The following is a 65,764-nucleotide window of genomic DNA, read 5'->3' as shown; positions in this document are numbered from 1 at the left end:
CCACACACACACACACACACACACACACACACAGACTGAGCCTTGTAACACTCGTGTGCTGTGCTGTGCCTTGTAAACTGCTCTGATTATCAACATGAGGCAATGGATGTCACAGCTCGCTTGCTAATCAACACCATGAGGCAACACGCGAGCATGCGGACACGCATGCATGCACGCACACACACACACACACACACACACACACACACACGAGGGAGAAAAGAAGTGAGTTTGTGTACATGTTTTTGCTGCTGTCACCAGATGCTGATAGTCCAGGGTTACATCTAAAACGAGACCAACATAAAATAAAAAAAACGGTTTAAAGTAATTAGTCGACCCCAACACAAACAGATGCAGCTGATCAGACAGATGTTGTGTTAGTAGTAAAATCAGTGTATTAAGTATCTGAGCTCCATTAAAGGCAGCTACTAAACAAAATGCTCTGTCAGACAGCCTCTATCAAGCCTTCTGGCTCCTTCTTTAAGCAGCCACTATCCAGAACCCACAGATACACTGTTTTCTATGCTCTGTTATCACTATGGTGAATTTAGGGGGAACACGGGGATCAAACACTTTCTCTAAAGTGTCTTGTATTATCTCCGTCTCTGTTTTAACACATAGCATCATAGTGTGATAATAATGTCACATACTGTAAACTACAGTGATGAGCTCTGTACCTGTTTAGTCAAAGTCCATCCTGACAGGAGGCACAATTATCACACTGTTGTTGTGTCATTGCCATTGGTATTTTCCACAGCATCAGCAATACGTCACAGGAGCTAAATGAATGTGGAAATAAATCAGCTCATGAGTTGTGTCTTCATATACAAGATGTAGAGCCATGTAAAATATTTTCACAGAGAAAAAGGAGCCATTATGGAGATCGATAGAGAGAACAGACCGAAGTGAAAATGCTGCTGTGAGAAATCAATCATCAGTCACATAAGAGTTCTGTGCTTTTTATTTTTGTTTGGTTCATTGATTCTTGGGAGAATTTTTCTTTTAGTTCCCCTGACACATCTTCTGAACACACCGACCATCCAGGGGCTGCAGGTAAACACCCTCCCTGAGACACTGGATCTCCTCCTCTGCTTTTCATTTTCCACAACCAAGACGTTTTTTACATGAACAACAAAACACTGCGCTGCACTTGTTGTTGTGGATAAATGAGGTCGGTGGAGGCCTGATGTAGAAAACAAACCAGGAACAACAGTTCAGTGGACCGTCATGTTAACACTGTGGGTTTGTATTGTACAGAAAAGAGGACATGAATTCCAACGGGAATCAGTGTTTGTTATGGTAATGACTCAGTTAGACATGGCTGGATGGCTGCATCCATAAACAGGCATGTGGCTCATTACAATCTGTACTGTGAATATATTTTAGTTTATTGAGCTTCCTCACTGTCAGCAAATATATTTAAGAGATACAAATGATTTTGTTAAGGGTTACACTGTGTCCAACGTCTTTGATTCTGTGTCCGGGTGATGTGTTTCTCCTGCTTCACACTCTCTGTAAATTAAGGACTTGACGTGCAACTTCTGATCATTTTAAAGAAAATTGTCAACTCATACCAGAGGTCCAGGATTGCATCAAGGAATCCTGAAATATCACGTCCGGGGGACTTTTAACCCCTCTGACCTCATGTTGTAGTGGTTCATAGTCAACATTCCGACCAGTGAAGTCAGTTTTTCTAGACGAGAAAGTACCAGCACCTGGACAATGAGTTGGGTTGTATATTCCGAGAGTTAGGGTCTGATCTTTCAGATGGTGTAAAGGGCAAATCTGCCTGCTCTACAGGCTGAGGAGATGTGGTCTGTGAAGCTCATTTGATCAATGATAATGACCCCTAGACTTCTGGCCGACATAATGGGGACCAATATTTCAGATCTAATGTTGATGTCAATGTTGTGATGGGTTGAAGGTCTGGTTTGGAAGACAAGAACTTTGGTGTTGGAGAGGCTGAGCTGAAGCTGTGTCTCTCTCATACAAGCAGAGATGTCAGAGAGACAGAAATGCATGATGAGACACTGGAGTTTCATGTAAAAGCCATGTAAGTGGATGATAGAACCCAGGATGTGGTATAGATGGAAAAAGAAGACCAAGAACTGAACCATGCGGCCCACCAGCAGAGAGAGTTAGAAGCATGCACCTGCCAGGATACCTTGAAGGTTCGTACCGATAAGTAAGACTGAAGCCAGGCTAGAGCTGGTCCAGAGATGCCCAAGTCAGAGAGTGTGGACAAGAGGATCTGATGGTTGACAGTGTCAAAGGCTGCAGATACTTCAAGTAGGATTAAGACAGAAGACTGATTAAGATTCCACAGCTTTCAGGAGGACTGTCAGCAACGCCATTTCTGTGGAGTGACCACTCTTGAAGACAGACTGGTTGACATCAAGGAAGTTGTTTTTGGAAAGAAGGTCTTAGAGTTGATTGAAGACTGCTCGTTCCATGGTCTTTGCCAGAAATGGAAGAAGAGAGTGTCAGTATCTCTCCACATGGGAGGGGTCAAGAGAAGGCTTCTTGAGCAGTGGGGTAATCTGGGTCTGCTTGAATGAGGTCTGAAAAGGGCCAGTTGTGAGAGATGTGTTCATGATTTGTGCAATAGCTGGCATTGGTGTGGGTGCAACTGCTTGAAGGGAGCAGGTGGAAGGGTTAGAGAGGAGGAGGGTGGATACGTGGTCCTCAGTCAGACTTGATAATGAGGAGAGCGATACAGTGTTGATGCAGCATGAACCACACTGTACATTATCTGTTCCTTAGAATCAAAATGAAATATTTTACATTTTATAAAATGTGCTGAGTCACAGCTCCTGTAGAAGGTGGCCAGTTGGATTCACCTGCCGGCTGCAGCCTTTCTGTGTGGTGCTCACATGTTCTCCCCGTGCTTGTGTGTGTTTCCTCCAGTTTCCTCCCACAGTCCAAACACATGAATGTTAGGTTCTAAACTGCCTGTAGGTGTGAATGTGAGCATGAATGGTTGTCTGTCTGTGTATGTCTCTCTGTGTTGGTCCTGAGACAGACCTGTCCAAGGTGGACCCTGCCTCTCACCCAATGACAGCTGGGATTGACTCCAGTGGTTAACATGATGGATAGATGGTTGTTATTTTAGGTTTAAATTTCTACGTTCTCCAATCAAATGCTGACCTTTTTATTTCACAGCAGATCACAGAAACAGTGCTACATGTGTGTAACACTGGTGGATGTGATTGAAAGTTTGTTACTGTTGTATGAGTATATGTCCTTACTAATTTGTGATGTTTCCAAAAGCTGTAATTTCACTGAAGTTGGTTCTTTTTTAGTTTCAGTAATAGCAACATGTTCTTGTTAGAGTTTACAGTTTGTTTGTTGCTTCTGCTTCTGACCTTGAGCTTTCATTTAACATTATTAACACCAAGAGGAAGATCTGATTCCCCCTCCTGTCTCTCTGTCTGATGATGCAGACTTTATGATAATAGCAAAAACTCAGATCCCGTTAAAATAACACGGCTGCAGCTGTTGATGAGACTGGTCCCATTTAGCACCAAACACACTCAGACCCACTGAGGGTGTGTGTGTGTGTGTGTGTGTGTGTGTGCCTGGCATTTGTCCCCACAGACATTTGGGGGTCTGCACAGCACCCTCAGCATGTTCTCACAGTAATGTACATTTGTATGTACATTTGCAGCTGTTTCCTACACATTTCTCAACACGTCATTGTTTGTGTATCAACTGTTGAATCTTCCTTTTAAACTGCACAGGATAAATCTGTATTTGCACTTTGCACAAATTTAACGTGGCTTTAGTGTCTGTGAAAATGTTTATTAGAAAGTCATGGCTGAGGCTAATGTCTTATTAAAACTACTTTATAGAAGCAGTGTGACACACTGCATCTCCATTCAGCCATGGTGACGTGTGCCCAGATGGTGAGAACAGTCTTTTATCATCGTTTAGTGCAGGTGGTGACTGACGGATACGTTTTCTCTGCAGGGCTCACTGTACCTGTGCACTATCACTCAGCTGCTGCTCACACCAGCTCTAATTTATACTCGCTGCCCGTTTGCCCTTTTCATTTCCTGTATATGCTAAACTGCAACCAGAACACCAAGGAAGCCACTTGGGAGGTCGGGGGGCTCAGACATTATACTGAGTGTTAATTAGCATCTTGAAATAAATGCTGGATGTCCACAATTATCACTCACTCATCAAGACTCGCTGCAGCAGTTTGGTTTAGAAATTAGCATTTTTAGTTTAATGCTTTAATCATCTCCAGGTCATCTTTTAATCCTGCCACTTTAATGACAGCTACACTGTGCACATCAGTTAGTGTAGTTTTCAGGTAGAATTATTGTAAAATAATCACAACCACTGTAAAGTACAACACTTTACTTATTCCTTATTTAGCTTATTGCCTGGATAAAGAACACACTCAAACCTTTTGTTTTCATAGAACGTTTGGAGAATTTCAGCTTTAGTATCCGTGCAGATAAAGATGTTTGTGTATTAACACAAAGCACCTGGTGTAGATTAACTTGGTTCTGCTGCGGTAATGTGAGAAGTCCAAGGCTGTTGAAATGAACCATGTGTTGAACAAGCTGTGAGCTTCAAAACCACTGACAACGTGGAACTTTTATTGTTGTCACAGGATAAAGAGGATTCTGCAGATTCTCTGTGCGCCTGTTTTTAAGGCGATTTCCAGGCGATGTGATAAAATAATGTATGGATTATCTTCCCGCGGATTTAATGAAAGGAAGTCTTTATTACCCAGATGCCCCGGGGCCTCCTGGTCATTCTGCCGTTGCATCATAGTGAGCAGCTGGCACCAAATGGCCTGTGTGTGTCTGTGTGACACGTTGCCAGATTCCAGGAAACAGGAAACTGACTGGCGGGAAAATTACAGCAGCGGGGGGTCCAGTCTTTTGTCAAAATCTAATCCATAGGACGCTCCTAACACCCACCACCACCCTCCCCCTCAAAAACACACTTTCTTTATTTGGTCACCGTATTTTTCCAGGAAGCCAGGTTGGCTGCTGCTTCCCCCTCGTGAGGGAACTCAAGAGGAAAAGTTAGGGATTGGTTAAAGGGGGAGAAAGCCAGCGTGAATGAGTGGAGAGAGGCGTGTGTGTGTGTGTGTGTGAGGAGGGTGGGGGTTGAGTCCAGTTAGTCAAATGAAGGACTTAAGGAGCCTCTCGGCCCAGTGAAGGATCAGAGGGAGAGAAAAGGAGCATGGCTGTAGAACAGCAAGCTGCCGCATGCATGGCTCAAATTCTTTCACCTTTTGTTTGGTCCAGTCGAATCAAAAGCATGTAACCAAAAAAGTGCTTCAAATTTAGTCCCTGCAATCGACGTAAGCACTCACCTGGGTTTAGAAACCAAACGTGAGAATTAAAGTTTGCTTTCACTTCCTGGGTCAGAACAAAGTGAAGTCAAAGGAAATCCCAAAAGAGCCCCTTTAACAGATAACAGCATATATCAGCGGGGAAATCCCGAAAGATGGGGCACGTGTGTGAGAAAACTGAGAAGAGGCTTAATTAGAAGAGCAATTAGAGGAGAGGAAGCTGACTTGATGGAACGAGGCCAAAGTCAAAGTGAAATATCCTCCTTCTGCAGTTTGTTCTGACATGATTGTTTGCGCAGCCTCTGTGGCGTCGGGTCCGTGCACAGTGATTTATCCACCTCTGTATAACAGTCACCCACAGCCCGGGGCTGCCATTCATCTCTGAGCTCAACGGCTTGTTCGTTCCTCAACTGTAGTCGCCATTAATCTCTACAACATTTCACCTTAATCAGCCCGTTAAAACAGTTTCGCTCCTATCAGGGCTGGAAATATTTCCTGGCACCTTAAGAACGACTCATAAATCAGCTGTTTAAAAGAGAGGCTGTAGTCCTGTGTGCTTTGTTGGCACTGACAGGGAACTATTAGTGTTACAAAAGGCACATCCTTAAATCAACAGCGCGTCATGTGGGTTTTCCTGACCACATACTAATATGATCTTTTTAGAGTCAGCAATCACCTGTTTGTCAATCATCATCGGATGTTTCCAAGTAGCTTTATTAATATTATTGCTATCAATACTAAAACTGTGTAGCAGTGCAAGTAAAAATAACCCTGTCTCCTAAAAAAGTTCCACTAGAACTAAACCGCAAAACTAATTATGTTTTTCCAAGGAACTTAATTTCAACCACATTACATTTCCTGTGTGACATGTAGCATAAATGGACTAATACTAAACATATCGATAAAATGTTACCAGACAACCTATTTTTGTCGGTTTTTCACTCACAGTCGTGCTGCAGCAAACCGATAAGTGGGTCACGTTTGGAGCCGACGTCCGTTCTTTAGCCTACGCACAGCCTGTTAGCAGCTGTTAGAAACTAAATCCTCTACAGTATCTTAAGGTAATTTGTGGTTTGCTGCACGGGTTGTACTTTCTTCCTTTCACATTCATAGTGCTGCATTTGGCTGTTAATGCGAGGTTCAACGAGACATTCAAATATTTTATCACACACTTCAAACCCGACATAACGTAGAAAGCTTTGCAAAATTGTTGCGTTTGAAAAAATGCAACAATTGTCCAAGAGCGTGTGCCAGTTTCAGTGTTCGAACGATGTGGGTGTAGGCGATTTGAGAGACTGTATTCAGGAAGGCAGAAGAGGGGCAGCACAGCACCACCATGACAAACAAGCATAACACGTTACAACTATAGACTGCGGCTTTGCAAACAGGCCACTTGACGGCCATTCATATCCACCATGAAATGGTAATGACTTTAAAGAGGCAACATTCATGACAATGGGCAGGCAGGGGGGCGGAGGGATGAGGATGAATATTAAAATCATGAATAGTTTTTTTGAAGAAAGTAAGCGGCTCATTGGCTTCACGTGGAACTGCAGCGTTATGTGAAAGAAGAGAAGCTCAGAATAATATGGTGAATAATATGGTGACCAACAGCAACTAGCATCACATGCATTTGTGGAAACAAAGTCACCCGCTGATAACCAACAAACATTTCTCTGGGAGCTGCTCACAGTTGGGTCTGTGGATTGTGACGAGACTTTTGCGAGCTGCAAAATGGTCTTACGTTGTGTGTCGATGCATTTCTAAGCTGCGAAGCTCGTCACGAACCCAACAAAGATCACCTTTTGGTGGGGACATGGATGCAAAACCTCACTTTACTTTATGTTATCAGCTGTGGCTTAACCAGCTGAATGTTTAAGGTTTGTAGCCATCAGCAATGGAAAACCACAAATTAGAGGTAATGAAGTACAAGGATCATAACCTGACATCTATTCTTCATAGTTGTGTCATTTCTGTGCAGTGCAGTGGTAACTCTATCTGGAATAACTGTATGCAGTGCAGTGTAGCACGACCTTGTGAATCTCACAAGGCCAACTCTCGTCCTTGATTAAGCCAAAAAGGACAGTTAGCTCAGGTTCCGTGTGCTGGTAATGTCCATACTGCTTCACTGTAGGGATATGGGAACATATGGAGACGCTTCTGGACAATGGAGCTCTTGTCATGCTGGCCTTAACAAAGAGGCCAAGACAGGCTCAGACAGGGGGCTGACAACCATGCTGGGATGTGTGTGTGTGTGTGTGTGTGTGTGTGAGAGAGATACAGAGATTTTATGTTCTGTGTTGGTTTTACACAATATATAGATAATTCCAGAGAAATTATCTATATATTGTGTAAAACCAACAGTCTGTTTTAGGTTTGGTAAAATTGGATTTATGTTTTCATTTCCCTTCAGCACATTGAACAAAATGACCACAAAGTGATTAATTCTTCTCTTCTGTATATAAATTTGAAGAACAGTTGCACTGTATCAGACATTTGTCTCTGTTGTCAGCGAACTGTAAATCATAAAACTCAGCCACCACGTTGTTGCTGTGTTGTACCAGCTTCTATAAACCTGCCCCTCCCTTGTCTCCACCCCAACCACCACTAACTGCCAGTCAAGTTTCCCTTCAGCCATGATATGACACTGGTGTTAGTCCCCACATATCTGATTAAAGCTCATCAGAAATCTGTTTTAAATGTCTTTATATCAAAGCTGACAAGTGCATTTGTGACCCATTTTTAAGTTTAATGTTTGTTACTCTTGTTCATAACTAAAAGATTCAAGGCTTTCTCTAGAAAATGTGCCAGAAATGAAAGCATTTCTCAGAGCTTTACTAGGGGGAACTTACCCAAAGAACACACACAAAGAAATGTCCTGTAGGGCCGTGGTACAATAATGATTAAAGAAGCTTGTGGCCACCAGAAGGACGCTAATTCAGTCCCTCAGAGCTGAAGTAAAAAAGCAGCTCCGTCATCAACACTGCTGTGGTGCCTTCGAGCAAAGCTCCCGATGACAACTGGCCCATGTGGAGCTGCTCAGGTCAAACTGTCCACATGAAAGTGTGCATTTGTTTGAGTGTGATCACGGTGTTATTGCAAAAAAGGAGGAGAGAGGAAAGAAACCAAAATTCAGTGCATGTCACCATCCTCACATTGCAAACTGAGTCTGTAACTATAATGAGTGTTTTCCTATTCCTGCATATACACCACACAGCATTCCACCTACAGATATGAGTGGATAGTCCGCACACATACACTCCAGCCCACTCTCCCACACACAGACACACACAGACACACACCACACGGCCGCAGACAGTTATGCTGGTTATGTAAGAATAGATTCAGTTGGTGTGTCGCTCAAAAGACCAGAGGGACAAAAACGCAAAGGGATACATTGCATGGATAGATAGTCAGAGAGACGGATGGATGGATGGATGGATGGATGGATGGATGGATGGATGGATGGATGGATGGATGGATGGATGGATGGATGGATGGATGGATGGATGGATGGATGGATGCAAGAACACACAGGTAGGAAAAGAGAGTCAAGAAGTGAAAACATGGAAAGAAAAGAGACATAACGACAGTCAGTCTGTTACTAAACCAACCAACCACAGGGAGGAAACCGCACTGGATTACAGTTATTTAACACTGAACACACACACAAACACACCACAGCAACGTATCAGAAAGGCGTTGTGATAAGAAATGTCTGTTGTGTACTTTACAGTTTGTTTTGCAGCCTCTTTACAATGAACTGTCACTCAGTTCTTAACAGCCGCAAACAATCCAAACATCACTGGCTTCACTGGTCTTTTCTCTTAGATTACATCTACAAAACATTTACGTGTGAAAGCAACACACATCTACAGTGGCTTATTTAGATGTATTTTACAAAGATTTTCCATTCGTACGGGCCAGAAGCTGAGCGTCAGCAAACAGCGGCTTTAGTTATTCACTTAGTCGTCTATAGATTTTTGTGTCAAACGACTGAATAGGCATGAAATAATGCTTCAGGCTTTCTGCAGAAGGTGGCACAAAACCAACATCAAGTCCTCCAGATTCAACACCCCTAAAGCTAATTTGTTCTTACCCACTCAGACAGGCCAGTGAATCATAGCCGTGTGTAGGGGAAGCTTAGGTTATGGATGGGCACTAAATAAATACGGCAGTTTGCCTTAAAAATCAGTACGTCGTGAACATCGTGTCACATAACACATGACAATAACAAAAGCAGCTGTTTCTGTTGGTCGTTTTTAGCAGGCAGCAACTTACTCTGACATATTTCACAGGAGGACCAGCTAGCATGAGCTCCTTGTTGGCTCATTTATTGGAGGAAACCTTGACTCAACCACTTTCTCTGTGTTTACAGTTTGAACACAGAACTATCACGTTTTCATTCTATTAATTTAAAATCAACCATCAGAATCGGGTTTGGATGCAGAAGGCCCCGCCCGGCCACAAAGGGACTCCCTGGTGCTGGTCCCGGGCCTGGATAAACTGAAAGGCTTGCAGCAGGAAGGGCCTCCTGCGTAAGAGCTCATGCAAAACCAATGTGCGGAACCCAACCCCTGAAGTGATTTTGACACTTTTGACCCTTTTGACCCTAAAAGACACATTTTTGTCCCAACTTCAGTAGCCTGTAAGAAGTGCCAGTACTCCAAAGAGTAGCGTTACTGTGTACTTGCCTACAAGCAATGCTAATGTGTCAAAGAAGGCAGTGGAGGGAGGGATATGACCCATAATTCCAGTTGGTGCAGCTCCGCTATGTTACATGTACAGCACAGTTTTATTTCCTTCTCTGCATTGCGCTGTGTCTCGCCCAATGCAAAGGCACCATTTCACATTAGCGTTCGCCACTTGTCAGCCGAGCTGAGGTGTGAGGCGCAGCAGCAGTTGGTGGAGCATTGGAGCTATTTCTTTGATGTCAGTTGCACGTGTCCCTGCCCCAAGTGGACAGGAAAAAAGCAAGAATGGCCACAAAAACCACTTTACATACATTGGACTATGGCCTAATGCTACCAAGCTCTTTGTATCTATAAAAGAAAATGCATGTTTAGACTGGAATTAGACGTCTGTCAGCGCCGACCTCTGTAAAAACCCAGTTTAGAAGCACAATCGTGAAGCCAAATTGCGCTGTGGATCCGTTCAAACAAGCAGCAATCTTTGTTTTGTCCTATGAAGTTTGAGTGGTTTACTGCAGAGTGGACAGTTGATACGCTCTCATCTTTTATCCATGTTTATTGACCTAAATTTGCATTTCAGCACAACAACAATAAGGATAAAAGTGTGACTGCTGATGGGGTAGCTGGACTCCCACTGACCAGCATGTCTGGACTTGTCCTTATCTTCCACCAATGTGGGGCCAAAAATAAAAAATTGAAAAATTGAAGTAGAAAGATAAATTATAATTAATTTAGAAGCCTGAGAGATGAAACGTTTTGGTTTGAATACATCATATGTAGCAAAAAAAAAGATTTTTTTAAGATAACACTAACGATGGGCTTCAGAACAACAGTCAGTCTCCTTTGCCTTATCACATTGTTGTTGGAGTTTTTTCAGAGACCAAAAGAACAAAAGTTTTACCTTCAAGGCTTCTCTGGCTTAGTGAGGGTGGGGGACCACTTTGCCTAGATCTCTATTCTAACAAGTTCACGCTCCATTTACACCTGTGAGCATTTTGGAGTTTCCAATCAACATGACTGTGGATACTGGGAGGACACTAGAAGGCACATAACAGATACCTGAAGACTCGTCTGGGTAACAGCATAACACAGACAGGTTTTAAACGCATTTATCCATAAGTTACGGTGTAAATAAATAAGTGTGTAATATGTGTTTTAATGCTAAGATGGGCAACTATAAATGGGAATGCAGGAATTAGACTTCATCATCAGGTCGACCCCAAATGAAACATTACTATCATCACTATGTCTGGAGAAAAAGTAAATGAATTCTAGAAACATTCATTGCGTACAGCAACTGAAATTACTTTGTATGACTTGTATTTCTAAACTGAAAGTCCTGTTCAGGGAAAATCCACACTAGAAAACAACATTCAAATGGACGATGACACGGACGATGAAGACAATGTCATGGTACAAGTTATTTAGAAAGGTTTTAGTTATAGTTTTTTTTATTGAAAGATAAAACTGTGTTTAACCGTATGTTTATTCAGCGTGTTTGCTATCTGCAACACTTGTCATTGTCTCCTTTAGCTGAATCGAGCCTAAAGAACGCGAGGGGACGGCCTGTTGGAAGAAAGAAGAATGCGTCGTTAAGGATTTGGTAATGAATGGGTAGAAAGTTAGCTTCATTCAGTGCCCCCCTCTTCTTTCTCTGTCCTCCCTGCCCCCCAGCACACCGTTACAATGCAGGACCCCCACCCCCAACACACACATACACACAAACACACACAACACTCCCTGCCCCCTGACGAACACAGGCAGGGGGTGGGTGTGTACGGGTGGGTTTCCCCAACTATTTAAGCAGATTCCAGCAGATGGTTGGGGAACTTTCCTGCTGCAGTCACGTTACTTTTTTCTCTCAAACCCCTGTCTGTCCTACAACGGACCTGACTCCTGCTGCTTCCCTCCCCAACAAATATCTTGGAATTTCTGGAGCAAGTCGTGTCTTTCCCTGACCTGCCACACCATCTCTCACGGGGCCAAACCGGGCAAATCTTTTCCCTGTTGTCTCTGTTCCCGCAGACCAGACTTGGTCCCTGTTCCTTCCTTCTCTTTGGACCCTGAAGCTTTTCGTCCTCCCGAGCCTTTTTCCACTGTGGGATCAGACATTCAGCTCCTTTACTCAGCGAGGACGTTGGAGCAGAACATGCCCTCCGACTTTCTAACGCCTTTCCTGGAACTAGACGAGGAGTTCTGCAAGGTGAGAGCAACCAATGACTATTTAAACCCTTTACAATATTTTTTGCGTCTGCTGTGTGATTATTAGCTGAAACTTTAATTGAAGGCCAGAAAAGAGTATGAAAGAGAACAGTATCAACAACAATATATGATGTGGAAAAAGAGAATGCGTTGCTAAAACATTTGAATTTAAAATTTTTAAAAAGTGACTGATTTGTAGATAGATGCTGTACAATGTATCATATGTGTATGTAGTGCCTCAAAATGTGCCGCACATTTATAGGTTCAGAGGTCAGTTTGTCAGTTTTTTGAGTCAAAGAATGTTTATGTTTCACATTTAGATTCATTATTGAAGTGTAAACGTCTTAAATGTTTTATGAAATGTGTTTTTGCTGATGCTTTAACAAATATTTAGTGTTTGAATTTGTGTTTTTTTACTGCTTTCAATTCAATAATAAACCCAGAATAAACTTTTGTCCAAAACTCAGCACACTGTAATGAAAAAGCTTATTGATGAATCCATGATTACACTCCTCTGTTGCTTTGTCTGCAGCCTCAAAATCTCCTTTCGGCTCGTCTTGGCCCTGCCAGTCTCGCTCCAGCGCCCCAGGAATGCAGAGAGCTCACATCTAATTCTTCTTCTCTCTCTGTTTGTGTGACAGAATTTCCGCAGCCTGGAGGTGACAGATGGCTTGTGTACCGGCTCACAGCAGCAACGGCAGGAGCACAGTCAAAGACTCCTGGGTTTCCAGCGACGCCATTCTCTCTGCCCCGTGACCCTCCCCAACTCCAAGTTCAACAGTAGCAGCACTGAGGTGATGGAGTCAGCCTACTGGGGGCTCAACATGGCCTCCAACCAGCAGTGGAGCAGGGAGGGTCAGCTCCCCCGCTCGTCGCTCAGCCACATCCCTTTCAGAGTCGACCGCTCGGTCAGCATGATCGAGGGCAATGTCTGCGGCGTGGAAAGCCGAGACGACAAAATGGCTAAAGTGTCCCCATCCACGCTGCTCCCTCCACCGGGGTTTGGCATCAGCAACACCTCTCTGTCCTCCACTGCTTCCTCCTCTGCCTCCAGACCCCTGGCCCCCTCCCCTCACATCTCCACCCGGTACAAAACAGAACTCTGCCGTACCTACGAGGAAAGCGGGGCTTGCAAGTACGGCGCCAAGTGCCAGTTCGCCCACGGCTTAGACGAGCTGAGAGGGCTGAGCAGGCACCCCAAGTACAAGACTGAGCCTTGCCGCACTTTCCACACAATAGGCTTCTGTCCGTACGGCGCCCGCTGCCACTTCATCCACAACGCTGACGAGCTGAATGCTGGCAACGCCGCCGTACCGCCGCAGAAACCGAAGATGAGGCCTCCTCTGCTGCGTCACAGCCTTAGCTTCGCAGGCTTCTCCTCTTCTCCACAGACTTTCCAAGCAGTTGAGCAGTCGCAGCCATCCTCCGTGCTCTTCACCCGGGCTTCCTCTGTGTCTCCTCCTCCGTCCTCCATAGGCAGCCCAGAGCTTCTGTCACCTCTCTTCCCTGACCCAGGGGCACTGAAGCATTCCTCTTACCCTTTCTCTGGCATCACCGACCTGGCAGGCGACAGCGGTGATTCAGGTCTACGCTTCTATGCCGTGACCGATTCCATTAATGCCAAGTGTCCCACCTCGGGTTTCACCCCCAAAAACTCAAACCTCTCCTACAGCCTCCCCCAGCAGCTGCCAGGCGCCCTCAGCAGCCTCCCCGGCCTTCAGCGCTGTGCGTCGGCTGACTCCCTCTCCGAGGAAGGCTACACCTCCTCCTGCTCAATCAGCTCTTCCTCCAGCGGCACAGAGTCCCCAAGCTTTGAGGGCCGACGGCTGCCCATCTTTAGCCGCCTGTCTGTTTCAGACGAGTAGGGAAGGGTTTTACTGAAGGGCTGAATTTAGTAAGGAACCGACTGGCTAATTGTTTTAACTTGATGGACATATATTTTTGGTGCGTATAATCCAAAAACAAGAGCATTTGTCTGCACAATGTAGAGACTAAGTAAAGGAAACTCTAAGCAAGTTAACGAGATTAAAACATCAGGCTTTAAGTTCCTCCCTTAATGCAGCCGAGTAAACGTACCTAACTTTGTGCATATTGCATTTCTCATCCCGGCAGTTGTAGTGCTGCTCAGTGTTCGTCCAGTTTTAGCCGACCTCCTGTTCTCTTTTATTGTTATTTTTATGCCGTTGTTACTGCTGTATACTGTTGTATACCCATTTTTAGAGAATCCTTGGAGGGTACTTCACTTAGCTCAGCGTTCATCCTTATGCTGCCCCTCATCATGACGAAATTCAGTGTGGGAATTTCCTGTGCCCTGATTTAAGAAGGATTTAATATTAGTGCTGTTTTATGTATGACTGCTGTGTTACTGATTTTTTGAATATAGCAATGAAGTTTTTTGCAGATCTTATTTCTGTTTCAGTGATGGCAGCCTGCAGAATGTCTCCAGTCATTTTTAGGGTTTTTAAACCGGGAGAAAGTATTAGTAAGAGGGCTACACAACTGTATGCTGATTAAATGTTGTGGCCACTTGAATGTACGTCATCTTAACTGGCTGGTATCATCCGGCTAATCTGCCTTAGCAACAAAAAAGCACAAGTGTAGGCAACCCACTGACTCTAGTTACCAAAGTTGATGTTAGAACTCCCCTAACCTACTAGTACTGTTAACACCTAGCCTAGCCTTTAGCCATGAACGCTAATTCACAGTGTTATCATTTCTGTTGTTGTTGTGGAACACGTTTAAAGCCTTATTTATTGCTTTCGGTAGGATTTCGTCATTCGTTTTGTGGTTATGTTTATGCATTTTTTTTTAAATGCCAGAGAAATTATGCTTTACTTATGCATTCATGTTGTCTGTCTGCTTGGTTTCCACTTTCCAGTAGCTTTAAGAAGGCTCGCGGAGAGGAGAGGAAAGGAGGAAGAAAGACATTTTGGCATTCTACATGTATGTTGCCTTATTGGCTGATAGGCCTGGCAGAAACCAAGGTTCACCGAGCTGAGCTTTCACATCAGACGCTGCTCGATCCGTGAGTCTTCTCTCCTCTCCGCAAAGCTTCACGCCTCTGACTGTAATAAGCATTTCCCAGATTTGTACTACTGTTACTTAAATACCAAGCAACACGGACCAGACGTGGGGGTGGGAGCGGGGGGATGTGAGAATCAGTTTGGGAGCCACACGACCACCAAAAGAAGGATAATGTGTGTTTCATTGTCAGACTGCTGTGGTGTATGTGTGAGGAAGTCCCACCTGTGTGATGGAAACGCACAGGTGAGAGGTGACCTTTGTTTATAGGAGATTTGTATCTATCAGAGTTGCCTTGCTGACAATGTGTATGTCGGTCGACCTCTGTTGCACGCTACCCCTTTGAGCGGCAGGTTAAATCAGTGAGTTCCAACAAACTCAGGCAAGATTTTGATTGTTTTTGGCTTGAAATCGACTCAACCTGTTGCCGTGGCTTCTTTTTAGCTCGAGCGGACAGCAGGCCGTTTTTGTAACTGTTGTTAACTTAAAGTCCTATTTATTTTGTTTTTCAAAGCAAATTCTATATTGTGTTGTTTGATTTTTTTTGTTTTGTTTCACATAATTTAAATGCATTTATTGTTTACATTCCGTGGGTTACGTTGATATCTTAGCTCTTTATCCTAATATATTTGTCCATGTTTATTTCAAAATAAAAGTCTTTGAAAAATAAGAGCTCAGCTGTCTGGAATCTCGTGTGGATGACTGGGTTACAAAGCACACAGGAACTCTGAAGTGATTTAAGCTGTTCTCCTGTGAATTGAAGAAAGGATTACACAGCATGCTACAGCAAAGCAAGCCAACATCTGGCTTTAAGACACTTAAGACATTTAAAACATCCTCGCATCCCTGTGTTCGTGTTTAATCATTGTCATCGCTCACACTCTCCCCTTCTGCTCACTTTTACATTGCTCTACTTTAACATTGTTATCCAATGATTTTGTAAGATCGTATCTCGTGAATCAGTTACATAAGTTGCTTAAAATCTAATAATAGTAATGATAGTGTGTATTACACAATTAGAAGGAAATCCTTACAATGTGGACATACACAGGTTTGTAAATGCAGGAAAACCAAGGCTGCCATGGAGCAGGATGATGGATGTGCACAAACGTTCATTTTTGGTGAAGGGCTCCCACAAGATCGTTCAAGATGCCCCTGTTTCTAGAGTCTTTACGATCAGCTGTGTCTCACTGTGTCACACAAAAGGAACAAAGATGAACTCTTTCTTCTACTTGCATTTAGGGAATCTCCCAGCCCTCCTCTTTGTGTGTGTGTGTTGTGTGGGAAGAGGAGTGGTCGCCGCTCATCTGAACAGACCAATTTAGAATGAGTGACACTGAGGAGAATGTTTGGGCAACAGATGCTCGAACAAAGACTCCCCTGCACACAATGGGACACAGAGATACTTGTGACTGATTTCCATCTATTCACACAAAGTGGAGCAGAAGTTGAGGTCCTCCCTTGTGTGTGTGTGTGTCTGTGTGTGTGTGTGTGTGTGTGTGTGTGTGTGTGTGTGTGTATCAACACTACAGTTTAAATTGCTTCATGACAAGTAACATACTTGCATTCAAAAATACTTCTATGCAATTTTGCATTTGATCAAGTTTATTCTTTAACACTATGATTGATTTAATGACAAATGTAAATAGTAAACTGTAAACAGCTGTCAGATAAAAGTAATGAAGTAAAGTTCTCTGTTTAATTTGTTTATTCTGGTAGTAAATGGTTAATAACAATAGTAATAGAGAATCAATTGAGAGAAGTTTTATATAAGAATTTATGACTAGTATATTTTAATATTAATCCAATATTCAAGATTCTGCAGGATCTGCAGTTATTTGTGAGCTCTTTTCAATTTATGTGATTATTAATAAATTACAAAAAAGCTGCGGTCAGTAATATTTTTCCTGGAGAGATTTTTCCTGTGTGTGTCTGTGTGTGTGTCTGTGTGTGTGTCTGTGTGTGTGTCTGTGTGTGTGTCTGTGTGTGTGTGTGTGTGTGTGTGTGTGTGTGTGTGTGTGTGTGTGTGTGTGTGTGTGTGATGGCATTCAACTGGGGGCACATTAAGGATTTCCCTTCAGTGAATGAATATCAGCAGAGTGAAGCGGGAGCAGACTCCCACACCCCCATGGATACTTACCATTCAATGCCTGTGGTTGTGTGCATGTGTGTGTGTGCACGAAAGTGTATGTGTCTATAAGGCCTTAAAAAGGCCAAGGGCCATCCCAGTACAGCCCCTCGAACCCTCCCTCCCCTCCTGTTCATGCAAGCCTATTGTGTTTCTGTGCTTTCCCTTCTCAGTTTAACATCTGTATGCTAATGTATCTCAATGGGAAAGAACTGGAAACAGCCTGGGAGAGAGGGTGAGGGGCAGCTTCCCTGTGTGTGTGTGTGTGTGTGTGTGTGTGTGTGTGTGTGTGTGTGTGTGTGTGTGTGTGTGTGTGTGTGTGTGTGTGTGTGTGTGTGTGTGTGTGTGTGTGTGTGAATGGTGAATCAAGTGATTTGGGAGAATTCAGCAGAGGGAAAGGGTTTGTGCTGAAGTTAGAGAGAGAAGTGAAAAAGAAGAATTATTGGTGAACTGGCAGCTTAGGGGGAAACAGGAGTAGGGTGAGGGGGAGTTTAAAGGAGGCTGTGTGTGTGTGTGTGTGTGTGTGTGCACAAATAAAAGACAGCAGAGTTGTGCTAAAGGTAAGTTGATCAAAGCTTTACCATTGTCTGAACTAAGCCCCCAGCACAATGTAAAGTATGATTATTTAGCCTCTGCATCAAGACTGATGGTGACTGAACATCATAACGCTGGAATAAGGTTGAGAGAGTTTAAGTCCCCACACAGAAAAACCCGAGGATGAGTCGGATGGTAAATTTACCACTTCTGCACGCTGACACCACTGTGGCTGTAGCCTTCCGTGTACCTGGAGGACAGCTACACACCTGCTAAATTCACAGTGACTGTCCTCACTTAAAGACTGTGTATTGTTTGGTGGCAACCAGTGGTGGCAGTAATGACAATGAGAAGACAGGAGAAAGTCACATGACATGTTATCACAGTCTGCATATGGTGGAGGTTGGAGTAGATGGATCTTCGACAGAACTTTCACCACTGTTGAAAACCAATAGTCACTTTTATCTCAAAGATGCTGTTGAGTGGAAACTGGATGCGCTTGTGGTTCTTGATACATTTCACCTGTTGTCAAAAGACTCTGAGCTGCAGGTCTACAAACTCTGTGGGCCATGAAGTGATCGTAAAAGTTTCTTTATCTATGTGTTCAGTGATGAATCCAAATTTAACACAAATCATGATCGTCGCCAAATTGTTTTGTGTGAGAGTGATTGATTTGTAACCTTTGTTAAAGTTCATCTAAAAAGTTTAATCTGTCGGTCACAATATCAAAAACCCAGACATAAACAAAGCAGTTCCCACAGTGGGTGGGGCCGAGGAGCACAGGGCGACACGTCCCTGTTTACGGCTAACTGTGTGGGGATTGTGGTCATTAGTTGTGTTGTTTCTTGTGTGTTGTTACAGTCTCATTGAACTTCTGTCTGCACTGTGCCACGTTTAGCCCCAGTGGGCCGAGGATCAGTAAAATGTCCTGTGGAGAACCACTTTGTCACATCCGGCATTTTCACATCACACGGAGAAGAAGCAGTGTCAGGGCAAAAAAATGACAAAATCTGTTCTTAGACACCTCACGTGTAAGCAGTAAAGAAGCTTCAACATCCAGGAAGAGAGAGAAGAACATCCACAGAGTTTCAAACCTCCATCCTGTGCAGTTCCAAACTTCATACATCACACATTAGGTTTCTAAGCTTTTGTTGCTGGGCAGAACATTCTCCACCCTCAGGCTACTGCTCGCAGCACTTTGCTCCTTTTCTGGAAACCGTTTCCCTTTCCAGCACTTTGATAAGCACCTGTGAGCATGGACTGACTCTGTGTCACTACAGTCTGGGATGGTCTGCTGTTAGACAACAACTGACCTTGGAGCAGTTCTGCAAACACTTCGAGACAAAACATGTATGTGAGACAAAGTTTGAACAACATTTCAGAAGTACACTGAGTACAAGTTGCCATTATAAATAGGTAAAATGCTAAGAGTCAAATGTAATCATTTATTCATACTTGATTTTCCATCACAAGTAGTTAGAGACATTCAAAGGTTGAATTTATGTCAACTGGACATTTTTCTTCTTGGCTGGAAGCGTTTTGCTACTTATCAAGGCCAAGAAGACAGAAGTCCAGCTGACATGATTCAGCCTTTGGACTGAGAACCAACAGTTGAAGGTTCCCACTGCAGGATCATATGGATCACAACAGTTGCCAGGAAGAATAACCACACAGACTCCTTCTGTAACAGCATACTTACATTAGTCCGTTGCATTGGAATTTACTGTCCATCTGCAGCAATCAATGCTCCACAAATACTAAGTGTTTAAGAACTGGCTGCAAACTGTGGCTGGCTGGCAAACTCTGCAAACATTAATGCTATTAATGTTTTCTTCATCATTATTGAGCTGCCCTCTTTCACTGATAATTAACGTGTGTCACTAAGAACAGGCCCATAACAAGCTGAGCTTTAGCCACATACACAGAGATGCTGCCATCTGGTGGAAGCTTTGATGAATTGTAATGTCCTTTGGTGGTTGATGTGTGTGCGAGTGCAAACAGTATTTCAAATTAAAATTGCACGTTCCTAATCATATGGACCCATTTGATCAGGATTAGGGAGCAAACTGAAAGTTTCATCATCATTTTCATTGTTATGAAAATGAACAACCACGACCAGGACAGACAGCAAGTTTCTACCAGCATGTTAGTTTGTGTTTTAAATCAACCTAATTTAATCAGATGAGTGACCTGTAAGTGAAGTTCAATTATTCAACTCGTCATTTTAAGTTAAATGATTTCAGACCATAACAACTTAGATATTCATGTTAAGGTAATTCAAAATTAAGTTTATTCCACAAAATTCCTGACTGAATATTTATAGTGTGTCCACATTTCCCGATCACGGCTTTACTTGTTGCTCTTCCCTTTGCCAAGTCACTTTAAAAATCTTCATTTAAATTTAAAAAAATTATTAACCTTCTTAAATGTCTTTTGCAGAAAAGATTGGGGGGGGGGGGGGGGGGGGAATAATTATTTATCTGAAAAAAAGTTTGTCTCTCAATGCATGAAGCTGATAAACAATTCACGTGCACACACACAATTAATATTAGAATGAAACAGTTACCAGGCCAGTTTTGTGTTTAAGCATAATTAGGACCAATAGCAATATCACATTGCTGACATTTGAGAAGCTCTGGATTTGTCAAAACATGCTGGGAAACCTCCATCAGAGAGCACAACTTGTAAATGAACAGACTGGTGACTGGGTGGCTGTGAGGCGAAGCAGTCTCCAGGACTTTGGCTGTTTTTGACAGCAATGTTTGAGGAATATTTCATCCTTTGCAAGTTCAAACTGAAAATACATGTACGTCTGCATGACAGAAAGTAAATTTCATCCTCATAACTTCATGTAACACTATACTTCATGTGCTACTCTTCTCTTTTGTGGTACCTTAACAAAGAAGATATAAACAAACTGCAGCTTTCAAACTTCAAGAGGATCACTAGCAGTTTTTTCTTCAATGTAAAATCAATATTTATATAGAGTATTTGTTTTTGTACCTCGCATACTTTACAGTAATGAATGCGTGCTTGCTGTAAAGATGCTAACAAATTAATTAACTTTTTTTCTTGCTTGTGAAACCAGGGTTGTTTTTGAAATATTAATGCCAAACAAAAATGCTAAAAATCCTCCAGCACCAACTGGTCCAAATCCATTAAGAAATTCACCATTTATTATTTTCTTGTATTTGACACAGTTTAATGGTAACTGGATTGGACTGTCTCTAAATGAAGTTTGTTAAGGTCTAAATGTTATTATTAAAACCTTGACAAACCCAGTTCTATCAGAGTGGTCAAACACATCCCCATGATGATGGGCTGTGGGGGTTTCGGTGTCTCGCTCAGGGACACTTCGACATGAAGTGGGGAAGAGCGGAACGCGAACCTCCGCTCCGACGCTATGGTTATTAGTCGGACACTGCAAACTGAGCAACTGCGGAACCGAAGTACCTGGATTAGTGATAACACCGACTACAACTAGAATACTCCGACACATCCTAGTGAAGAAGGGCTGATCGGTTGAAATTATTCTTCCACAGTGAAAGGAGGGTGCACCGGTCCTGGAGATACTGCAATACCAGGTCGATGCGTGGAGTGGACGGAGCAAGCCCCTATTCCATCTCCCTGTTCCAAAAATCAATTTAATATATGGTCCCCGGGTAGGGGACGTATCAGATATTAAACTGATAAGAACAGATACTACACTTGATCTTAGCCAAAAGGCCGAGAAGCGATGCTGAGCACAGGCGGAGGTAGAGGACTCATTCTCCGTGCAGACTCTGTCACTGACGGTTGGAGGATCCAGTTTAGTATCGGTTTTGCTTGACCATGTAGAACAACTATGTAAAACAAGCTAAACATGACAGAGATGTGACAAAAACGGCCACAATAAGTTTTATTCCTAAAAAGTAACGTCTTTGTTCTACATTGCTCGTTGGTCATGTGACTCCCCCTTGTCCAATGACGATTAACGTCGTCAGCGCGACTCTTATTCAACTATTTTACTTTGAATGTCGGAATAACACCGGTTGTAAATTCACACCAATTATGGAAAACTAATAAACCACAAATAAATAATGTTATATCTACATTTTGTAACTTAATAAGTGAAAAACACTCAACACACACGTTTTTCTTACAAACCAACCACTTCCTGTTTATTTGTTTACACACGGTTATTAACAACTGACATTCCTGCTACTGCCACCTACCGATGTGGAGACTGAACAACACTGTTTTAACAACAGGACCGTTACGTTAACCTGCATTAATTTGAACTAGTTGGATAAACTGAACTGATTGTATTTCTCTTTAATAATCATGAGCAACAGTAAGAACAAACAACTTGCTTCTGAATCATCTAACTAAATTAATGGATTTGAACAGGTCATTTCTCCAGCTCAATAAACTGTCATTTCTTTAATTAAAGGGGTTCATCAATAGTAATTATGGTGAATTCTACATTTACGCTCTCAGTAATATTCTTACATGTTTACATCAATTAAACTTTCCGTTTTGTTAATTCAAAATTCCTAGAAAAGTTTTGTTTTGTTTAGAGAAATCCCAAAAACAGTGAGGTACAAATAAGGTTAATGTACCTACAAAAACTAGAGTCCAGTGTATAAAACGGTTTTCTTCAACACGCAGATCCACAGACCACTGAACATGTTGACTGCAAAATGAACGTAAACCTTTAAACCAAAGCTGAATTTACCAGCGTCAGTTTTTCTCCGACACAAGTGACGAGATTACGAAAACGTTTTATAACATCTAACAAACATTATTACAATACGTTACTTTGATTTAATTATTTCATTTGTATTTTATTATTCACACGTCATCAGGGGAGAGCGCGAACGCAGTCCCCCACTACCACAAATTATGCAGTCGAGATTCCCACATTTGGGGAATTCGCAGGGGTCAGCACAGCCTGAGTGCAATGGCTGAGCCTCGCCCTGGGTGAACCACCTTCATGATCATGGTGTCTCCCCTGCCAGGTAAGTATGAGTTGTTCAGCTCACAGGCAGCGTAGTCTTTCACACACCAACCACACTGACTGAGGGTGCACACAACCCTTACAGGACCAAACACACAGTCTCTGAGGGCTGCAGATCACCCATATACAATAAGCTGTTCTGTAGAAAAATGTTTTTTTTTTCTATTTTGTTTTTTACCTTTCGCTTCTTCAAACTGCATGTTTCCCATCATGCAGTGCTGCATGTTCTAATGCAAAACCCCCCGTTTTCTTTACTTGCAACACATGAATAAGACCTCGGTTTTAAGTTCAAACGAATCACTGACATATTATAAACTGCAAGCAAATAATGTTACATCTTCATTTTGTAATTTAGTAAGAGTAAAAACACACAACACAAACGTTTTTTTTTACAAACCAACCACTTCCTGTTTATTTGTTTACACACGGTTATTAACAACTGACATTCCTGCTACTGCCACCTACCGATGTGGAGACTGAACAACACTGTTTTAACAACAAGACCGTTACATTAACCTGCATTAGTTTGAACTAGTTGGATAAACTGAACTGATTGTCTGTCTCTTGGTTATATCATGACCAACAGTAAGAACAAATATCTTGCTTCTGACACATTTAACTAAATTTATGGATTTGAACAAGTCATTTCCTCAGCTCATTAATAAAACAGTTTTTCTTTAATTAAACAGGTTCAGCAGTAGTAATTATGGTGAATTCTACACTTACAGTCTCATTAATATTCTTACATTGTTACATAATTTTGAATGAATTTAAACTTTCACCTTTGTTACTTCAAGATTCCTAAAAAAGTGTTATGTTTTTGTTTTTACTGCAACTATAGAGAAATCACAAAAAAAAAAAAACATTGAGATACAATAGAAACAGTCCAAATAGGGGTTAATGTACATTCAAAAACTAAAGAGTCCAATGTATAAAACCGAACCAGTGTACGGTGAGAGGTATTCTTTCTTAGAAGGGTCTATTGTATTGAGGGTTTGTACGGTCTCTGTTTTTATCATAAGCCCCTGCGGCTGTTTTAGCTGCATCTCTAACTACCTCCCATATTGCAGCACCCCATGCTGTACATCAGTCTGTGTGGGACAGGGACTTCTGGATTCATTGTATTGCTTCAGTCTTTTTCATGCAATTTCATGAGTCACTTGTGAAATTTAAAAGACTATATGCAACAACTGGATTATACAAGTTTATAAATACACAGTGAAAAGGAGACTGTCAGATTACTTGGCGGTAATAATCTCATATGTTCAGCAGCAGAAATGTAAACTAGCTTTAGAAACTAAAGCCCTAATACACAGCCATAAATAGATAGTTTTTAGGAAAAGAAAAAACACTCACAAAAGTATACTTTTCATAAAGGGAACTATTTTATTGATCGAGTGCAAGATTGTTACAATGTCACTCAGACTTGAGGTCAAACAATAAATTCATATGAAATTTACAAGATCGTTTACTCCAGGTGGAAAATTCTATTCTATCTGCTTTCTACATTCCCACTTCGGTCTTAGGACAGATACACCACCTGCTACAATTGAACACTAAAACTCGCTATTCCCCACTCGCCCACCAGAGAGCGCCACTTGTTGACTTTCAGCCTGTAGACTACTAACCAATCGCAGCAGCTTTCCGTAGACTTGAACGCCTTCCTACTGAGCACCTAATGAAATCAATGTGATGTATGTTATCAGAAAAATGCTTCTTTTGATTTTGTATTTTTAAGTAACTTCTTTTGGACATTTAGAAGGCAGAACTTGTAAGAGTGTTTCTCCACTGATACAATGGTTCAACCCCTTATTTCATCAATGAAATACATAAAGAACATTGAGATTTATACAAATAAAAAAGATGTCAAATCTCTCACATGCCGTGAGGTTGTTACTGTGGAGTTGATGAACACTACTTGTTGCTGCGTGTGTCAGTGCTTAACTTACGTAGTAATTGTTAGATTTCAAAGAAGCGTTTATTTTGAACACCGTGAGGAGGGTGCACCGGTCCTGGAGATACTGCAATACCAGGTCGATGCGTGGAGTGGACGGAGCAAGCCCCTATTGCATCTCCCTGTTCCAAAAATCAATTTAATATATGGTCCCCGGGTAGGGGACGTATCAGATATTAAACTGATAAGAACAGATACTACACTTGATCTTAGCCAAAAGGCCGAGAAGCGATGCTGAGCACAGGCGGAGGTAGAGGACTCATTCTCCGTGCAGACTCTGTCACTGACGGTGTGTGGACGGTGCGTTTGGAGGACACTCGGTGAAACTGAAAAATGTTGACCCAGTGCGGTCTCTGTGTGCAGTACCATCCAAATATATGAAATGTAAAGGTGTATTTAAAAAGGGTTAGTGAAGTGCCGTAGGTTGCGTTTGTCGCTAACGCTCCTATCCGACATTACAAATTATCAGAAACTCTGATGTAATTTACAGCCGTGTTAGAAAAAAGTTGACCAGAGGATCCATGTCGAGATCTCACAGAAACACAACATGTAAGAGACGCGTACAGTGTCCTCTGTAAGAAGGTAAATGCTGTTTTTAATCAGCCACTCTGGTGGAAATGAGAGTTTAATGCTAAAGTCCAAGTTCCAGTGAACGGCCCACAACATAATTTAGTGGTGTTGATTCTGCACTAGATGCTTCAAATTGTTGTCTTTTTGACGACTTGAAAACAGCCAAACATGGAATAATGTGATGTTAAAATTAAAAATGTATCACACAACCAAATCATAGTATTTTCTAACTCCTTTCCATTTGTCTTAAGATGATTAAGAGCTACACCGCCCTCTGCTGGACGACTGGCAGTTAACACCAGTTAAAACTTGTTAGCAAAAATTATTAAATACATTTTAAGTTTAGGTTATTTGAAGTTAATTCATGTTTACCGTTGTATGGAGTTTATTAATTAGTTAAATCATTAATTTGCCAGTCACAACCACGTAAAACCTTGCACGGAGCCACTTAATTGACCTCGCTAATTGAAATGAAACTAGGCCAAAACACGTTAACGTTACATGTGGATTTGTCCATACGGTCGGTAAACTTTAAGTAAAGTTCTGTGACTTTGCACAAGCGTTTTTAAGCCCGTTTCTACCTTTAAGGTGAACCCCTGTCAGCGCACCTGAAGCGCTAAAGCCCGACGCCAACACTCAACCGCCATCTGCAAAAAAAGGCCACTGGCGGCATAACGTGCTCGTGACACGGCGCTGGAACGCGTACATCTGTACATTAACTCACCCAAACACGTCCTGAGAGCAAAAGCACGTTTACATGAAGGTAAAAACCCCGTTTTAATGCTCGTGATCTGTGCTTGGTTGTGTTACGATGATGAGCTCCACACCGCCTCCAGTGGATAACGGAAGTAGTTCACGCTGCAGGTAAACAGGGACGTCATTTACTGCACTTTCTTATTTACGGTGACGCGCATCTCTAAATGTAACTATGCAGATCCCTTCACTCTGCGCGCTTTGTTGTGGGTTTGGAAGAGCATTTTCCCCTCAGTGACCTATAATGACGATTTGTGGGTTCTTGGGTTATTTATTTATCCATATCTACAAACTCCAATTCCAAAAAGTTGAGAAGATGTAAAATGATGTAAAACAAATAAAAACAGAATGCAGTGATTTGCAAATCCCATCAACCCGTATTTTATTCACAACAGAACATAAACCACATATCAGATGTTATGTAATTCCAATTAAATAACACTATGTACGGTGAAATACGTGTTTGCATAAATAAGGTCAGTATTTGAGGTCAGTATTTAGTAGATGCATCTTTGGTTGCAATCACAGTCTGTGAGGACAGGTCTCAATCAGGCTTGCAAATCTGGACACTGGAAAGTTTATACCATTCTTCTTTGCAACACTGCTCAAGCTCTGTCAGGTTGCACAGGGATCTTTTCAAGCCCAGCCACAAATTCTTTATATTGATAATGTCTGGGCTTCCACTCCAGAACATTCACCTTTTTGTCAGTAAACCAATTCTCTGGAGCTTTTGCTGTATGCTTCAGGTCTTTATTATTATTATTGTTATGGAATTTTGAATCTCTTTGGGCCTCAATTTGCGTCCAGTTATAATGACGGTTGTCATCCTACTGTCCCAGATCTTGCACTGGACTTCTATTGCTCATTTTGTTAAACTTAAGTCAGTGTCCATCATTGGGAAGAAAATGTACTTATTTTATGTAATAATCAGACAAGCAATATTAATAATACCTTTAGAAAGTAAAGATCCCACACAAAAATATTACTTTGAGGTATTGAGTATCATTAAAACTTTACTATTGAAATTTATTAGGCCAACAAAGTGGAACTTACCATGGGTAGTCAAACTCAAACATCCCAGCTATATAATTTTTTGCTTATGTGTGGACTTCAAATTGTCAGACCTGTCTGACAACCCCCTGCAGGGTTGTGTGGACGTGTGACCATTTTTGGGTTTTACAACGTAACCAGTGTGTAACGATCAGAAAAGACCGTTTGATTCTCTGATTTTCATATTTGTTCTTGCCAACATCGTTCCGTTGGGTCATAAAACAGCCAGTTGCTGTCGGGTCAAATTGTCGGGTCAAATTTACAGACTGAGATCGGATAAACTGATATACTCAAACTTAGTGCATGTTCAGGTCAGACCTGCAGTTTTGGAGGCCAACATGTGAACCGTGATCACTTCAAGAGAAGAGAGAGACGTGAATTCTTATATTCCACTATAAGGTAAATAACCTCAGAATTATTTTTTTTATATTAATAATTTTCTTTGCATGGAAAAGCCACTGCAGTACATGTTGAGATGACAAAGGAAAAGCTGCTCCAGCTGATCTGACACCAAAACCACCCACAGTAAAACATGATTAATAAAAACTAATCCAAGAAATTCATGTTTAATAATATTTACACACAATCTGTTACAGTGCACAGAATTTCCACCATCAGCATCTGTGTAGTTTGTCCAACACTTGTGATCTGTAGACCTTTGCTTAAAACTAGAAGAAGAGAGGAGAAGTTATTTTAATAAATAATGAAAAGATATTAAAGCTGATTGATCACTGCTTATTGCTGCAGAACCACATCTCCATCTCCTCTGTTTACTTGGAAACATCTCAGAAGTTGATCATCTCCAAAGTAAATATAAAAACCCAGTACTCATCTCTTCAACAACCACCAAGAAAATAATCTTTCAAAAGTGGAAATCTAAAAGCTCACTTCATATCAGTCACTGGACAAATCTTCTCAGAGAACAAATAACCATAGAGAAAACATCAGCTACATACAATAACAATACAGAAAACTTCAATGAAGCTTGGAACCTATTCTTACAATATTTTCTCTCAAACAAAATGCCTGGGACTGATCCACACACCCCCCACCACAAACAGCAAAAAAATAGACTAGTTATGATTCTTTTTTTTAATCTATTTTTTGAAGAAATACCATCATTCTTATTAACATCCATCATTATTATTATTAGCAGTAGTAATTGATTTTCTTTATAGTTATTATTGTTGTTTTATACAATATATATGCTTAGAACATGTTTATATCCTTAAGATGTTTACCCCTACCCTGTACTTTCCCATCCCCATCCAAACTGTTGTTTCTTTTAGGATTATACCCTTTCTGCTCATCCTCACTACCCTTCCTCACTTCTCCAACCGTGATGCACCCTCACAAGCAAACATACACTGTTCATTTGTTTGCCATATCTCACACTGTTGTTATGATGTTATGTTTTGTATTGTGTGATTTCTAAATTTTTTGTTTTTGTTTTTGTCTGTTTATTTGTTTTTGGTAATTATAAATAAATAAATAAAAAACTCTGTGGCCACTGGACCCATCACAACGGCTGTAATCAGTGGGTAAGGCAGTTGTTCATGGAGAGGGTCAACAGTTCGATTCCCAGCCCATCATGGCTCCTGGTCCTTGGGCAAGTTACTGAACCGCAAGTTGCTCCCAGTGGGTCAGGTGAGCATCTTGCATGACAGCCAGCACTATCAGTGTGTTAGTGTGTGTGAATGGGTGAATAAAAGGCAACATTGTAAAGTACTTTGAATAAAAGCGCTATGTAAGCAGCCATTTTCCATTTACCATCACAACCCACCTGTGACGAAGGACACAGCTGTTCTTATACTATACAAATCTCTGAACCATAACCCACAGTCTAATAACTATTTGTCTTTGTGCAGGAATGATTTTAACTAGTCTGGTACTGCACTCACACAGACAGTTTGTCTCCTGATGCTTTTTACTGACATTGTCATAGTGACTTTTTCTTATTGTAAAAAGTTGATAACAGCAAATCCCATTCTGTATCGGAGCTGGACCAGGACATGTGACTCAGCCTCAACTTTAACACCATTATTTTTCCTTAAAAAGAAACTTAATAAATCTCATAATTTTTAAGGTTCTGTCACAGTAAACAAGTCAATGCTAACACTGAAAAAACAAACAAACGAAAAAAAAAAGATTTGAGGATTTGCTTGTCTGTTAGATTCCTGTAATTCTCCTCCTGCAGCCTGTTGGATTCATCACTGGTTTTTTTATGCATAACAAAGCAGGTTGGACACATTGAGTGGTTTCTTTCCGCATATTTGATGTTTGATATCAATCGCTGGTGAACGGCCAGATAAATACACATTACTTATGAAAGCTGATAATAGGATATGTACTTAGGACTTTGATATAATAGTCATAAAACTAGATCGCAGTTCTCCAGAAGCAGACACATCTCTGATCAGGTTGGTCCAGTTGCCAGTGAACAGCACCTTATTCACAGCTTAGAGCTTTTTTACAATTCTGGGAAATAATTTCTGTGGAAAACGAAAATTACAAACATCAGATTTTAACTTGTTCGCTTGCGGAAGAAAGGTATGTGACAGCCTCCGTCTTACAGTGTCAATTAATGCTTTAGAATCTGTGTAATTCATGTGATAGTGTAACTGAGAAAAAATTTTTAGAAATGGAAATATTTACACTTTCTAACACAGCACAGACACAGGTCAGATGTTAAAACCTTTGGTCATTTCTACATCATCTGTATGATCAGTAAGTGTTTGGGATCTCAGGAGACCACATGCTTTGAATTTTCGAGCAATATTTTGTCCTATTATTGCTCAATATATGTGAGCCATGTGTGTTTTTAACCATTTGCTTTCAGTGTGTGACAGGCAGGTATTGCAGGTTTCGCTTTAACTAATCGATTCTTTTTAAGTTTCAACATTCAATATGTTGTCATTTTATCATATATATGTGATGTGACACTTACAGTATTTACAGTCAACTTCAAAAATTACTTCCTTTTTGGAGTTGGGTGTTGACACGACATGACCTTAAGGAAGTACTGATTTTTAAGGAAAAATTTAAGATTTTTACTAACCCTTGAAAGTTACAGTTAATCTTGGCTTTAAGTGTTTTGTACATGATGTACATGACGGGGAAAATAAAAGTCCAAAAACAGGAAGTGCACTGGGACCATGACATTTCCCTTTTCAGCACTTTGATAAGCACCTGTGAACCTGGAGTGACTCTGGGTCACTACTGTGTGGGATGATGTGCTGTTAGACAATAACTGACCTTGGAGCAGTTCTGCAAACACCTCGAGACAAAACATGTATATGAAAAAGTACACTAAGTACAAGTTGCCATTATAACTAGGTAAAACGCTCAGAGTGAAATACAATCATTTAATCATAGTTGATTTTCCATCACACGTTTAGATGTACTGATGATCTCATTAGTGACATAGTACAGTATTGTTCAAAATAATAACAGTACAATGTGACTCACCAGAATAATCCAGGGTTTTAGTATATTTTTTATTGCTACATAGCAAACAAGTTACCAGCAGGTGCAGTAGATTCTCAGAAAACAAACAAGAGCCAGCATTCGTGTTATGCAGCTCCTAAGGCTGTGCAATTGGGCAATTAGTTGAAAGGGGTGTGTTAAAAAAATAGCAGGGTGGCATTCAATCCCTGAGGTCGTCAATTTAGTGAAAAAACAGGTGTGAATCAGGTGGCCCCCTATTTAAGGATGAAGCCAGCACTTGTTGAACATGCATTTGAAAGCCTGAGGAAAATGGGTCCTTCAAGACATTGTTCAGAAGAACAGAGTACTTTGATTAAAAAGTTGATTGGAGAGAGGAAAACCTAAAAAAACTGCAAAAAATTATAGGCTGTTCAGCTAAAGTGATCTCCAATGCCTTAAAATGGAGCAAAACCAGAGAGACATGGAAGAAAACGGAAGACAACCATCCAAATGGGTCGAAGAATAACCAGAATGGCAAAGGCTCAGCCAATGATCAGGTCCAGGATTAACAAAGACAGTCTGGAGTCACCTGTAAGTACTGTGACAGTTAGAAGACGTCTGTGTGAAGCTAATCTGTTTTCAAGAATCCCCCACAAAGTCCCTCCGTTAAAAAAAAGCCACGTGCAGAAGAGGTTACAATTTGCCAAAGAACACATCAACTGGCCTAAAGAGAAATGGAGGAACAATTTGTGGACTAATGAGAGTAAAATTGTTCTTTTTGGGTCCAAGGGCAACAGACAGTTTGTGAGACGACCCCCAAACTCTGAATTCAAGCCACAGTACACAGTGAAGACAGTGAAGCCTGGTGGTGGAAGCATCATGATATGGGCATGTTTCTCCTATGGTGTTGGGCCTGTTTATCGCATACCAGGGATCATGGATCAGAGGTCATGTTGCCTTATGCTGAAGAGGACATGCCCTGAAATGGTTGTTTCAACAAGACAATGAGAATCACAGTCCTGGTTCCAAAGTCCCCTGACCTTAAACCAATCCAGAACTTGTGGGGTGATATCAAAAATGCTGTTTCTGAAGCAAAACCGAGAAAATGTAAATGAATTGTGGAATGCTGTTAAAGAATCATAGAGTGTAATAACAGCTGAGAGATGCCACAAGTTGGTTGACTCCATGCCACACAGATGTGAAGCAGTTTTAAAAAACTGTGGTCATACAACTAAATAATAATTTAGTGATTCACATGATGCTAAATCCTAGAAACAAAAACATTTGTACAAAATAGTTTTGAGTTTGTACAGTCAACAGCAGACACTGTTATTTTTTTGAACACACCCCTTTCAACTAATTGCCCAATTGCACAGACTTAGGAGCATGAATATCATGAATGCTGGGTTTTGTTTGTTTTCTGAGAATCTACTGCACCTACTGGTAACTTGTTTGCCACATAGCATTAAAAAGCCTGGATTATTCTGGTTAGTCACATTGTACTGCTATTATTTTTAACAATACTGTAGGTCTGTATGTGAAATGCAAAAATGTTTGGTCAAAACTGGAATGGGCTTGTAAAAGCTTTTATTTTGATGGACGAGTCGTGTGACTAGAGTTGGTGAGGGGCATCACGGTGGCATTATGGGTCAAGCCAACGCTGATACAGAGGAAAAACACACGGCCTCAAAATAACTTTATTCTGCTCTTGGTTCAAGAGGCGCACGCGGTAACGTTGCTCTATTCATGTTGATGTGGTTTTGTACGAACACTAGCCTGAGCGGTTTTGACTGGAAAACATGTTTTCATTTCAAAAGTTGTATGTGCTTTTATTTCTTGTAGTTTTCACGGCATCTAATGAGAAGAGAGAGAGTGGAAAATAAATATTCAAGACATCTGTATGATGCGTGGGCAGTATTTCTTTGGACCAGTGTAGCTACACCCATTCTGTATCGGAGCTGCACCAGGACATGTGCGTCAGCCGCAACTTTAACACCATTATTTTTCTTTAAAAAGAAACTTAATAAATCTCATAATTTTTAAGGTTCTGTCACAGTAAACAAGTCAATGCTAACACTGAAAAAACAATTTGCTTGTCTGTCAGATTCCTCTAATTCTCCTCCTGCAGCCTGTTGGATTCATCACTGGGTTTTTTATGCAGAACAAAGCAGGTTGGACAGGTTGAGTGGTTTCTTTCCGCATATTTAATGTTTGATATCAATCGCTGGTGAACGGCCAGATAAATACACATTACTTATAAAGGCTGATAGTAGGATATGTACTTCGGACTTTGATATAATAGTCATAAATTAATTAATAATTAATGCTTTAGAATCTGTGTAATTCATGTGATAGTGTAACTGAGAAAAAAATTTTAGAAATGGAAATATTTACACTTTCTAACACAGCACAGACACAGGTCAGATGTTAAAACCTTTGGTCATTTCTACATCACCTGTATGATCAGTAAGTGTTTGGGATCTCAGGAGACCACATGCTTTGAATCTTCGAGCAATATTTTGTCCTATTATTGCTTAATATCTTTGGGCCATGTGTGTTTTTAACCATTTGCTTTCAGTGTGTGACAGGCAGGTATTGCAGGTTTCGCTTTAACTAATCGATTCTTTTTAAGTTTCAACATTCAATATGTTGTCATTTTATCATATATAATGTGCATTCAGTTTCTCTCTACACTCCACATAGCAATAGGGTCCCAAGTATCACTCACCTAACAATATTGACTTGCTTTATTTTGACAGTTTACTCATATTGTGAGACTTTCTGTGTTTAGTGTGCTCATTGAACTGTCAAATATTAGTATATGTGCTTTATTGTACTGAAAAACCTTATTATAAAGTTTTCCTTTTTATATGCCTGTGGTTTTGATTTCCTCCCTGACGTGACATTTAAAGTATTTACATTCAACTTCACAAATTATTTCCCTCATAATTATAGCACAGCTCAGGAAGTAATACCGGAGGGGTCCAGGGGGCTCCTCTGGACACAGCCTGACTTCTTATTTAGCTTTTTCTCCACTGCATAAAAGATGGTCGATGCCACCGCAGAACATTTTAGTACCATTAATGATCTCCTGGCCTTTCCTGTGAGGGCCACTCCAGTTTTTTTGTTCAGTTGAACTACTAGGATCAATACCTATAAATTACAATTGAGGATAGAAATTATTAATGTCTCTTTTCACCTGCCTGGCTCCAGTTCAGCCGTTAATATTGTTGGTATGAATGTCATTCATGAATGCTACCAGGAATTATTTTGTGAACATGGCTCCAAACTTTTTAAACAACCATTTATTAAACAAGTTCCTTGGTATGGGGCGTTGTTTTTTCAACAGGTTCCAATGCAGCCAGAACTAGAAGTCACCTGATTGTTAGATTTTTTGCTGTGTGGAACCAGTCCTGTTTCATGCCCTACCGGTTATGCCCATGCTAATAATTTAAATGTAAGTCAGAGAGGAAGAAACAAATCAGGGTGCGGGATAAACTAAGGCAAGTATAACAAAACACTCACTGTACTGTGGTACATTCACACTGTTTCATTCTGATTCCTGGTGAAGACAGACCTTAGTTATGGTTCTATCGAACTCTTTAGTCCTTGTCTTGATACGAACCTGACGGACTAGACCTCGCTCATCCTTTATTGTGTGAAGAGGTAGGAGGTAGTGTCTTGGCAAAAATGACTATCTGGTCCTAGATACCTCGAGTGTAATCAATAAAGAAGCTTCAACATCCAGGACGTCTTTTAGGGTTTTATTATCTTGCAAGAGAGAAGTTCATCAACAGAGTTTCAAGCCTCCATCCTATGCAGTTCTAAACTTCATACGTTACACATTCGTTTTATAACCTTCTGTTGCTGGGTAGAACATTCTCCACCCTCAGGACACTGCCCCCAGCCTTTTTCTCCTTTTATGGAAACCATTTCCTGTCACGGTTTTGGTTAAGGGAAGGCCCCTAGAGAGGAGACAGGACGAGGGATGAACAAAAAATAGGTTTGACAGATACTTAAATGGTGAACAGAAGTCGCTCCTAACAGGAGGCTACTAGAAACCGGATTCAGAACAGATACAGACCCAGACCAGCTATCCAGAGGACCCGAAAATGAGGGGAACTAACAAAGTAGAAAGTAGGATAACAGAAGCAAATGTAGACAAGAAGAGGGGAACTTAATTTGCCCAAAATAAACAGACTCAGGGATAAATAAGACCGGGAAATGAAAGAATAAAACCTAAATGATCATATGGGAAGGCTAAGAAAACTGGCAGATAACTAAACAAATGAGACTCATAAAACCCTAGTAAACAGTGGAGAAACTAAAACAAATAACAGGAATAACAATAACTACTGAACAGGTAACACAAGTGGAAGGCGACGGAAACTAACTTAACAAAATACACTTCAGAAACATGGGAAACAACTACACAACTGAAGGGTGGGTGAAAAACACAGGAGAATAACTAAAATCAAAAGAAACCTAAAAGTTTAAACAAACGAACTCACGGAAAGAAGCCAAGGAGATTGACAGAATATAAAACATACTAACAACTGAACAAACGTATTAATGACTATAAAACAGAGCACGACCTAAAACACAAAAAACAAGTTGAGCCCACGAAGCCAAGAAAGTCCAAAAAACACAAAGTCAGGTTTTTCCAAAATGCCAGAGTCAACTGTGGGGCTGGTGAGGGTAACAACAACAGCATTGGCAATGAGGATCTAGCAGGGGGGATCCAGTGAGGGGAAGACTGGAGGAGGAGGAACACGAACGTAAAGCTGGGCAAAAGAACCAGGCACAGGAAGTAGAAAAAAAACAGGAAGTGCACTGGGACCATGATTTTGCCCTTTTCAGCACTTTGATAAGCACCTGTGAACCTGGAGTGACTCTGGGTCACTACAGTGTGGGATGATGTGCTGTTAGACAATAACTGACCTTGGAGCAGTTCTGCAAACACCTCGAGACAAAACATGTATATGAAAAAGTACACTAAGTACAAGTTGCCATTATAACTAGGTAAAACGCTCAGAGTGAAATACAATCATTTAATCATAGTTGATTTTCCATCACACGTTTAGATGTACTGATGATCTCATTAGTGACATAGTACAGTATTGTTCAAAATAATAACAGTACAATGTGACTCACCAGAATAATCCAGGGTTTTAGTATATTTTTTATTGCTACATAGCAAACAAGTTACCAGCAGGTGCAGTAGATTCTCAGAAAACAAACAAGAGCCAGCATTCGTGTTATGCAGCTCCTAAGGCTGTGCAATTGGGCAATTAGTTGAAAGGGGTGTGTTAAAAAAATAGCAGGGTGGCATTCAATCCCTGAGGTCGTCAATTTAGTGAAAAAACAGGTGTGAATCAGGTGGCCCCCTATTTAAGGATGAAGCCAGCACTTGTTGAACATGCATTTGAAAGCCTGAGGAAAATGGGTCCTTCAAGACATTGTTCAGAAGAACAGAGTACTTTGATTAAAAAGTGGATTGGAGAGGGGAAAACATATAAAGAGGTGCAAATAATTATAGGCTGTTCAGCTAAAGTGATCTCCAATGCCTTAAAATGGAGCAAAACCAGAGAGACATGGAAGAAAACGGAAGACAACCATCCAAATGGGTCGAAGAATAACCAGAATGGCAAAGGCTCAGCCAATGATCAGGTCCAGGATTAACAAAGACAGTCTGGAGTCACCTGTAAGTACTGTGACAGTTAGAAGACGTCTGTGTGAAGCTAATCTATTTTCAAGAATCCCCCACAAAGTCCCTCCGTTAAAAAAAAGCCACGTGCAGAAGAAGTTACAATTTGCCAAAGAACACATCAACTGGCCTGAAGAGAAATGAAGACAGTGAAGCCTGGTGGTGGAAGCATCATGATATGGGCATGTTTCTCCTACTATGGTGTTGGGCCTGTTTATCGCATACCAGGGATCAAGGTTCAGTTTCCATATGTCAAATACTTGAAGAGGTCATGTTGCCTTATGCTGAAGAGGACTGGTAACTTGTTTGCTATGTAGCAATAAAAAACCTGGATTATTCTGCTTAGTCACATTGTACTGTTATTATTTTGAACAATACTGTAGGTCTGTATGTGAAATGCAAAAATGTTTGGTCAAAAGTGGAATGGGCTTGTAAAACGGTGCTCTATTCATGTTGATGTGGTTTTGTACGAACACTAGTGTGGGAGGTTTTGACTGGAAAACATGTTTTCATTTCAAAAGTTGTATGTGCTTTTATTTCTTGTAGTTTTCACGGCATCTAATGAGAAGAGAGAGAGTGGAAAATAAATATTCAAGACATCTGTATGATGCGTGGGCAGTATTTCTTTGGACCAGTGTAGCTACACCCATTCTGTATCGGAGCTGGACCAGGACATGTGCGTCAGCCGCAACTTTAACACCATTATTTTTCTTTAAAAAGAAACTGAATGAATCTCATAATTTTTAAGGTTCTGTCACAGTAAACAAGTCAATGCTAACACTGAAAAAACAAACGAAACGAAAAAAAAAAAGATTTGATGGATTTGCTTGTCTGTTAGATTCCTCTAATTCTCCTCCTGCAGCCTGTTGGATTCATCACTGGGTTTTTTTATGCAGAACAAAGCAGGTTGGACACGTTGAGTGGTTTCTTTCCGCATATTTGATGTTTGACATCAAGCGCTGGTGAACGGCCAGATAAATACACATTAATTATGAAGGCTTTTAGTTTTTAAGATAAGATGAACCTTCATTCATTCCACAATGGGGAAATTTGCAATGTTACAGCAGCAAGAATTGCAAGAGTAGTGAAATTTATAAATTAAATTATGCACAAGAACTAAATTGCATGTAAGGTCATAATTATAGCACAGCTCAGGAAGTAATACCGGAGGGGTCCAGGGGGCTCCTCTGGACACAGCCTGCCTTCTTATTTAGCTTTTTCTCCACTGCATAAAAGATGGTCGATGCCACCGCAGAACATTTTAGTACCATTAATGATCTCCTGGCCTTTCCTGTGAAGGCCACTCCAGTTTTTTTGTTCAGTTGAACTACTAGGATCAATACCTATAAATTACAATGGAGGATAGAAATTATTAATGTCTCTTTTCACCTGCCTGTGTTCCTTCTTGGAAGAATTGTTATAGAACTCAGCGTGATGAACTATCTCAGTTTAATAAATGCCGGCATGGAGAAGAACACATGGATGTTGGTGTCTTCTTCTGACTTGTATCTCTCAAACCCCTTCTATTTGTACTAAAACCCAAGAAAGGAGCCACCCTCATAAAACATGACTATAGAAACCAGGTGCATGCAGTTGACAGTCATCACTCTTGTCCCTATCTAGGTTCTCTGAAGATGTCAGTTGAGAAACAATAAAACCCTTTCATTGCACCTTCTTGTAGATCCTGTGACCCCAGGACCCACTATCTACTACATTGCTTTGGGCCTTATAACACCAAAGTGCCTCCTGTGATCTTAAGCAGTCCTCTAAACATGACCCAACCTGTGACTTCTTGTCCTCTTTGTGACCTCTTCAATAAGTCCATCTTGGTTGACTGTTTGCCAATTATCTAACCATATGACTAAATTTACTCAGCTGAGCCGTTAATATCGTTGGTATCAATGTCATTCGTGAATGCTACCAGGAATTGTTTTGTGAACATGACTCTGAACTTAAAATGAGTATGAGTTTGTCTCCCAGTCCCAGGCTGCGTGGGAAACTGAATCCCTGGTGTGTGCTACTTGTAAGTCATCACTAGCCGAAGTGTTTGTATGTTCTCCCTGTGTGTATTTGGGTTTTCTGCCACAGTCTGGAGACCTGCTGTCAGTGTTCATAAAACCAGAGTTGCATCTTGTGCACTAATGGTGCAGATATGGAAACACAGTACTGTTTGTTGTTCACTGGAAGCAGACCCCTGCTTTAACTAGTCCCTCTTCATGATAAAGTCTCACAGTCAGACGGTTTCCTTTGATAATAGCTGACAGGCTATTTTGTAATTTTGCTTTAAGACAAAATTGGTCAGTTATGTCCTCTGTCCACTGTGGTGTGGTGAAATCCACTCTACTGTATATTCTGGTTCTTTCAGCATGGACAGAGGCCCTTATTCCCCATTTCTTTCTTTATTCAGAAAGTAACTGAACTCCTAACAGCTTTAAGGAGCAGATAATATTGACTCAATCATTTCTACCTGTCCAGGTTTCTCCATCTTGATCAGAGATGCATATCTGAGCTGAAACCAGCAGAAGGGAGAAAACATCTTCATGATGGGCAACGATCTTCAAAAGCCACATCAGCTAAAGAAGTTCAAACACTGGATGGTTATCAGTTTTGTGATCACTATCCTGTTCCTGATCTTCCTGATCTGGCTCTACAAGTGGGTCACATTACCCATCTACCTCACTTTGATAGAAAATAACAGCTGTGTCATTTATGATGGGTGAAGTAGACAATGCAACCACTTGTAGTCTTGTAGTAAAAATAGTAAAAACGGTCCAACTTCCTGAAATGTAATATTAGTCGTAATATTGTCGTGTTATAGTCTTACTTATTCCTTTAGTCTCCATAAAAACTGTTGACAGCACAGGAGCAGAAAAAGCAGTGAATGTAGTTTCAGCAGCAGAACTCAAGTCACGCATTAATAAAATCAGAACTATTTTACTTTGAAAAGCTTCTTTTTGTGTATTTGTTCCTATATGTTTTAAATCTAAACGTTTTCCCCAAATTCTACATATTTCACGAGACAAAAATCTGCTCTCACAATAAATGAAACTTTGCAGTGTCAGCCGGCTCTTATTCGCTTTGTGCTCATCCTGCTGACAAACTAACATTTAAACTAGAAATGACAGCAGATCAAATTTCTTGAATAATCAATGTAATCAATAATTGAATTAATGTTCTGCAGACACGGGTTGGTGAAAGCAACTCCTGATTCAGTTCTTGATTATGGTGATATTATATACATGCATGTTTCCAAGTCCACATTGAAAATCCTAGATCAGAAATTCTGCACAGGGTGATCAGGTATTGGCACAACTAGAAATTTACTAAATGCAGCTGATGGCACAGACTTGATATGCAAAGAGATGATTAGCACAAAATTCATTATCTCTGCATCTGTAAAAACAGTTTTTGCCAAATAATTCATCCGATGTTTTGTTTCCTCTTAAATGATAAGATTTATGACACTGACACTTCTTCTTCCTGTCTCCACAACACACGCACACACACACCAAAACACACACACATACACCTACACCTATCAGGTACACAGTTTACAAAAGTAAAGCAAAGTACAGAACTCCTACATGTAGTAAAACTTATATATTATATATTATGTTATATATTTATTATAATTGACATAACATCTCAAATATTAGCTCTTATAAAATAATCTCTAGCGACTAGAGTTTCCTCATCTTCTTCTTTTCCTTTGGGCTGTTCCCTTTCAAGAGTCGCCACAGCGAATCATGTGCCTGGCAGCTCCAACCTCAGCATCCTTCTACCGATATATTCACAGTTTCTCCTCTGAACATGTCCAAACCACCTCAATCTGTCCTCTCTGACTTTATCTCCAAACATCTAACATCAGCTGTCCCTCTGATGTCCTCGTTCCTGATCCTGTCCATCCTCGTCACTCCCAAAGAGAACCTCAACATCTTAAGCTCTGCTACCTCCAGCTCTGCCTCCTATCTTTTCTTCATTCCTCTGTTTTCCAGAGCAGACCTCCACCTCTCTAGATTTTCCTCCACCTGCTCTCTGCTCTCACTACAAATCACAATGTCATCTGCAAACATCATAGTCCAGGGAGATTCTTGTCTAACCTCATCTGTCAGCCTGTCCATCACCAGAGCAAACAAGAAGGGGCTCAGAGCTCATCCTTGATGCAGACCCACCTCCACCTTGAACTCCTCTGTCACACCTGCAGCACCTCACCACTGTCTTACAGCTCTCATACATGTCCTGCACCACTCTAACATACTTCTCTGCCGCTCCAGACGTCCTCATACAATACCACAGCTCCTCTCTCAGCACCCTGTCATACGCTTTCTCTAAATCTACGAAGACACAATGCAACTCCCTCTGACCTTCTCTTTACTTCTCCATCAGCATCCTCAAAGCAAATACTGCATCTGTTGTTCTCTTTCTAGGCATGAAACGATATTGCTGCTCACAAATGTTCACCTCTGCGCTTAGCTGAGCTTCCACTACTCTTTCCCATAACTTCACTTCAACTTGTTTGGCTCATCAGCTTTATTCCTCTGTAGTTGCCACAGCTCTGCACATCTCCCTTGTTCTTAAAAATTGGTACCAGTACACTTCTCCTCCAGTCCTCAGCATCCTCTCACTCTCCAAGATCTTGTTAAACAAACTAGTCAGAAACTCTACTGCCACCTCTCCTAGACACTTCCATACCTCCACAGGTTTGTCATCAGGACTAACTGCCTTTCCACTCTTCATCCTCTTCAACGTCCTCCTCACTTCACACTTACTAATCTTTGCTACTTCCTGCTCCACACCAGTCACCTCTTCTACTCTTTGTTCCCTTTCATTTTCCTCATTCATCTACTCTTCAGAGTTCTCCTTCCATCTTCCCATCACAGTCCTGGCACCTGTCAATATATTTCCATCCTTATCTTTAATCACACTAATCTGCTGCACATCCTTTCCATCTCTATCTCTTTGTCTCACCAACCTGTACAGATCCACCTCTCTCTCTTTAGTATCCAATCCATCATACAAGTCCTCATATGCTCTTTGTTTGGCCTTTGCCACCTCTATCTTCACCTTACGCTGTATCTCCCTGTACTCCTGTCTACTCTCTTCAGTCCTCTCAGTGTCCCACTTCTTCTTAGCTAACCTCTTTCCCTGTATACACTCCTGAACTTCCTCGTTCCACCACCAAGTCTTCTTGTCTGCTTTCCATTTTCCAGATGACACACCGAGTCCCCTCCTACCTGTCTCCCTGATCACATTAGCTGTAGTGGTCCAGTCATCTGGAAGCACCTCCAGACCACCCAGAGTCTGTGTCAGCTCCTCCCTGGAAACTGCACAAAAATCCTTTTTCAACTTCCACCACTTTGTCCTCTGCTCTGCCTTTGTCCTCTTCATCTTCCTCACCACCATCAGTCATTTTACACACAACCATCCTATGTTGTCTGGCTACACTCTCCCCTACCAATGCTTTACAGTCACTGGTCTCTTTCAGATTACAACGTTGACACAAGCTGTCGTCCACCTGAGTGTTTCTACCTTTGCTCTTATACGTCACCCTGTGTTCCTGCCTCTTCTGGAAGAAACTGTTAACTACAGCAATTTCCATCCTCTTTGCAAAGTCTACCACCATCTGTCCTTCTGCGTTCCTGTCCTGAAGACCAAACCTGGTCATCACATTCTTATCACCTCTGTTCCCTTCACCTACATGTCCATTGAAATCTGCACCAATCACCACTCTCTCACCTCTGGAGATGCTCTGCATCACTTCATCTAACTCACTCCAGAATTTCTCCTTCTGTTCTAACTCACATCCTACTTGTGGGACATAACCATCACAACAACATTGAACATCACACCTTGAATTTCCAGCTTCAGACTCATCAGCCTGCCTGATACTCTTTTCACCTCTAGAATTTTCCTCACAAACTCCTCTTTTAGAATAACTCTTACTCCATTTCTCTTCCTATCTGAGCCATGGTAGAAAAACTTGAACCCTGCTCCTAAGCTTCTAGCCTTGCTACCTTTCCACCTGGTCTCCACCTGGTCTCCTGGACAAACAGTATGTCCACCTTCCTTCTCTGCATCATATCAACCAACTCTCTAGCTTTCCCTGTCATAGTTCCAACATTAAAAGTCCCTACTGTCAGTCCTTAATTCTTAGGTTTCTTCTTCCCTCTCTGCCTACAAACACGCGATCCTCTTCTCCTTTTTTTGACTTCGACCAACAGTAGTCCAATTTCCACCGGTACCCTGTAGGTCAACAGCACCGGTGGCGGTTGTTGTTAACCCGGGCCCCGACCAATCCGGTATGGAAGTCATTGTCATGCTTTGCATTTTTAGTTTGTCATGTGTTTTATGTCGGATGCCCTTCCTGACACAACCCTCTGCATTTATCCAGACTGGGGACTGGCACAAGAAGACACTGGCTTGTGTCCCCTTGCCATTGCATTTCCTCATCTTGTACCGCCACCTAATGGTTTAGTGGACTAGGACTTTGCTTTGATGTTTTCACCTTGACTTAGATTCTTGCTGCCTTGTACCTCACTTGTAAGTCGCTTTGGATAAAAGCGTCTGCTAAATGACTAAATGTAAATGTAAATGTAAATGTAAATGTAGTGGCAATAACAATGAAAAATTAGCAGAACATGTTCATAATCAGCGTCCTCATTCTCCTTTAAGTTTTCTCTGAAATTAATTTTCATATTTCCTGTCTAGTAAAATGTGATCAGACCATGTGACCTCACAAATCATTTGTTGTGGACTTGCAGGCCTGATGTGACTCTCCAGTTCTCGGTGCATTACCACAGCCCAACTGATGCACCTCAAAACAAAGAACAATCCCCACCGCCTCAACAATGTGGTCAAAGACCAAATGGTAAATAAACCATCACTGAAGTGTGAATGTCTGTTTGTTCACCTGCTAATATTCAATGTTCACTCAAGTTTTACAGTATAAATGAAATATATTACCTTTAAATTCATGAAAAGTGTAACAGCTAAGAACAAATCCTAATGGCAATGATCAATGATTTGTTTAAGTGTCACAATAGGAAGATAGGAAGCCACCACATGCCACTGAAACATGAAATTATATGATTTCTTCATCAGCAGAGTGATACTGAGTGGGGTTTAAGAATTAATGGTAATAACATATTTAAAAGATTCTTAAATTTAAAACTATGATGTATAAAGGTAAATTGTGAAATGTGTGGATTAAATGCAGACTCAGTCATTCTGATATTACCTGTAGCTATTTGAGGCACATGGCAAATGTTACACAAGTGGATGGTGAGGCTTAAAATATACATTTTTTCTATATATGTTTTTCAATAATATCAGGTTTTATTCTGTATAGTCAGAGTCTCATTCCATATATTCATAATCACTGCACGAAGATGAGAAGTTAAGGCGATGTGTAATCATTACTCATTTAATTGATGAGTCTGCGAGGCTGCATTAGGATCTTAATTAAAAATTAAAACAATTTTCATGTATTTTCACAAAATATTTAAAATATGCTAGTGCCAAAATTCTTTAACAATGTTTTTCTCTTAATAGAGAAATTTGTTTGACCTTTAAACTTAATCAAAGTGTTTTTTATGTCTAAACATAACCACATATGGGTGTCTATAGTCAAAGGTCTGTGGTGTCGTGTGTGAAATTGACTTCGTTTAAAGCCGTTATCTAACTTGACTTGTCATATCCTGATAAATTATAGGTATAATACACAATTACAGCTTGGGACTTATTTTAATATATAAATATTTTCCCATCATTCCTCTTAATTATTACAGTTTGATAATAACAATCTATTTATTTATAAAGCGCTTATCAAAGTGCTGTACAGTAAACATATTTTTTTTTAAATAAGTAAAATCAGGGTCAATATAAAATCAAAGGAAAAGCACAAAACAAAAATACATGCGGTGACTTAGAGAGAATATACTATTTATACTAAAACAATAATCAGGACGGGAGGAGATAAAGTATGAATAATATTCTCGGCATCATTAGAATTTAACAAATCTGTAATCTTTGCAATATTCCTAAGATGATAAAAGCAGGACTAAACTAGTTTAGTGAAAGGAGGCTCAAAACTCAAGTTGCAGTCAAATAAAACACCAAGGTTTCTAGCAACTAGCTTAACGAATTTTAATAAAGGTTCTAAGGATGGAAGTATATTACTGGAAATATTTCGTGGTCCCATCATGAGAAGTTCTTGTTTATTTGAATGTAATTGAAGGAAATTTAAGGACATCCAGTTTCTAATTTCGGATAAGAAGCATTAGGGAGATACAGCTGAGTGTCATCAGCATAGCAGTGAAATAAATTATATGTCTGCGTATAATATCAACCAGTGAGAGCATGTAGAGCGAGAAAAGAATTGGACCTGCTAAAGTCAGCAGGTCACTAGTTAATGCAAGATTTTAAGACAGTGGATAGTGTTTCATTTGATTCTGATAACATAATTTAATTTATACTTTATGGAAAATTATCGTGACAACTTTTTTGTAGGTCAGGCTAAAGGTGGAGACACAGAAATGTAAAAAGAAAACTTCTTTATACATGAACGGTGCTATTTTACAATGTCGCAGTGGATGAAGTTGTTGCCCAAAATGTCCAGTTCAGTGTTTGTCTTTGTTTTCTCTTTCAAACAAGAAATGAACTTGGTGACTACAACATTATTCTTGATAGAAATGTCAGTGAAAACCACAGAAATATATCATGGGTTGTAGTAAATATGACTTTTGTGTTACCACTCTAATTTAACATTTCGCCCTTGTCCTTTAGGACAGAAGGTGTCTCTTATGGCAGTCAATGAGACGAAGACAGTACTGGTATCTGCCTATCAAGAACACAGAAAAGGCAAAAAAGAGGTCAGTGAAGAGCACTATCCACATGTGGTGCTCTGCCCCTCTGAAATGCTTCTTTTATACCCAGTCATGTTACTGACCTGTTGCCACTTAATGTAATTCAAAATGAGATCATAATTTTAATGAAATGGTAAAATATTTGTCGTTACATGTTACACATTGTCCCAACTTTTCTTGAATTGGAGTTGCACTTTAAAGCCAGTGAATATGTATATGTAATGAAATTACATTATATTGTAGAAATCTGTTTAAAAGTCTTTTTCTGTTAATTAAAGTTAAAAAAAAAAATCTAATAAGTTTGTAGACAAATAAAAAGTGAAAACTTTATTGGGACCAAAGGTAGATAGGAAACAAAGCAGATAGAAGAGAAATTGTAAAAAAAGAATTTAATACCCATGAGACAAACTAATTACAAGGGTAAAACATTGAGTCATTTTTTAGGCTCCCCTTTCTCTCAGACCTCTATTATGATCTTTCCTTCTGTCTACTACTCAAACCAGGTTCGTGTTATCGCTGTGGTTCTGAGGAACGAGAACGTAGCCTACCGTTGCCTACTTTGTTGCCTGGATAAATTGCTCATCTCTGAAGGTGTCAGCAACAGCACCATTCACCGTGATCACTTTTACTTTGCATACGGAACTGCAGACATCATGTGTCCTCTTCCTTCAGGCTGTGAGACCACGTCTCATATCTCTTTGATCTCTTCTGCGGCCAAAGCTGAAGGTACTGAAGAGCTGCACATGTCAGGTATTTGTTGTGACCTTCAGTCACCTTGGATCATGCGCTGTAGTCATTTTGGGTTATGACCGCTGCAGGTATCTACTGGGTATTTTCCTGATTGATTAATCTTTTCCTAAAGAAAGGTCAACAAAGAAAAGCATCAAATTCTTACAGATGAAAATCTGGGACTAATGAATGTTTGGCACTTTGCTGGAAACATTGACTTATATATGACAGATAATTATAATTTGCTGTAGTTGCTGATACTTTTCCTGCCAACTGGCTAATTCATGAATTGCATCACCTCTTAGTTGCTGATGACCATTTATATTTCTTGATTTGTCAGAAAGAATAACATGAAAGTGTGACAGCGGTTAAAGTGCTGACTCTCTATAGAAATATCTAGAGATTAGCTTCATCTCATGCACCATTTATGTTAGCTGCACATCAATTTATTTCTTAGGTTTAATATTTTATTGTAATGTTTGCAGTGCCTGTCCACAGACATGAACAGCTGGCCTCTTACATGGTGCTGATTTAATTCTACTGTTGTTCAAACTCAACATAATGGGTAAAGACCTGCTCCTCTCTGGTTCTTTTCTTTGGCCTTTTAGAAAAAACATGTAACAGTTTTTTGGAGGTGAAGAATCAAAAGGCAAAGAGTGACTCCTTTTCTTACAACTTCACCGTCTGCGTCTCCACCATGTTTGATTTCACCAACGTGCTGCAGGTAACATCACAGAACACAGATTACACAGTAGTTATTTATGAATTAGTAATTTATTTATTGAATTATTTGTAAAGTCTTCTGTCCTTTCCTCTATTATATTGTAGCTGGTCCAGAGTTTGGAAGTGCTGCAGTTACTGGACGTGGACCGAGTGGTTATTTATAAGACCAGCTGCAGCAAAGAGACGCAGCTTGTACTGGACTACTACACTGAAAAGGGTAGAGTGTGGGTTTTTTTCACACTTTGTGATTGTGTTGAAATGGAATTTTAATACTACGAGCAAAGCTAACATTTTTTTTCTCTGCACCATGTCAGTGAAGGTTCTCAGTCATCCAGGTTTGGTTATGTGAAGGTTGAGTCACGTCAGCTGGACTTGTTTTTCTTTTTCCTCCGCACCAACTTCCCTCCTCCAACTCCTCAGGACAAAGTTCCTGTGAGGATTAAAACAGTTGCACCAAGAACAATAATACAATTAGCCAATGTCCAACAGTCCCCTACGATCAACGGGATTTATATTTACCTACAGAATGACAGAATGAGTTTATCAGAGTTAGTTGATGGAAACAATTGCTTCCTGTTTCCAGCTCCTGTAGGATTAATGAAAGCACAGAAACTGAACTAGAAAAGCTTCATACCTAAAGTGGCGACTGTAGACTGAGAAATAGGTTTAATCTACCCGATGTGTCTGCTAACATTTCTCAAACTTTTTTCCTCAGGTTTAGTAGAGGTCATTCCTTGGTCCTGGTCCAGATTTCTGAAAGTTTCTCGAGGCTTTATGCCTTCTCGTGATCCTGGTGACCTCCATTACTATGGCCAGATTCCTGCCCTCAATGACTGTGTGTACAGATACATGTACAAGTCAAGATATGTGGCCCTGCATGACATTGATGAGCTCATTCTGCCCCAGTCAGTCAAAAGGTAGGTTATGGGAAAGGATGCATAAGGTTTCTTATGGTGCTTTTACTGCAAACTGACCACATAAAACACAACATCAGAACACAGAAAAATATTTTTTAAAGTTTAAGAATTCTAAAGTAATGCATTAAATGAGATCAGTAGATTTTCACAGGAATATAAAGTAAATGTGTAATGTTCTTATGCAATATTCAGTTAAACAAACCCCCTGACATTTAACTGACACAAATGTTGCTAGAAACACACACAAAACACAGCATATAAACTCAGCACTGGGAGATATTTTCGATAACCACCATGCTGTCTGTTAAGCACATGAATTGTGATGAATAACTTTGCAGTTTATAGTTTAAACTACTTTGTGTAATGCAGTAATGTAATGTCATTTCTTAGTAAATCGACAAATTCGTTGTTTATTCATTTCAATCAAAGGTGAGTTTGAGAAACATTGGCAACCGATTGTACGACCTACTTCAATTACAAAACATCTTTGCATATGTGAAAGGGTGGGGTATATAGGGACCCAGGGGGGAGTGACGGCAGAGGAGGGATAAATAATAACAGGATTTATTCAACTGAAAAGGGAAATGAACAAAAATTCCCTCCAAAAGGGAGGATGGGAAAAACACCCACTTAACCGAAGGACAAACAAACCAAGCTAAAACAAGGTATCAGGACTAAACGTAAAAGAACACCAAACCTCAGAACAGGAACTTGAACATAACTTTTATAAATCACTTTACACACATCTTTATTTGTTGCCAGCTTCATTATAGCATTTTATGGGGCAATATGATGCATTTATTTATTGATGTTAAAGTAATAACAAATGTAAATTTGTTTAATTTTTCTGCTACCAGCTGGTCAGAGCTGTTGCCAATTCTGGAGGGGAAATATGGAGCTGACAAGTGTTACATGTTTGAGAACAATGTGTTCCCAACCACCATCACAAAGACTCCTCCTGCCCCCCAAACTCTGCCCACACAGAGCCCCGACTGGCAGAATGTGTCTGGGGTGAACATCCTGGCTCACCTGTACCAAGAACCCATCATTAAAGAGACTGAATACATGCAGTTTAAGATCATCGTCAACCCCCGAGCTGTGTTCTCCACGAGCGTCCATGGACTGCTGGAGTCACAGAAGGGCTGCTCCTGGGTCGACAGGAATATAGCACGGATGTACCACACAAGGTAGTACTTGTACGTGTAGTACTTCTCCAGTGTGACTGCACAGTTTTTATGTGTGGAGAAAATTCAAGTATCTATCAGAAAAACAACCAAAATAACAAATTTTCTCTGTCATCTAAACTGTCATCTAAAAGGGAAAAGTGTTTCTGTAATCGACCTACACTTTGTAGTGTCCCTGAACACAGAAGCAGACAGGGGGTTTCATGTCAAGAATCAAAAGGATTTGTTGCATTTTGTATTTATATTTACATACAGGCACATGAGGCTGGAGGCCCTGTAACATAACTGTAACGTTTCTGCTTTCTGTCTGTGCAGAGCTCCGAGACAACCCAACCTGACACCAGAACAGCTGATTTATAACGACAGACTGCTGAGCTACAGTGACCGACTCACACCAGCTGTCACTACTGTGCTCAGAGAGAGTGGACTTTTATCAGAGGACAACTCCCACTAAAATCTGTCTGTATGTCAGAAAAATTGTTCCCTATACACTGATCAGCCACAACATTAATACCACCAATTGGTTTTAGGAGAAAAATAGCTTGCTGATGTATATATTTTGGGTGAACCACCTGTCACCACATAAAGTGGTTACAATCAGCTCCGCCTATACCGACAGTGACCTCTGACCCGTATTTTTTAATTACTGTCCGTTTTACTATATTTGCATTATTATTTTTTAAAATACATAGTGGATTACATTTTTAAACTTGAAATAAAATGCAAATAATTGCCCTGTACTGAGTAAATCATTATCTGAGTAAAAGCATTGAAGTGGTACTTGTAGTTGGGAATATTTTAGGCCAATACTTCCACTTTTACTTGTGTAGTCACTTTGTGTACTTCTGCCTCTGGACACATTGAACCACATTTGGCTGTGTAGCTACAGACTGCTCAGAGTGACCATGCTGACCCTGCTCCTCCATCACCTTATTAAGATCACCAGTATTAATATTGTGGCGGATTAGAAGGTGACAAAACGTGTAATGTGACAGTCCAACCCTGTCTCCTGAAAGCTATGTTGTAATTCTCGCTCAAGGTCAAGCAGAGGTGGGAAGGTGAGTTAGAAGAAGACAGTGCGACACAAAGCCTCGGAGAGAATTTTTATTCTGTTGATGTTTATTTTAATCTTATAAGTGCCTTATACACATGGAAGTGATTTGGAAATCAGACTGTGAGTGAGTGAGTGAAAGCGGTGGTCGACATTTTGCCTATTGAATGATTCTGAACTTCCATTTTATGGTAATGGCTCAGAAAGCCCAATGTACCTGCTGCCAAAACAGAACTGCGCTGCACTGAATGTCAAAAATGACAGATTCTATCACCGTCCATCCAAATGTAATAAACACAGAGATGTTTCAGTCTGGCCCACGGTATTAGACAGATCCTACAGAAACTGAATGTTGAAGCACCTTGATTAGATTGTATTACTTTAATAACATGGCATTTAGTTACAAATCTATTAATTGAACAGGTCCTCTGGTCTTTAATGGAGGATACAATGGAAATTACTGCTCTTTGTCTTTGCAATTTGGGGTTAAATTACAATAACATTTTGCTATAGCACCTTTTGCAGACATAGTGGACTACAGAGTGTCGTTTTTCATGTGTGCATCATGTGACTGTGGTTAGTTCTATCCATAACTGTAACCGCTTATCCTGTTTGGGTTTTATTTTTATTTATTTCTTTGCGTAATTCTTGGGTGATTGATCATAGGTAATTTATTTTCAGCAGGGCTGAGACAATGAAACATGTCTGTCTATTCTGATTCTATTTTTCATATTACTTGAAATGCACTTCGATCTGAAAGTGATCTGTTGTGCTGTAAGATTTTGGTGCTTTTTAATAAATTAGTTTTACTGTCATATGTTGTTGTGAACAGGGTTATTTAAGGAAAATGCTGCAATATGACGGACTTCTTTGACATCAATCAAAAACACATCAAACTCAACCAAGGTGATATAGGTCTATGCAGAATCAATAATCAAACATCACCACACAATGCACAGCTGTTCAGCCAATTGTTCACAGTGGTCATTTGTAGTATTGCAAATAAAAATCATCCAATGCCGTTTTTCCCATAAACAAGATCAACAGAGGGCTGTAGATCAGGCTGCCATCTTGTGACCATCAAACCTGTCGCTTGTGTTTGGCTGAATAATAGTTTTAAAATCATTTACATTTACATCATTTGATGAAAATGGAACAAAGCTAACGCAACACTCATCTACTGACCTACTGTAGCAGCAGCACTGAATTACTGTGATGCATTTCTGAATCACGACAGAAATGTAGAACATTTGCAACTCGCCAACAGAAAGGCAGGGGATCCTCACAAGATGATGCACAAAATCAAACATTTTACATAAAATTCAGGCCAGATGTTTGAAAGAATGGGGAGCATCAGAGTAATGTTTATGGCAGAATGAAGGAAATGCAAACTGGAAGTTGTAAATAAGTTTTTATGTATAACTTGACTTGTAACTTTATTAAAGGTTTTTATTTTGACCACTGGATGGCAGCACACATGATTTTGCATACAATTGTCACAACATATGTATAGTTAAACTGATTACAGTTTATTATATTGTAGTTCATAGTGTCACAATCAATTTTCATTGTTTAGCCACCAATGGTAAATACAGTAGTAAATGTCCATTTATATAGCGCTTTTATCCAAAGCGCTTTACAGTGGAGCTTGTCATTCACCCATTCACACACTGATAGCGGTGGCTGCCATGCAAGGTGCCAGGTCACCTGACTCACTGGGAGCAACTTGGGGTTCAGTGTCTTGCCCAAAGACACTTCGCCACTGACCCTGTGGCCCGTGAATGACTGCCTTACCACATAAGCTAAAACTAAAACAAAATTTTCAAAATAGGAACCATTAAAAGTGAAAGCAGTTTTTTTTTTTTTCAAATGAGCTTCCCGTTGGCAAGTGTAAATTAAGGCGAGTAAAATGTTTTCAAAGTGCTTTTAATTGCAGGGCTATTTAAATGCAGAAATCTTTTAATTTTCATCAAATATTAGTCCAAGCCAAATCAGACACTGTCCTAATAGACATCTAGTAAATACGATTATATAGTAAGTCTTCAGATTCACCAGTATTCAGATTCTTTACATTAGATAAAATACTGTACCATTCAATAAATGTACTCCATTATATGTAAATGTCCTGTATTTTTGCTACTTAAGGTGAAATACAGTATAATCAGATAAATGGTACTTCTAGTGTTGTAATGTTTTTTTGAATTTGAAAATAAACGGTTTTTAGATTTCATAGTTGCATGATAAATTACTTCACTGATCAAAATGGTACGGACCCACTTTCAACTAATTGATAATTAATAATTGTAACTAATTATACCATTTTTGTATGAAGCAATACATTATAGTACAGTACATTAAAATGTCAGTAAGTAAAGCTATATATTAGCTGTTAATGTGTAAAACAGCAGAAAGGACATTTGCACAAAAAGTAAAAGTACTGTAATTATATAGCAGTACTTGAATACAACTAATGTACTTAACAACAACTGTCTTACGTTTCCCTGTAGCGGTTTATAGAGCAATCAGAAATAAACTACAAATCCCAGCAGCAACCTGGACTTAACATCACCGGAAGTTATACCTTTTTGTATAAAAGCATTTCCGCGTCCTCTGACGGTCCTTTCCTGTCTACGGCCTATTGGAAGATGGCGGTGCAGATCTCTAAGAAGAGGAAGGTTAGCACTATTTTATCTGTGCTTTACTGACACAGACAGTGTATTTATATAAAAATGACATTGTGTATGTTGGGATATGTGTGCCCCATTGCCGCTTCGCTGTTAATCGAGGTTGTCCACCTCCGGTTCAGAGAGGATTAATCCAGATGCTCCCGGCGCTACGTCCTCCTCATTTGGCAAGATAACATGGCTCTGGCCGCCGCGGCTGGGACGAGTTAAAATAACCCGGCACCTGCAGACATAAACCCTGTTTAAAATTCGTGTGCCGTTGTGTTACGAGGCTTTTTGCTGGGCTTCAAAATTTGTAAAATATTTCTGCTTATGTCCTGTTAAACGTGTTACGTTATTTGGATTAGCTGATGAGCTAGCTTCCGAGTGGAAACTTGCTAGGTAGACACTTAAAACGTGCTGGGTAACGACGGGATTAAACACTTTAATACAAAAGAACACAGCGCCGACATTGGAACCCCCTTAAAACATGCCTGATTTGAGTTTTGTTTAACTGAGGGATAACGAAATATAAAGTAAATGGTTCCCCTGGACCATCAGCTATTGTGAAGATGAGATAATAATTTAAGTTGATCCCATCTAGATTGTATGCTTTAGCCTTAGCATTCAACTGTACTAGGGTTGCAAAGTACTTGCTATATTGTAGTTTGTTGTCCAGCTTTGACTATATCCTTGTGTCTGCTATAAGTTGGGCATCCAGAGTTGAAACATGAACTGTGCTGTTAGACTGAAGTTTCTGTGACCTGCTTTACTACAGAAATGCTGTGACCCACATGTTTTTCTCGTGGTAATTGTTGGTTGTTGAGATTTAAATCTGACCATTCTGTCCTAAGTTCGTCTCAGACGGAATCTTCAAGGCCGAGCTGAACGAGTTCCTGACTCGAGAGCTTGCTGAGGATGGCTACTCTGGTGTGGAGGTTCGTGTGACTCCAACCAGGACCGAGATCATTATTCTGGCCACAAGGTGAGCACGTATATTTGATTTAATGTTATGGTTTTTGCAATAGCTGATGTTAAAGGCTGCAGATCTGTCAAAATGTTGCTTTTCAATGTCATATGTAGGATTTCCTAATGCTGAAGAGATAGGGATGCATGACACAAGTAGAGAGTTTGTCATTAGACCCAATTTCTTGAGACGTCATACACGGCATTTTTCTCACATGATTAATAACATAAATGATGTTAACATGCAAGTCTTTTCTTACTTTTGTCATGTTAGTAAAATTCGGCAGTATGACAAAACTGAACACAAGCACCGCAAAACATTTTACTGGGCACTGTGGACAGCTGCACTTTTACACCCATGGATGCACTGTAACCAGAAATGTGTTTGTTTTTAGGACCCAGAATGTTCTGGGAGAGAAGGGCCGTCGTATCAGAGAGCTGACCGCTGTGGTCCAGAAGAGGTTTGGCTTCCCCGAGGGCAGTGTTGAGGTAAGCAAACCAGGATGAATTCAAACATTGCAATAATAAAGGAACAACATATAGTGAATGTTTTGGTATGCCAAGTTGTGGACTTGCTACAGTTGTGCTGACATGTAGTAAAGGTTCATCAGTCACAGCAGTGATGTAAAAACACTCAATTTGGTTAAGTTTATATTTTATAACATGTAAAAAAAAAATAAAAAATTATTTGTCCCTCAGTGGTAACATTGAAAAAAGCAGTAGACAATTTTCCTCCCTTCTGTGATGATACGATGACGAGACAGAATAGGGCTGAGTCTGATTCTGCAGGGTACCAGTTCAGGTCCATGTTCTGTGGTTCTGATCTGGTCCTCAGATAAGCAAGTCCTTTCTATATGAAGACATAGAGGCATTTGTCTGAGAAGGGTCAAGTCATCATGCAAAATTCCCAGAATCTGGGCAAAATGTTTATTATTGTTTCAAACAGTATTAGTTACATTTTCTGTTCATCACTAATCTTTTTGAACGCGGGATGTGTGGGTGGTGTACGGAGCAGAGAGAGTCCATGTATGTTTTGAATCTAGTACGACACAAATGTTCAGCTAGTGATTCACCAAAGGGTCAGAAGCGAGTTAAACACTGTATGCACTTTGTTTGACTGAACTGTCTCCACTCTTTCTTTGTGTTAGCTGTATGCTGAGAAAGTTGCCACCCGTGGTCTGTGTGCCATCGCTCAGGCTGAGTCTCTGCGCTACAAGCTGCTGGGAGGCCTAGCTGTGCGTAGGTAAGCAGAGACTTATGGTCAGTGAAATAAATACAATCAGTGAAATTAATTCAACATGTGCTCCACCTACTCTGGATTTATTGTTGCAGCTATTTATCTAAACTGACATGGCACTAATTCCCACTTTAAACTTTTAAATGACCTTTAAAATTGAAGCAAGAGTTCTGCCATTATCTTTTTAACAAATGAAAACAGAAAAAACTTTGATTCAGAAATACTTAATTTATCAGCACCATTTTTTTGGCTCATCTTACTATATTACGTATACATTCATAAAAAGAATTAGCTTTTTTACAGAAAAAAAAATGCTTCATTATAAATGTGGCTTTAATTAGGGTAGGTGTTTAAAAAGGCTTATACAAAGACTTGATTGTTACATAAAACGGAGTTACGTGACAGCTGTTGAGCTCCAATCAAATTCTTGCAATGTTTTGCTGGTTGTTTGCTCTTCTAGTCCTTTTATTCTAAGTTATAACGAAGTGAGAGAAATAAGAAGCGTATATTTGTATAGTTTGGTTTTAGAGCCATGTACCTACACTACAGTTGACTTTCTCCCTATCAAAAGGCTGTGGAGATGGCATATCAACATGGTAAGGAACTATTAGCCAGGCCTGCTTCTGTTTTCTGATCCGGAGCAATGCTAATGCTAAACACAAGGTTGATGACAGTCTGTGGAACCGCTGCTTCCGACGAAGCTTGTAGTTCTGTTTTTGGCCTGTGTTTGTTGTGAACTAAACATTGATATACTCATTATGGGTTATGTATTTAGGTAACAAATAATATATAAAGATAAGAATAAAAACACTTTAAAAAGTCAGGCGTTCACATCAAAAGCTGCAAGTGACTTAATAATATCAAGTAGAGCTCACAATAGAAACTGGTCTCAGTATGGATCTATGTTTCAAGATGAGTTTCAGTTTTTCTCCCTTCAGTGATGAAACGATGACGAGTCGGAACAGTACTCTTTGGTTCTGCTGGTTATTGGTTCAGGTTCACGTTCTGTGGTTCTGCTCCAGTTCCTCAGAACTTCGGGTCCTTTTCAATTGAAGACATTGAGGCATTTGTCTGAGAAGGGTTAAAGTAGTAGTAACAAGAGTACCTCTAAGTTAAAGTAGAGGAACCTGACTGACATTAGACTAACCTGAGCAAAGTAGTCCGTTTTCAGTAACAAAACTATTCTGTTTCCACTCCTCTTTCAGGGCCTGCTATGGTGTTCTGAGGTTCATCATGGAGAGCGGTGCCAAGGGCTGTGAGGTTGTGGTGTCCGGCAAGCTGAGGGGTCAGAGAGCCAAGTCCATGAAGTTTGTAGATGGCCTGATGATCCACAGCGGAGACCCAGTCAACTACTACGTCGACACAGCAGTCCGCCACGTCCTGCTAAGGCAGGGTGAGTACAAATTTACCAAAACCACAATGGCAGCATTAAAACTCACACCTCCTTAGTTCTGTTTTGAACATTATGAATTTTTTGGGGGGGACCCCTTTTTGTTAAATGTCTTTAATCTGGAGCTTGACGCAGGTTTGGTTTGGCTCTGTAGCTGATGGCTTCAGATTTTGCTGACATTAATGCATGTTTTGGTCATCCTTAGGTGTGCTGGGCATCAAGGTGAAGATCATGCTGCCTTGGGACCCCAGCGGTAAGATTGGCCCTAAGAAGCCCCTGCCCGACCACGTCAGCATTGTGGAGCCCAAGGAAGAGACCCTGCCCACCACACCAATGTCTGAGCAGAAGGGAGCCAAGCCAGAGGTGCCAGTCATGCCCCAGGGAGCTCCTGTACCCACCGCATAAGAGGGTAAGAGACAGCATGTTTGGCTTTATAATTTGTAATAAATAAAAAGCTACCAAATGTAATAATAAAGCAGAAATCCCTGCTCCTCTCTGAGCCTCTTATAATGCTGTTCTGTTCATATTATGGAAGACTTTGCCAGAAGAAATAAGAAATATTAGGAAAATAGTTAGAAATATTTAAATGTAAACAGTTTGTCTGACCATTTTTTTGTTGTAAACTTTGAAACTGTGTGGTACTGCAGTAAGAATGTATTTGTTCAAACAGCTACTACAGAATCATAGTTTCTTTAATATAGTTAACTATATTTTTGATGTTGTGATTTCTGTAATGCTCCTAAAAGCCAACTGAGCTGCATGAGTTAAAAGTTGTTTGAAAGCACAGACAGACACAGACTTGACATGTCTGTCTGTTAGCATCTGATAATTGTAGGTAAACAAATGCCAGTTTCCGTCCATGTAATTTGAATGTTCCTGCAATAATAATACAGCAAAGACAATTAACAGACCGGTTACATTGCTGCTCTTATCCCTTCAGTGATGAAACGATGACGAGTCGGAACGGGACTCTCACTGGTTCTGTTGGTTACTGGTTCAGATTCACGTTCTGTGGTTCAGCTCCAGTTCCTCAGAACAGGAGGTCTTTTTCAGTTGAAGACATTGAGGCATTTGTCTGAGAAGGGTTAAAGTAGTTCAGATACTGTTAACGAGTCCTAAAATAATTAAGGAACGGTGAATGTAGAGATGCAAAAATGAAGAGAAATGTTCCTTCAACTAAAAATTTTTTTTTTCTTGGGCTGAAGCCATTAATTATATACAGCAGTGGTGCTACTTTGCTCAGTTTCTTGTCATTCACTTGGGTTTTTAATTCAGATTGTTCTGTCTTTTGCAGGTTTTCAGCCATCCATTAGATGGAAGATAGAGCCTGAGCTTTTTGTGTACAAAAATGAAAATAAAATCTGGAAAATACACTAAACGTGTTGTGGTCATTTTGTTATACATGGTGTTCACATTGTCTCAAAGTGAGGAAGAATTAGGACGACACAGTTGAAATAAATGTCTAGTCCATCTTTGTGTCAATATATTTATAACTGAGATAAAAGTTGCAATGTTTTATGGACTGAAGATGTTTTATGTTAATGTTAAAGAAGACACCCCACCACCCACCCCCCCTTTCTCATGAGTGACTTGTTTTTACTGTTCAAGTCAACTTCTCGATTTGTTTGGGTATTTTTGCCTTAAGTGCTTTTAGTGCTGGTTTTATACATTATCTGACATGTCTTTTTATGTTTTCTAATCATTAAACAGCAGCTTACATGTTTTCAGACAAGCTATTACAGATTAAAATACCATGAAAAGTAATTTTGTTATTTTAATAAATTAAAACATTCTAGACTACACATGTGAGTTTAACTATGGTTACCATGGTTTCCATTTTCCACAGTGCGTCGAGGTCAAATTAGCCCGTGATTACATGAATTAAAATACTTTTCAGTGAGACTATATTTTTAATTTATTTTTGATGGATCTTAGGTTGTATGTTAATGTTTTGAGATACAGGATTTTTGATTATCATGCGCTCTCAGGTCTAATCATTGAGATTAAAACAAAAAGGCTTAAAATATTTTACCTCGAATTTTTCCACTTTATTCTAATTTACTGAGATGCACCTGTAAATATTTTATTTCCTTATATTTGCACTGGACTAAAGTGACTCAGACGTGGAAAGATGCATGAAGAGGTTGGATGTTTCACTCTGCTACTTTTTATGGCTCCAGAAAAGCAGCCGATTTATGTGACACAGACCATTTTCTGTGTAAAATAGCAGCCGTGTAATATGGACAATTATTTCATTAAACTTAATTAACTTGCATGTATGGTTCTATTTTTTATCTTGTTATCATACATATTTGAAACACAACAGTTACATATGTTTTCCTGTTCATGTACACAGTCAGGAGCCTAAACAATATACTGCATCTCACCGTGAATGAATAAATATGTTTTAGGTCGGTCTGTGAATATAAATATTTAAATAACCGTAAACATGAGACCACGCACGTGCCAGAATGTGGTCTAACAATTTACACAGTGACTCATCTTCTCAGCACTAAAACATCAGGTCCGGGTTAGGACACGCCCCCCAGGCTCCTACCTGTGAAAAGGTGTTTTTTTTTTTAAAGAAAAAAAAAGAATCTCTCAGCTTCCATTCGGACAAACAGTGAAGACACGATGAGTCTGCCGGACTACAAATCGTCTCAGAAACCGTCTACACCCGCAACCGCAGTAAGAAGACTTACGTTGTTTTTGTACTTTAGGTTAAATGTTTGGTGGGGCCGCGAGAGCTGAGCCAATCATCCACCTGCCGAGAAGCGCATAGGGACTAAACAGCGGGGAAGACAGGAATCTTTTCCTGCATAACTCACGTGTAAAAAGAGTAATAATAATGCCGAAATTGTGTACATTTAAGACTCCTAAAGTATTTTGGACGAAGGTGAAATGTGCGCTGACTACTTCAATGCTGTTATTTCTACTTCACTACAGCTCTGAGTGCAGTACTTTGTGTTCCATTGCTTTGTAAGTAGAAAATACAATATTTAGGAGACATGGGAAGAACTTATTGAATATTTATCACTGATGTGCAAATACTCACTAATTGCTTGTCTAAATTGTTAATCTGTAAAGTAACTGTCCAATAAATATAGTGTAGTGAGAAACAGAGGTGGAAGAAGTAATTACCACAGTGTAGAAATGCTCTACTGCAAGAAAAAGCTCTGCATTGGAATCTTAAAGTTAAAAAGTACTAGCATTAAAATATACCAAAGCAAAAGTACAGTTTTATGACAATAAACATTATATTTCTGCATAATCTTTTGATGGATTACAAATGGACGAAGTGAGTATGTCTTGTACTAGTGCCCCAGGGTATTTGCCCAAAAGCTGGTCCACATTTACTGAACTGCAGCCTATAATTATCCAACACTGTAATGTGAGATCTGTCACATTAAACCGTGAACCAGGTGTCGTTTTTCTGTTTTTATATGACAGTCCCTATAGGGCCAAGCGTTTCTTTTATTTATGTTTTTATGGATTTCCTTGTTTGTTTTTAAGGAAAATACAAATAGTTTTTTGCCACTGATGAAAAACTGAGACAGTGGTGTCAACAAAAAAGGCTTCAGGGACCGGGCTTGACCCCAAAAAAGTGGGTTTGTATTTACACAAAATGCAACAAAAACCAAAAAAATATTAGGACCTAATTTTGTCAGTATTTAAGATGGCCCAACACAGGATGGCAAAACTTAAAAAAAAATTAAAATGAAAAAAATTGAACTACAAAACATGTTGTAACCATCAACACAGACAAAACTGACCTCCTGACTGACACCAAAAGGGCAGGATGTATACTGTCTGAACAAAGCGAGGGGTAAACATAACTGTGACTATACAAACTGCAAACACTAGACAGACAGGTTGCTAAAGCCCCTAAATATTTTTATATACAAAAGCAGTAAAATGTAATCTAACACAGTTTTAAATAGGCCATATTTCCCCCTCAACAGAGCACTTAGAACAGTTCCGGGGCCTAGTGGAAGCTATTTAGGCCCAAAAGGGGGTCTCAGTCCAAGCATGCACTTGGATGACCAACATCCCTTTTGGGAAAAATACAAACTCTTTTTGTGCCGTGGCCTTGAATTTAACATGAGAGATTTCTTCGCGTAAACCTTCTGTCCCTGCTGCTCTAACTGGGCGTTTCAGGATTAGCAGACATCAGTGATTTTCTGACAGGACAGCAGAGGTATGTGGTCTTATCAACCTGAGTAAATCAACAGATGAGTCACACTGACGCCCTTCGTGTAGCTACTGAGCACATAGTGCATGTGTTAAAGTGCCTGTGCTGCTGTGTTACTTTGATGTCAGTACAAACTATTTCACTATAATTATATTTACATTATAATTTATAGAGCGACTTCACCAAATTTGAACTTGCTTTAGTTTATGGCATCAATGTACGTTAATGCTTTTAAACTTCATCGTTAGGAGTTCAGATCATGTCATCTGGAAAAGCATGTCGACCATAATTACAAACTTCATAGTATAGTAAACTTCATAGTATACTTCATACTTTCACGTGATGTCATCTGGAGGCATTTGGTCAGCTAAATGTAGAGAGATATTTTCATATAAGGTCAGAGGGACGTTTAAAGGCATTTATGTAAATGTACTATGCAAACTAGTACCATAAGAAGCAAGTTCAAAATCAGTGAAGGCGTGTTTTTAATAGTTCTGCAAAATTAAATGTTAATAATAGTAAACATACATGACACGTTCCACACGTTTTGTCACTCAGTTGGAGCTTCTTCTAAATTAAAGTCAACATGCTCCTTTCAGAAAAGAATAAAGCAAAAGAATATGCATTTTGGTCTAAACAAGACATTTAATGTCAAGTTAGTCTCTGTAAAATAATAATAGCTTTTATTTATAATGCGCTTTACATTTGTAGCAAATCTCAAAGGGCTAAATATAAATTCCTACTAAGAATACACAATAAATTGAGCAAATAATCACCAGGTTAATGGATAATGAAAAGCAGGGAGAGTTGCAGCTCTAATGTTTCCTGTTTTCATTTTTCATAAATACCTCATTCGTCCTGCTAAATCCGCCCAGCTCTGATCAGCCAACATAACCTGCAGCTGTATAACAACATTTGAATATCAATACTCAAATTTTCACGTTTGATTTTGCATCTCCATGACTACAAATTAAATGTGTGTTTTCAGGCATGTGTACAAGCCTAATTAAGACAGAAATGACAAGACTGATCTTTCTCCTCAGCACACTCCTGTTGTGCAGTTGAATGTTGGTGGTCACCTGTTCAGCACCTCTGTGAGCACGCTCAGGAAACACCCCGACTCCAAGCTGGCAGAGCTGTTCACCGGACAGCCGAAACTACGCACTGACCCACAGGGACGCTACTTCATTGACCGCGATGGCTCACACTTTGGACGTGTCCTCGAGTTCCTGAGGTCAGAGCAGATGCCCACGGAGAACATCCAGGAGGTTTGAGTCCTGTCGTTTTCGACAATCCACTTAATAAAGTAGCAGTCACCAGAACTCACGTTGGTACTTACGTGTGTGTGTGTGTGTTTTCTGCAGGTTCACAGGGAGGCAGTGTACTACAACATCAAACCACTGATCAAACGTCTGGAAGAAACTCCTCGGCTGTTTGGAGAGCTGGTGGGGAGGCAGCAGTTCCTCTCCAGAGTCCCACACTACAAAGAAAACATTGAGGTCAGCTTCACTCACTGACCAGGTGACAACACAAAACAAACCGCTTGTAAAAAAATCTACTGCAAAGCTCACTGGGGTCTTTCTACACTGTGGTTGACCCAACACCTTTAACCCCTCTTGTTTTTATGTGGTTTAAGTCTCTCTTTAAGAGTGAAAAACCTCTTTGTCAATGTCAAAACTTATTTAGGGAGTTATTTATTTTTCTAGAAGAGAGCTAAAATTGCTATTTGCAGAAATTGAGATGTACCTTTAGCTTTTTTTCACTCATGTAACCTAAAGCAGCATTGCAGCAATCAGCCTCCGGTTCTCAGAATAAATTACCATTATGGTTTCACTTCTCTAGTTAGAGCCCTTGGAATTGAGGATGAGACTGATGCTCATCGTGATTGCCATTTTGTTTGGAGGGGAATGGTTAGCAACAATCTTCACAGCTGTGTTGATGTCATTCACGCTTGTTCCGATTTCAATGGCAAATTTATTCAAATATTTTCATTTAATCTAGATAATAAAAATCAGCAGATCTCCTACTGTAGCTCTGACAGGCTCAGTTATTCTACAATCAACTGTCAGTTTGCAGTTTGCAGAACCCACTCTTTGATCCACTTAAAACAAAACTGAAATACTTTAGGATTCGCGACTGAACTTGCAATGACTCGATGGTTAAGTGGAAATTTACAAATAGTGACTAAGATCAGCCACCGATTTTCCTCTTGACCACAATTCACACATCATCTCATTGGCTGTGGATGAATGCAGGTGCTGATTCGAATCGCAAGAGCCGAGGCCATCGCTGCCCGCCACTCCACCATCTTGATCTGTGTCCTGCGGACGGAGGAGGATTTGGGTTTCTATGACAACGCCATCAACAGCCTGGAGGCAGATAAGGAGTCGGTTGTGACCTTCGGACCCTGGAAGGCCGTCCCATCCGTTAAAGACCTGCTGGACTGTGTAAAGATGGACATCGAGAGTCAGGGCTACAGGGTGAGCATCGAGGCTCACGTCATGGAGAAGAGCTTCCTGTCACGGAGCTACGACTACTTCTACAAAGTCATATTCACCTGGTGGTGATGACAGAGCTCTTTCTCTGTTTTATTCACAATGGAACTTGGACATTGTTTGCTATAGTAACAAACTAGATAACATTGCTTAACCAAGTTGCTCCAATTCTTCCAAAATACCTTTTAAGTCTAGATAGATAGATAGGAAGAAATTAATAAAACACCTGTACATAATGAATTTCAAAAGTACTGTGTCTTACTTACTTACTAAACTCTTATAATGAATTTGCTTACAGTTACTTTTAGGGCCCATGAACATTATCCACGTTCTGTTGAATGTCAGTGAAATCATGTTTTACTGCTGCTAACCTTTAATAAACAACAAACTCTCCTGTTAGAGCATCAGTTAACAGGTAGGTTCATTATTCATGGAGGGTCTGTGCACTGGACAAAATAATAATACAAATGCCTGGACAATATAATGAAGTGCAAATCCACAGCACTGTAACAATTGATACTTTAGTGTGTCAGGTTATGCTTGAGGTTAAGGTTTGCTCTCATTTTGAGCCGTCTTTGTGCATGAAGGTTTGTTGCAAAATACTTAAGTTTTATATTATAGCGTATATTAAATTGTAGTGGGGAAATCCAGTTGCTGACTACTATACTGCATCACCATCAAAAGACTGGGCACTCCACAAACCAAATTAAAAGAAACAAAATGCCAATATACATAAAGTAAAACTAGCACGTCAGCAAAAAGCAAAGCGGTGGCTTTTATTTTCACCGCAAGGCAGGGGAAGGTATCTTTCAGACAGCCATGCTTCACGTCAGACCACGTCCTGTGTATCAAAGTGTGAAAATCAACAACAAACAGTGGTTACAGATGGTGTACGATTCTGTCCTGTAGCAGAGAGGCCACAGATTGGAGCAGGTGTTTCAGCCAGCCTCCTCATTGGTCACTACGTGTGTTTGATCGTCTTCAGCTCCTCATAATGCATAAGTACCATGTGCCTTCACATAGTGAAAATGCCCCTGGAACTGCATTCAGAGGATTTACAGTAATTTGGACACAAACTAAAAACTAAAACCAGACCGGTAACTCCTCACAGTTAGTGCCAGAGGGACTTGTCAAAGTGATGTGATGGCAAACTGAAAGTGCTTATGTGAGATTGCTGAATGTATTACATTTCTACCAGGACGATTTTATTCTCACCATGAGCACTAAGTGTCCTCCAGGCTGTAATATTATAAAAAAAACTCTTATAGTATAATAATAACTATTATCGGATGGTTTGTCATTTTATTTTTTGATCACCATCAGGAGCCTGACATTTGTGGTTTTAAGTCAGATCTAAAGTGGATTGTGCTGAATGTTGTTACACTCCTTCGTATCCCTTTCAGGTTGTAGGTTATTCTCTTTTTTTCAATTTTCTCCTTGTTTCACGAGTATGGTTGTAGACCTTTGCTTTATCAGTGCTTTGAGTGCTTTTTTGGTTTGTTGGTAACTACTGGGTAAAACATGAACAACTAATGGAATCTTGAACAAATATTGATGGTTCTGGTCAAAGAGCCCAGAAAAATGGACATCGATGCTAAATAGAGGAAAAAATATGTGGAAGAAACCTGTGAAAGGCAGTCAAACCAGAAGAAAGACCATATAGAGGAAGAATTTAGAGAGCAGCCTAAACGGGTCCAAGATGAACCAGAGCTGGTAAATTGATTTATTTTTATTTTACCACCAAAGGTGAAAGAAAAAGGTGAAGAAGAGCAGCATTGTGGAACAAGCAGCAAGCGGAGATGGAGAATACATAGAAAGTTGATTTTGAAATATTGATTACAACCATGTAAAAGTAAAGCTATTCATTAAGAAGTAAAGTTAAACAAGAAATTATTTTATAGTAAATGTAATGTGATTCTTATTGTAATAAATAAAATGTGGTTATGGCAAAGTTTGTTTTGCAATAAGAAACCAGTGTATATAAAAGTGTGTGAGAAGTTAATCTGCGAAAGACTTAAAATACGCTGTGTGCTCAGATCAATGAATAGGGAAGTGAAAGCTGAAGGAAAGCACCAGAAAGACTGCTTGAACAGATGGCTGGTACCTGGAAACGGAGGTACCTGGATTAGAATTGAATTAAATTGAGAAATGAAAGTCATGGCTGGAGCAGGATGATATGAAGTGTCACGTAGGCTTTAACTAAAGTCCACGCACTGACCAGTCCATCTGACCTCCTAAAGTCTGCATGGCAACAGACAAACTCACATGATGGAAGTACAAATCTGATTAATCAAAACTGCAAAGTAAGCATCACCTAACGCAGTAAAAAGAGTAAGAAAACCTTAGGATTTTGCTGGTTGACACGGATCTTTCAGTTGCTAGTGAATAGTCTGTCAGTCTGCATGAAGATTTTTGATTTACCCAGCAGTCCACCGAGACCAACAGGGGACATCCAGGATCTGTCTAACTAGGTGAAACTGCCACAGGCAGTTAGGCCATTGGGCCTGGAGATGAGACTCCAACACGGAGGAGAGAAACAAATGATGGGGTCAAGCTTCAAACAAAGATTTTCAACAATGAAGATTTTTGATTTTCACACTCTTCATCCAGCCTTATTCTTCAAACACCAAGGAGGTTGTGAGTAAAATGAATGAATGATAACCAAGATTAGACATTTCTGGCTGATTCTTGTATTGATGATTTTATCTTTTTAATTTATTGTTTGCTTGTAGCTTTTGCATCTGCTGAATAAAGTACAACATCTGCAGTTAAATGTAAAAGCTTCCTTGCTTTAATTATAATTTTATGAGGTTTCCTTAAAGCGTGCGTAGTCTCGGTAATGTAAAAGAAATGGATTGTGTGACTAAGTCAGGTTCACTTGATGAAAGCTCTAGTCGGTTTAGTCTTGTCCCTGAAATTAATATCTCGTAAGCGTTAAAAGTACAATCACAGCTTAAAAAATTTCCAGCAACCGTAACAACTGTTACCATAAGAAGGAAGC

General features: G+C 40.1%; 4 protein-coding genes and 6 non-coding genes across 13 annotated transcripts; 7 read left to right on the top strand and 3 right to left on the bottom strand.

Annotated features, from left to right (window-relative positions):
* The first annotated feature begins 10,363 nt into the window (after window positions 1-10,363).
* Window positions 10,364-15,901, top strand: sb:cb81 (mRNA decay activator protein ZFP36L1-like). Its single transcript, XM_067508540.1, has 2 exons — window positions 10,364-12,211; window positions 12,852-15,901. Exons 1-2 carry the CDS (start codon window positions 12,158-12,160, stop codon window positions 14,073-14,075), a joined length of 1,278 nt encoding a protein of 425 aa, XP_067364641.1. The 5' UTR covers window positions 10,364-12,157; the 3' UTR covers window positions 14,076-15,901.
* Window positions 15,902-21,440: 5,539 nt separating this feature from the next.
* LOC137129581 (U2 spliceosomal RNA) lies at window positions 21,441-21,631 on the bottom strand. The gene has a single exon (XR_010914739.1). It is a non-coding gene; the product is annotated as a U2 spliceosomal RNA (small nuclear RNA).
* Window positions 21,632-22,737: 1,106 nt separating this feature from the next.
* LOC137129599 (U1 spliceosomal RNA) lies at window positions 22,738-22,901 on the bottom strand. The gene has a single exon (XR_010914757.1). It is a non-coding gene; the product is annotated as a U1 spliceosomal RNA (small nuclear RNA).
* Window positions 22,902-24,888: 1,987 nt separating this feature from the next.
* Window positions 24,889-25,079, bottom strand: LOC137129585 (U2 spliceosomal RNA). The gene has a single exon (XR_010914744.1). It is a non-coding gene; the product is annotated as a U2 spliceosomal RNA (small nuclear RNA).
* Window positions 25,080-29,533: 4,454 nt separating this feature from the next.
* On the top strand, window positions 29,534-51,838 carry LOC137128647 (uncharacterized). 4 transcript variants are annotated; one of them, XM_067506987.1, is made up of 10 exons: window positions 29,534-29,769; window positions 38,828-39,005; window positions 43,114-43,220; window positions 45,137-45,222; window positions 45,720-45,966; window positions 46,554-46,669; window positions 46,774-46,885; window positions 47,384-47,585; window positions 48,443-48,772; window positions 49,085-51,837. In XM_067506987.1, exons 2-10 carry the CDS (start codon window positions 38,893-38,895, stop codon window positions 49,221-49,223), a joined length of 1,452 nt encoding a protein of 483 aa, XP_067363088.1. In that variant the 5' UTR covers window positions 29,534-29,769; window positions 38,828-38,892; the 3' UTR covers window positions 49,224-51,837. The 4 variants fall into 4 exon arrangements, with proteins under 4 accessions (XP_067363088.1, XP_067363092.1, XP_067363089.1 ...); XM_067506991.1 differs by having other exon boundaries at window positions 45,720-45,942; window positions 49,085-51,835; XM_067506988.1 differs by having other exon boundaries at window positions 29,545-29,639; window positions 49,085-51,838.
* Window positions 51,839-52,414: 576 nt separating this feature from the next.
* On the top strand, window positions 52,415-57,454 carry rps3 (ribosomal protein S3). Its single transcript, XM_067506986.1, has 7 exons — window positions 52,415-52,495; window positions 53,338-53,468; window positions 53,845-53,938; window positions 54,598-54,692; window positions 55,892-56,079; window positions 56,282-56,485; window positions 57,371-57,454. The coding sequence occupies exons 1-6, from the start codon at window positions 52,466-52,468 to the stop codon at window positions 56,479-56,481; spliced, it is 738 nt and encodes a 245-aa protein (XP_067363087.1). The 5' UTR covers window positions 52,415-52,465; the 3' UTR covers window positions 56,482-56,485; window positions 57,371-57,454.
* On the top strand, window positions 54,186-54,334 carry LOC137129592 (small nucleolar RNA SNORD15). Its single transcript, XR_010914750.1, has one exon. It is a non-coding gene; the product is annotated as a small nucleolar RNA SNORD15 (small nucleolar RNA).
* On the top strand, window positions 55,619-55,766 carry LOC137129590 (small nucleolar RNA SNORD15). Its single transcript, XR_010914748.1, has one exon. It is a non-coding gene; the product is annotated as a small nucleolar RNA SNORD15 (small nucleolar RNA).
* LOC137129591 (small nucleolar RNA SNORD15) lies at window positions 57,011-57,160 on the top strand. Its single transcript, XR_010914749.1, has one exon. It is a non-coding gene; the product is annotated as a small nucleolar RNA SNORD15 (small nucleolar RNA).
* Window positions 57,455-58,626: 1,172 nt separating the features above from the next.
* Window positions 58,627-65,398, top strand: kctd14 (potassium channel tetramerization domain containing 14). Its single transcript, XM_067506985.1, has 4 exons — window positions 58,627-58,764; window positions 61,312-61,536; window positions 61,633-61,767; window positions 62,524-65,398. Exons 1-4 carry the CDS (start codon window positions 58,711-58,713, stop codon window positions 62,833-62,835), a joined length of 726 nt encoding a protein of 241 aa, XP_067363086.1. The 5' UTR covers window positions 58,627-58,710; the 3' UTR covers window positions 62,836-65,398.
* The last annotated feature ends 366 nt before the right edge of the window (window positions 65,399-65,764 follow it).

This window comes from Channa argus, chromosome 6 (genome assembly GCF_033026475.1).
Source record: "Channa argus isolate prfri chromosome 6, Channa argus male v1.0, whole genome shotgun sequence".
In the NCBI taxonomy this organism is placed as follows: Eukaryota; Metazoa; Chordata; class Actinopteri; order Anabantiformes; family Channidae; genus Channa; species Channa argus.
The sequence above is the reverse complement of the archived record's forward strand: the minus strand, read 5'-3'. Positions and strand labels throughout refer to the sequence as shown.

Coding starts and splice junctions, on each gene's coding strand:
- sb:cb81 (XM_067508540.1), top strand. CDS start 12,158: ATGCCCTCCGACTTTCTAACGCCTTTCCTGGAACTAGACGAGGAGTTC. Junction 12,212..12,851: donor TAGACGAGGAGTTCTGCAAG/GTGAGAGCAACC, acceptor TTTGTGTGACAG/AATTTCCGCAGCCTGGAGGT.
- kctd14 (XM_067506985.1), top strand. CDS start 58,711: ATGAGTCTGCCGGACTACAAATCGTCTCAGAAACCGTCTACACCCGCA. Junction 58,765..61,311: donor CGTCTACACCCGCAACCGCA/GTAAGAAGACTT, acceptor CTTTCTCCTCAG/CACACTCCTGTTGTGCAGTT. Junction 61,537..61,632: donor CCACGGAGAACATCCAGGAG/GTTTGAGTCCTG, acceptor TGTTTTCTGCAG/GTTCACAGGGAGGCAGTGTA.
- rps3 (XM_067506986.1), top strand. CDS start 52,466: ATGGCGGTGCAGATCTCTAAGAAGAGGAAG. Junction 52,496..53,337: donor AGATCTCTAAGAAGAGGAAG/GTTAGCACTATT, acceptor TTCTGTCCTAAG/TTCGTCTCAGACGGAATCTT. Junction 54,693..55,891: donor GGAGGCCTAGCTGTGCGTAG/GTAAGCAGAGAC, acceptor CTCCTCTTTCAG/GGCCTGCTATGGTGTTCTGA.
- LOC137128647 (XM_067506988.1), top strand. CDS start 38,893: ATGATGGGCAACGATCTTCAAAAGCCACATCAGCTAAAGAAGTTCAAA. Junction 39,006..43,113: donor TTCCTGATCTGGCTCTACAA/GTGGGTCACATT, acceptor GTGGACTTGCAG/GCCTGATGTGACTCTCCAGT. Junction 46,670..46,773: donor ATTTCACCAACGTGCTGCAG/GTAACATCACAG, acceptor ATTATATTGTAG/CTGGTCCAGAGTTTGGAAGT.